The 72089-nt window shown below is 34.8% G+C and overlaps 2 protein-coding genes across 13 annotated transcripts; one reads left to right on the forward strand and one right to left on the reverse strand.

The window, feature by feature from the left end:
• Positions 1–2398: 2398 nt before the first annotated feature.
• On the forward strand, positions 2399–5229 carry LOC110671345 (uncharacterized). 8 transcript variants are annotated; one of them, XM_021833776.2, is made up of 3 exons: positions 2399–2722; positions 3242–4031; positions 4815–5229. In XM_021833776.2, the coding sequence occupies exon 2, from the start codon at positions 3253–3255 to the stop codon at positions 4018–4020; it is 768 nt and encodes a 255-aa protein (XP_021689468.2). In that variant the 5' UTR covers positions 2399–2722; positions 3242–3252; the 3' UTR covers positions 4021–4031; positions 4815–5229. The 8 variants fall into 8 exon arrangements, with proteins under 8 accessions (XP_021689468.2, XP_021689471.2, XP_057985991.1 ...); XM_021833779.2 differs by having other exon boundaries at positions 4827–5229; XM_058130008.1 differs by lacking the exon at positions 4815–5229 and adding an exon at positions 4486–4791 and having other exon boundaries at positions 2399–2883.
• Positions 5230–8268: 3039 nt separating this feature from the next.
• LOC110671336 (transcription factor GTE1) lies at positions 8269–40924 on the reverse strand. 5 transcript variants are annotated; one of them, XM_058130011.1, is made up of 11 exons: positions 40714–40923; positions 40295–40420; positions 39102–39314; positions 26676–26753; positions 24934–25158; positions 24757–24855; positions 9883–9941; positions 9364–9514; positions 8912–9228; positions 8743–8780; positions 8269–8579 (listed from the first exon to the last, which is right to left on the reverse strand). In XM_058130011.1, the coding sequence occupies exons 2-9, from the start codon at positions 40418–40420 to the stop codon at positions 8974–8976; spliced, it is 1206 nt and encodes a 401-aa protein (XP_057985994.1). In that variant the 5' UTR covers positions 40714–40923; the 3' UTR covers positions 8269–8579; positions 8743–8780; positions 8912–8973. The 5 variants fall into 5 exon arrangements, with proteins under 5 accessions (XP_057985994.1, XP_057985996.1, XP_057985993.1 ...); XM_058130013.1 differs by having other exon boundaries at positions 8743–9228; positions 40722–40924; XM_058130010.1 differs by having other exon boundaries at positions 8743–9228.
• Positions 40925–72089: the final 31165 nt, after the last annotated feature.

Genomic DNA, 72089 nt, shown 5'->3' on the forward strand with positions numbered 1-72089 from the left:
TGAAGGATATGCAAATACAAAAATCTGATAATCAAGTCCCAACCTTGAGCCTTCATCAGGTTCCCATCCAGCAGAGATGGATTCCCCCTAGTAGAGGTTTTGTGAAATTTAATTGTGATGATGCTTGGAAAGGTCATTCTCTTCATGCTTCTGTTGGAGTCATTGCAAGAAATTCCAAGGGAGTTTTGTTAGGTGGAGTAGTAAAGAATATTTGTTGTTCTTCCCCTCTTCAAGGAGAAGCTTTGGCTGCCCTGAGGCCATGAGATGTAAATCCATTGTTATTGAATCAGATTTTGCCATCCTTATCTCTACTCTTAATGATCCAGATAATAATCCCCCTTGGGAAATTCAGGCACCCATTGCAGCAATTCTCAGCTTTGTTCCTCTTTTTGAGCAGGTTAATTTTTCTCATGTGGGTAGAAAGGGTAATATCGTGGCCCATAAGTTGGTTAAGTTGTGTTTCAATAGGAATCTGCAGTGTAATTGGTTATCTAACCCTCCAAAAGACATATGGAATATTGTTTCTTTTGATGCTAGCGTGGCCTTGTAATGCAATTTTTGCAATTCAAAAAAAGAAAAAAAAATTGTGAATTTATACGAATCGGCTAGATTAGAAAAAGAGAATCAGCACAAATGTTTTAGCCCAGAGACTCAAATTTGAGTCAAGCAATGAATTTTAAATGTTGCCATCACTTGGAATATAAAAAACAATTTTATATTTTTTACATATAAATTGAATTATATTAAAATTATTTTTTATTAACTTAAATTATATTATATTAATAAAAAGCAATTAATAAATATTCAATTGTAATAATTATAAAAAAATGAAAATTTTTGCATTTTACCAATTTGTGACTTGAGTAACTAATGAAATCAATAATTTATTTTATTAGCATATTAATTTGAATTATTAAATTAATTTTCTGTTTTGGTTTTTTATTACAAAAATATAAAATTCTCTTTACTTATTATGCTATAAAATTTTATTATATTAAATTTATTTTTTATATAATAAATAAATTTATTATCATGAAAATTTATTTTTAATATTTTTATTCTTTTTTATAATCATTATGATTTAATAGTTATTAATTATTCAATATTAGTATAATATAAGTTATTTTTTAAAAAATATTTATATATTAAAATTTAATGATCCTTGTAATTAAAGTTGAATTTATATTAATCTTATAAATATAAAAAACATCTTATTTAATCGTAGATTTAAAATACTTATAAAATAATGTTATTTAAAATTCAATTTAATAAATAAATAAACTGATATTATTTGAAATTTACAATTTAAACTGATATTATTTGAAATTTACAATTATCATTAATTTATACTAAATTAAAATTAAAATTTTATTTTAATTTTTAATCCAAATATAACATAAAATTGTTTTAATAATTATAGAATATATTAAATTACTAATGAATACAATGTAAACATTAAATGTTTAATCTTATGTTTTCACAACTATCAGATAGTTTATTATTTTATTTTAGTAACATCATTTTATGTTAATTTTTAAAATTATACTAAAAAATTTTATTAATAATAAATTTCTTAATTAATTATGTTAAATGTAATTTAAATTTATATTAAAATTTTAATTAATTATATGTTCATAAAAAATAAATTAGATTACCTTTTCTTAAATAATTATTAATTATTTTCATTTAAATAGTCCTTCATTAAAAAAAATAACAATATAATATCTTTGTTGTATAATTGAAATAAAAAAAAGATTATATATATATAAAGCAAATATAATAATAAGTATATTTAAAGATATTCTCTTAAATATTATGTTAATATTTAAAAAAAATAATAAAAAATTTTAAAAATTCATAATAATTTTTTAATTTGTGATCAATTTTTTTCTTATTTTTTTATATTTTCATTTTATTCTTATAATTGAAATTTGATTAGTGAAAAGGAGGAACATTTTAAAATCCCTATAAGCCTTGTTCAAGAAAAATGAACAACGAATTTAATTTCAAATGTTAATAAATAAATTTTTAATAGTAATTAGTATAATTTTTTATTTGATAAAGATATAAAAATATACATTATTTATTTTTAAATGTGAAATAAATTTATTAACAAATTATTTTTATTATTTTTAAAATTGTATTAATTTTAATTTTATAATACGTCAGATTTAAGTAGGTTGATTTTCATGAGAACTCTTATCATTACCATCCTAAATTTCGGATTGATGGGTCAACTCGAAAAATCAATGAATTCGATCTGAAATCAGTTTGATTTTGTATTTAACCGAAAATTAGAATAAACTGGAAGAACCATCTCTGACCGGCCCGTTACGTTTGAACCGCAACGAATCGCACGATTCGGACCGGTTCTTTTATGGGTGCAAAAACGGCGTTCAACTGCAGTGTTTTGATCTTTTGTGCTGCGTTTGGTTTTCCTCAGAATCCAAGGGGCAGAGAAGAGTTCAGAACTCGAAAATACAAATCCCTAACCCATTTCTTCCTCCAATTTGTTGCTGCCAGAGACTCTCCTTCCCGTCGATCATTGACTGTCAAAGCTTTTACTGTGTTTCACTTTTGACTTCGAATCGGCCAGTGTTCACGGTCGAAGCCAAGAGTCAGAGTGTTCACTGTGTATTGTCGACTGCCAGAAGCTCCATTGTCGAAGCCAAGAACCAGATTTCACAGAAGCCAAAGCAGAAGGTCTATTGGTAGTCTGCTGGTTCGTAGTTACAGCTGGTTTTGCTTATATATTTCTTTGGTCCTCTTTCAATTATCAAATACTGTTTTCCTCAAAAGCAACATCATAATATTTTTACTAAATCTGAAGAACATAGTGCTCTGTCTGTTGTACCAGATCTGAGGAATCAATTTCGTCTGTAGGTAATGGAGACACTTCTTTTGATTAAATCACAAACGCATAATTAGCCTTAGCATTGGTACTTGTCCTAAAGCTAATACAATTTGAAATGACCAAAAGGAGATCATGTTGAAACAAAAAATGCTTTTTCATAAGAATAAAGTAATGTTAAGTTCAATGGATATTGCTTCTAAATAAATGTCTAACCCAATACACCCAAGTACGTTTCTTTATCAACAAGTTGTTTAAAGTGGAATTTGATTTAAAATATTGAAGCTGCCCCATTTCTGGTCATATCTGTGAATTTTGAATATTGAAATGTGAAAATTTTCTTTCTTTCTTTGTTTCTCCTGAATACATCAAACTGTTGATTCCTGTCAGGCATATGCAAGATGTACTCCAGAATAGCACAAATTCGCCTTGTGAGTTCACATCATGAGGTTTATGAGCCATGTGATGATTCATTTGCATTAGTTGATGCACTTCTAGCTGATCAAACTAACCTTTTGGAGCATAATCCTAGATTATGTGTGGAAGTGGGTTGTGGTAGTGGTTATGTTATTACCTCTCTTGCTCTTATGCTCAGGCAGCGTGTTCCTGGGGTCTACTATATAGCCACTGACCTCAACCCTCATGCAATTAGTGTAACGCATGAGACACTGGAAGCACATGGTGTTCATGCAGAGTTGATACACACTGACATTGTGTCTGGACTGGAAAAGCGACTGGCAGGGATGGTAGATGTGATGGTTGTGAACCCACCTTATGTCCCAACACCTGATGATGAAGTGGGTTGTGACGGAATTACTTCTGCTTGGGCTGGAGGGGAGAATGGTCGGAGAGTTATCGACAGGATATTGCCCATTGCGGATGTTCTTTTGTCTGACAGAGGCTGGTTATACATGGTCACTCTTGCAGCAAATGATCCTTCACAGATATGCCGTCTAATGAGAAAGAAGGGTTATGCTTCTAGAATTGTCGTCCAGAGATCAACAGAAGAAGAGAGTCTTCTTGTCATCAAGTTCTGGCGGGATCCTGACACTCAATTGGATGCAAAGAAAACCATAACAAACAAAACAATTCCTGAAAGGGTCGTGGAGTCACTGTTTTCGCAGTTTTGTCAATTGCCATTCTCGAGAAATGGTGGTAGCAACAGCTGATCAATGAGAAGGTAAAGTTCATGCCTTTGCCTCTTGTTTGGTCATTATTTCTGTTTCGTTTATATATTTTCATGTTGTTCCTTGGGATGTTTGCGTTCTATGCTCCCTCATTATTTGCTGCCAATATGTTGTATTCATATTTTTATTGAAAGCAGCATCAATTTACTCTCGCTGTTCCATATGAATGTCTCTCACCAGCCTCTACCTCCCCCTTTCTCCTATTTCTGTATCCTCATTCTTTCACTTTGTGGTCACGGTTGCACGAGTTTAATGCTTTTGGCCGGCCATAAAAAAGAATGTAAAAAGTGGATAGAGGAAACAGAGCATACCTCAACTGATATCTGAGCTGTTCTATTAGTCTTTTATTTTCCTATCTTTAGTACTAATCCATTTTTTTTCTCAGATCTTTTATCTATCAGTAGGTTCGAACTTATCTGTCCCCGATAATAACCTTACATTTCACAGGACATATTTGCATGTATGGGTATTGTAGAACAAGTCTAGACCTTCCTTCTAGCAAGTCTTAAAGAACATGGATCTCAATCTTTTGAATTATGACTTCATCTACAACTTGAAGGAGAGTCTCCTTGTACATGACATGAAGTTCAACTTATTTGTTGATTTTGGATGTATTAGTTGTTTGGTTCTAAACCACTTCTTTGAATATCTCGGAAATCCAATTCATAACATTGTACTTGAAACATTATTGACGACTTTCAAATATCAATTACCTTACTATCAAGACATTTATTGTCTTGCATTGTCTGAAAATTTTCTTGCTGATGGTCCTTCAGTCTTCATAAAAGCATGTAGGCAAAGTTAAGTTAGAGCACAGCAGAAAGCACCGGCAGGTCATAGTTGTTTATGATCTGGAATCAGATTGGTTTCAGATGTAGTGATGAGTCGACATTCATATATTCATCGAAGCCCTATGCATGCTTCAACTAGACGTGGAGTTTCAGTGTAAAGGATGATCAACAATCTTGTGTAAGATGAGGCCATTTTTATGTTCAGATTTTGTTTGGCTTAGGCCAGATAATGATTGTGTACGTAATGCGAGTTCTCCATGAGTGAGGGTTTTTTCTCTCTCTCTCTCTCCCTCTCTCTCTCTCTCTCTCTCTCTCTCTTAGCATTGCATTTCTGTTTTTGCTGTATGCCTACGTTTATATTACAGGATGAAACAATTCAAGACTCTACGATTTGTGAAAATGTTACACTATATATATATATATATATATATATATATATACATATACTTCCTTGCATTTTCTTTTTCAAATGGTAGGAATACAAATACAATTAATTTCACTGAATCTGAACTCTAGCTGATAAATCGGAGAAAAAATCTAAATATACCCCTATGCTTTTTAGAAGGTCCAAATAAATCAATTTTAACTTTGTCACAACTTTTTATTTTAAGTTAACTTCTACCCAATTTTTTTTTAAATTTTTTAATCATCAAATGTTAATTTTATAATTTTAAGTACTAGAAATTGTTTATTATATAAAAAAAAAAAAAAAAAAACTAGTCTCTTCCAAACTAACCTTCAATTTCACAAACCCACAGGCATGATTCTTTTTTTCTTTTTTTTTCTCCATCTGTTAAATCTCCCAAGGCGTGAACAAATTCCTTCCCTTGCCCCATTCTTTTCCCCGCCGACGATGGCTCCATTCCTCGCTTCTCCATTTTTACGTCGCAGACCCATTTCGGACCCATATTGTTGTTGTACCTTCCTCACAAACGCAGACTTGAAAGGTAAAGGCAAGGGGTTTTCAGCAGCATCATAAGAACGAGTAGCCTTTTTAACAGCGTTGAAATTGCCAAGCCAAACCTGTGTTTTCTAGCCAAGGTCAAAAATCTAAGGTTAAAATGTGAGATGGGTTGGGTTAGTGAAAGGCAGGAAAGAGAAACTTTGTGTTTGTAGGGTTCTTGTTTTATTGAGCTGCTGGGGTTTGTTGGATTGTTGCATATTTCTCTAAGTTACTGGTTTGCTGTGACATGTTTTTTGCATTCTTGAATTTGTTCTCTTTTTTCAATTTTTATTCTAATTAAAATAATAAAAAAAAATTTAATAATTAAATTTAAAAAAAATATTTTATTGTTAAAATATAATATTTATTAGAGCAGGACTTATTTGAAGTTTTATGAAAACTTCAAGAATAATTTGGACAAAAAAAATTCAAAAATGCTTTATTTGAATTTTGACCAAAAGTATATCCTATGTTTGGATTGTGAGATTTGACTCTATGGATTTAGATTTGAATTAAATGCATTGTTTTGGATATTCTATATGAAAAAAAATTTGAATTTGGTCCAAATCTCATGTATTTCAAATCCATTAAATGTATAAGCTTTACATCTACCATAATTTTTAGGCATTTCTATGAAAATTTTCTTTTATTAGCCAAACAAAAAATTTTTAAATTTATAAATTTCAAATTCTAAATTTTAAATCCAACATATGAAATCTAAATTTTAAATTCAAATGCTATAATCCAAACACAACCTTAAAGTATTTTATAAATGAATAACCTTCTTAATATTTATGAAATATTAAGTATATATTAAAAATAAAAAAAAAGCATATCATTTGATAAAATTTCTTGTATTACTATAAATAAAAAGATAATAGTTAAATAATATTTTATTTATTAACTAAATATAAGTATAAATTTTTAAATATTAAAATATTAATATCACTAATATTTTTGAAATTTTTAATTTTAAAAATTTTAAATTAATTGGGTCATATGGTTAATAAATCATCGGTTCAATCACGGAGTCATCTAAATTTTTTTAAGTTAACTTCTTATTTGATTCAATAAAAGAAATGACTCGATTTTATGTCAGATCATTATTTCATCGGATCAACCTACTGGAGTTGGTATCAATACAACCGAAATATAGATTGAAAGGAGGCAAAGTCACAGCTTGAAAAGGAGGCAAAGGCTTCATAGGCACAACCAATTTGATTGAAAATTCAATAATTATTGGTGAATAGACTATTCCCATTTTTATTTAAGAGTACTGCTATCTTACTTGAGTATCAATAATTATGAATAGTTCAAATGTATAGGTATCTGGATTTAATTATTAAAAATTTACTATTTAGACATTGAATTTTATTATTATTAATGATTTAATCTTTATATTTTAGAAATTAAATTATTTAATTCTTTAGTTTTTACTCTATCAAAATTAGAAGTACCTCCATTTATTTTGTTGTCAATGTTAAGTAAAAAGACAAAATACCCTAACTTTGATTTTTTCTTTCATTTCCTTTTTCAGTCACATTCATCTTCCTCCACCTGAACCACCATCAACCCACCATATTTGTCGTTGCCATAGCCACAGCTAACTCAACTCAACTAAACTAATATTTTATCTCAAAAATTTAGGATCGACTATATGAATTCTCTTTCTCCACTCTAAACGATTTTATGATAATTACCATAGTCACAGCCATCCAATATTTTTCCAAACAAGCTCTAATCATGCTTCGCACCAAGAATAAAGCCTCCTTGTCGTCTGATCTCCATTTCATTCAAGGTACTCCTAGCTCAAAACACACTCCTTGAAACCAAAACTGCAATCTTTCTGTGTCCCAGAGATCATGACCCTTTACTCAAGATATTAGCTCTCGATCTCATGGGTCACAAGAGATGTCCTTAAAGCTCGGGTCAGTGCTGTCTTCATCGCGCGTGAAGTCGATCGAGAGGAAAGAGCATGGGGATGCATTGGTCAAAAGGGCTGAATTGAAGATGGCTGTGAATCGAAGGGTTGAGTTCTTTATTGGTGCTGTTGTTGCCAAGTTCTTTGTTGGTTTCTTGACCTGTATTAAGAGCTAAATTGGCCAATGGAATGGGTCATAATTATTATGAAGAACCTGTATAGTATCTTTTTTTTAATTTCTTTTTTCGAGCACGGGTGGGTTAATGAAAATTGAAAGAGATGAATTTGAAAAGGAAAACAAAATAGATTATAAAACAAAAACTTTTAGATAAATATTTAGAAAAAGAATTTAAAGGAAACCATCCAGTCATTGTTTTGGACGAAAAAATGTAATTCCATTATTTAGAGCTCTTGGGTAGCAGGTCATTCTTTAGTCTACATGATCACGAAAACGAAATTTAATTTAAATAATTGAAATTATAATTTTGTTGAAAATTTTGTATTTTCTGCAATATGATGATTAGACAGAAATAAAGAGATGATAAGTTGAGACGGGAAAGCCAAAAAAAGGAGAGTGAAAAATGTTGATATATATATATATGAAAAGAGAAACCGTAAGAGGTAATTTACCTTTCCATCCTCATAAAACGCGGACAAAACACAAGCACATAGTGTAAATGAGTAAAACTAATCTTGAGGTACTTGAGATTGACTTAAAAATACTAGAAATCTAATCAAATCAAATTTGAGTACTAAGCGGTTCAAGCTTAATTAAATTTGCTAAGTCCAATTTCAAACTTCGAATTTTAGAATCGAATCAAGTTTGAGCTATTCTACTTAGCTCATTTACGCCAGTAGCCCTAGTTGTCCATATTTCATGCCTCACCTACACAATGAGAAGAGATCAAATTCAAGATAAAGGCACCTTTAATTCCAAGAGGAAAATACCAAACAAAAAGGTTTTATAACTTTCACATTAACTCAGGAAAGGTAAATGTGATTACACGCACACTTGCGTGCATATACACGTAGGAGTTCAGTAGTCTTACCAGTAAGCATCGGAACTTGTCCGTCTTCTCCATCTGACCTGTATCAGAATTTCCATTAGAAAAGCTTTCAGTTAATATTTTTGGATCTTCGGAAATTTTTCCCATGCCACCAAAAGCTTATCAAACAGCAATATCAATTATCAAGTATATAGTTGCTACCAAAACATACCCAACTCTAAGACAACTTCACATAATGACAAAAGAAAAAGCAGAACTTCCAGAAATTGTAGGTCATAAAATGAGGGAGATCCTCCTAGTCTTCTTAGTAGATGTTCTGGTAATAACATCACAAATCTCTCTTCTTCGTTTGTTGTTGGTGTACGTGGTGGCAGTGGTGACGGCGTTCTTGCTCTTCTTGTTATTGATGTTGATATCCTTGTTTTCATCACCATTGTTATTGTTCCCATTCATGCCCAGGGACTTACTTCCCATAACTTTTAAAGCATCTTTAACGAAAACCCTGAGCCTCCAAAGTGTCAATTCACTCTATGGGGAGAAACATAGAATAAAAGTAATGTTATTATTAATTAGCCAATATAGCATTGTTGAGAAAATATAATTCAGAACCCAACTATACAAAATAATATAGACCATTCCCAAACATGAGCATGAGATTGCCACCTGAGCATCCATGTCAAGTTCCACCTCTTCAGCTGTTGCTTGGAAGCTTGGATTATCAGCAGCAACTATATCCAGTGCCCTAGTCAGATCTTCAGGAGATAATTGATTGAGAGCTGTCACCAATTTCTTTTTCTCTTCAACAGACATTTTTCTGGATCAAGTTTTGCGCAGTTAAGAGAAAATGTAATAATGAACCATATTTGCCACCACAATTAGCCAGGGATACACATGCACAAACAGTGTAACAGCATATATGCAAGCATTTATTGACATACCAAGCACAATGATGTTGGCTTGGCCAACAAAAATGACTTCATATCCCATTTACCTTGTCCAACAACTGCTTGTATAAAGAATTATTAAGATTTGATACTACATACAATCCCGGCGTGCATGTGGACCACATCAATAACTTACATATAATGGTAAAATCTATGGCACAAACATCCATATCAATGAAATGAATTTCAAAGTAATAATGTAGGAAAGTGAAAATGGTTATAGATGTTTCGCACAAACCTGCAATTCTGAACTACCATTTTTCTGAGTTTGTCCAGTTGTGTATCAACTTCACAAAGCTGAAAACATTTTAAAATAAATGGATCAAAACGACTGACATGTTACAATCGTGCACATAACATTCAACTTTTGAACAATATAGCATAATTTTGTATTTTTAAGAGAAAAAATACTTGATGCAGAATTGCAGAACCAATTGGTATTGGTGGAATTTGGGCGAGAAACAAATTCTTAAATTGAAGAGATACTAATTCTCAATTTATTTGCTCAAATGATAGTCAATAATCATAATAAAATCTCTAAATATGCAGAGATCCTAGACCCTAATTATAGTTATTTGCAACTCCAACTACATTAGGATTTAGAAACACTAACTCGATCCTAGTTAGGAATCAACAAATCAAATAAAAATTCTGAATAAAATAAACTTCTACTTCCTATATTTTTTCCTAAAATAAGTAGTTCTAAATGGAAATTATAAAAATTACTCTGTTGTTTCACACAATTTCACTTCAGGGTTTGCGATTCACTTTGTGACTAAGTGTTACCTTGTTCTTGAGGTTTCACTCCGTTAGCAAACCGTGAATCTCCTTTCATCATCAATTGCATGTTGATGTGGATTAAAAAGGTAGTCTTATAATATTTTTAAACACTTTTTGAATAATTAAAAATGTGAAAATTCAGAAAAAAAAAATAGTCATCAATCCAAACTTTAGTGAAATACCTCCTTCGAGCTTGAAAAGTAGAGTTCCTGTTGAGATAAAAATGCTTGAGACTTTTCAAGTGCACAACGTCCAGTAGCAATGGAATAGAGAAGCTATTGACAGGACAATATTTGATTATGCTTCCAATGGAGCCTAAACTTGGAAAGATGCTCATATTAGTTGCTGGCCTTATTGTTAGAGATCCTTCCTTGAAACCAGTGGATGAGAAGGATGTAAGTCACTTCTTAATTCTTTTGTTGCTTAGCGAAGCTTGCATGCTCTCTATGCTTCAGTAAGGATAGCAACAGAAGAATCAACTTAATCTGATGAATGTTGTAATTTTGTTTATCTATTTCTGTTAGAAGGCCTAAGAACTTTGACAAGTGATAACACTAAACCAATATGGGCAAAGACACCCCAGAGTCCCAGACTGGTGCTAGGAGTGCTATCTGCCACTAGACCTAGTGGGGGAGTTAAAATATTGAATTCTTGTGTTTAGACGTTAGGCAAAACTTGCTAACAACGAAGCTGCATATACATTTCTTCCATACATACATTCCACTGATTCCTCATAACCTTCTTGAAGATGTAAATTGTATTTGACAACATATACATGCTTTGTTTTTATGAGGAAAAAAGGGTAGAACAAAGTATAAGAACCATCATCCCACCCACAAAAACTACTCAGGTAACTCAATAAAAAAAATTATGCAGTAGTTTTGCATGAACCATTTTTGCCAATGAAAGCCTATGAATGGCTTTGACAGCTAGTCCATTTGAATCCCTATAACTTTGAATGGATAGGTGCAGAACAAGCACAATAGGAAGCCTGCTGGTACAATTTGTAACGGCAGGGAGCTTTAGATGAGAGTATTAGAGAAAAGGTAGGAGTGGTGCCAATTGAGGATAAGTTCAGAAAAGGGAGATTGAGGTGGTTTGAGCATGTGAAGCGTAGACATACGGAAGCTCCAGTTAGACAAGTAGAGCACATTAAGTTAGAGGATAGAAAGAAAAAAAGGGGTAGACCTAAATTGACTTAGAGGAGAGTAGTACAACACAATCTAGAAACATTACACATTTCTAAGGATTTAACCCAAAATCGTTTAGAGTGGAGAAAACGAATCCATATAGCTGACCCCAAATTTTTTGGATAACGGCTTAGTTGAGTAGAGTTGAGTTGAGGGAGCTTTTGATGTGCTGGAAGTGTTTAGGGCAATAAGATCTCAAAAATTAGAGCTAGTGGTTGAAACAATAGAAAGTAATTAGGTTTAAAGAAAACTTGTGAATTAAAAAGGATAAATTTTGACAACTGTCCCTGAACTTATCTAGTTGTAATATTACAGTCCCTCAACTTAAAAATGTAGTATGCAACCCCATTAACTTTCAAATTTTGCACAGTAAAATCCCTCTAACCTCTAATTACTAGTTTTTCAGTTAGACGATGACCTGGATAGTTCCAGCATGGAGCTTAATCAGTATTTCTCTTTTCTCTCTCAAATCATGTGTAAATTGAATCATTTTTCTCTCTATAGACAGAATAATTTTTCATGCGTAAAGAGAATAATTTTACACTTTGCATAAGAAATGAGAGAGAAATGTTAATTAAGCGTCATGCAGGAGCTATTCACATCAGTTTCTAACTGAAATAATCAATAATTGAAAGTCAAAGGGATTTTACTGTACAAAATTTGAAAGTTTAGGGGGTTTTATGTTACATTTTAAAATTAAAATACTATAGTGTTATAACTACATAAGTTTAGGGACAGTTATTAAAATTTATCCAAATTAAAAATGAAAAGTATGATAGATAGAATATAGAAATTAACTACTACTGTTCTATTCATACCAGTTAGGACAAATCCTAATCTTAGATGGGAAAGTATTCCTAATTAATAAAGTAAAGGCCTAATATTCAAAAAAAAAATCCAAAACTTTACACGTTTTTTCAATTATAGCTAAAACTTCTTTTTTTGGGTCAATTTTGGCCTAGTTTGAAAGTACAGTATTTATTATGGCCTGGTCAAAATTAGGGATTTAGAAGCGCTGACATGGCGGTTGTCATGAATAACATATTATTTTTTAATATGTTGCTGCTGACGTGGCACGAACTTTTATATTCTTGATGACATAGCGGTTGACGTAATAAAAATATTATTATTTTATATGTTATCGCTGACATGGCATAACTTTAATACTCAACTCAACTAAACTTTTATCCCAAAAATTAGGGTCGGCTATATGGATTCTCTTTCTCCACTCTAAACGATTTTGGGTTAAATCCTCGAAAATGTGTAATACTTCTAGGTCATGTTGTACTACTCTCCTCCAAGTCAGTTTAGGTCTACCCCTTCTTTTCTTTCTATCCTCTACCCTAATGTGCTCTACTTGTCTAACTGGAGTCTATGTACGTCTACGGCTGACATGACATAACTTTAATAATTAAAAAAATTCAAAACTTTTCAACTTTTGTCAATTATAGCCAATTCTATAAGTTTGTTTCGTTTATAATCGACTAATTTTTATCTAATTTGGTCAAAATTAATATTTTATTACTTAATACAATTGTCAAAAATTTATAACAAAAAAAATAATATTTCCCTATCTCTCTTTTTTTTTTGCGGTATTTATAAAACTTATTTATGAAAATAAATAAAGTCTTATTTATTTAAAATTAAAAATATCTATCCACCCATCTCTCTCTCTCTCTCTCTCTCTCTCTCTCTCTCTCTTTCTTCTTCTATCCATTGCCATCCAATAATATGTATACATACACCCTCCACCCATCTTTCGCCCTCTAAATCATATCCCTATATCCACCTCTCTCTCTCTCTCTCCTGCCACCCACAATCATCCAATAATATATAGACATTCAACCATATAGTATTATTATTATTATTATTATTATTGCTAAAATGATGAATATTGTTATTATTGACATTTTTTACATGAATTTTTAATTTTTAAATAAATAAAAAACTATGAGGGGTGAGAGAGGGGAAAATTATTTTTTAATTACACTAACATAAATATTCATTTTTTATAATTTTATTAGGTAATAAAATATTAATTTTTGATCAAGTTAGATCAAAATTAATCAATTAGCTATAAATGAATCAAATTTATAGAATTGGCTATAATTGACAAAAGTCTAAAAGTTTTAGATTTCTTAATTATTAAAGTTATGCCACGTTCGCAACAACATATAAAATAATAATATTATTGCCACGTCAGCAAGAATATAAAAATTTCTGCCACGTCAGCAACAACATATTAAAAAAAAATATTTTTTCCACGTCAACGCCCCCAAAACCACAAATTTGACCAGGCCATAGCCTAAAGTAAAATACTTTACTAAATAGGAATCCTAAATAAAAAAGGAAAAAATAGGAATCTTGAATAAAAAAGGAAACCTGAGAAAAAAAAATATGAAATCCTAATTTAATTTGGATGCTCCGGCATCAACTTTATATGTTGTTAGGGACAAGGCTCAACCACAACAGTAGGGTCAGAGGACTTTTCAAGTTTATTCCAGGCAATAAAGGAAATGAAGAGAAAGGTGGTGCTGAGGGCGTGTGAAGGCCAATTAGAGTAAGAGAGGAAGGGTATAAAAGAGCGTTGAGAGAGGATATTGGGTATTCAGTTTTGTAATCCTAATTTGGTGGGCGGGGTTTCTCTTCATAGGGAATTTTCCCTAGGAACTGAGGGTTAGTTATTGGTGTGGGTATTGTATTGTTTGGTTGTATCCACATTTTGAATCAGTTAACATCACTCCTCTCATTCTCTGTTGTTCATTCTTTATCAATCATTCTTTTCTATAATAGCTCTTTACTGTGCTATATTGGTTCGACCTGCTGGTCTAGCTCATGACAAAAACCAGAATGGAATCTCGAATGGATCAAGTAAAGAAGAACATCCATGCATTGAAGAAAGAAGGAAACCCTAAAACCTAAACCCTAAACCCCAAAACCTAAATTCTCTTTTAACTTCATGCAAGGGAAAATTAACATGGAAGAAGGGGCTCCTTCTAATCCTTCTCCTCCACCGTTGCCCACAACAACCCCTTCTTAACTCTACCTTGATTCTCAGCCATTAGCTATCGATGACTTTGTTTTAACGGCTAGGAAGGTGGATCCCACTTTTGAGGTTCTGATCTGGTTGGATAGCCAAGGCGGAACAATATTTTGATATCCATGCTACTCGTGATGACCTTAAGGTCGCATTAGCCATGGTCAGTATAAAGGGTCCTCCTTTGCATTGCTCCGTTAGATTCGTCAGTGCAACTTGTAGCTAACTTGGGCTCAATTAACGTTAGAATTGTTTCAACATTATGGTGGAGAGATGATTGATAGCCCTTTTGAACATTTGGCTACTTTACAGCCAGTGTTGTTAAAGGCGTCATAGGCGCTAGGAGAGGAGACCCTCTAGCGCCTCGCCTGGCACTGCCTTGCCTAGCTTTGAAGAGGCGGCCGCTCCAACAACAAAGGCGAGGGGCATTGAGGCATTGAGGCGATGCCTTTTGAAAGGAGCAATAATTTTTTTTTCTTTTTTTTTTCAATCCAACTAAAATTAAGACCCTAATTACCCTACCTCAATCTCTGTCACGTAAAACAGCTGCACCTCTCCTCTCTCCTGCAGTAGCTCTCTCAATCAAGTATGTCTTCCTCTCTCTCTCTCTCTCTCTCCTCCTCTTCTTCTTCTTTCCTCTCTTTCTTTTCCTCTTCTTCTATTTTGTTCTTCCTTCACAGCAGTATCATCGTTTTGCCCTCCTCTTTTTTTTTTTTTTTCTTTTTTACTTATTTTCTTTTTTTTCTCTCCTCCTTCCTCTCTCTTCTTCAGGATAAATTTCAACAACTATCTCTGAACTTATATAGTTATAACACTACAGTCCGTTAATTTTAAAATGTAACATAAAACCCTCTAAACTTTCAAATTTTGCACAGTAAAATCCCTCTGACTTTCAATTACTGATATTTTAATTAGAAACTGATGTGAATAACTCCCGCATGACGCTTAGTCAACATTTCTCTCTCATCTCTTATGCAAAGTGTAAAATTATTCTCTTTGCGCATGAAAAATTATTCTTTCTATAGAGAGAAAAATGATTCAATTTACACATGACTTGAGAGAAAAAAGAGAAATATTGACTAAGCTTCATGCTGGAACTATCCAGGTCAGCGTCTAACTGAAAAACTGGTAATTGGAAGTTAGAGGGATTTTACTGTGCAAAATTTAAAAGTTGATGAGGTTTTATGTTACATTTTTAAGTTGAGAGACTATAATGTTACAGCAAGATAAGTTCAGGGATAGTTGTCAAAATTTATCCCTCTTCTTCAATTCTTCTGATCTGCTGTTCGAGTATTCTTTTATTTTGTTTAGTTCTTTTTTTATTTTTTTATTTTAACAACAATACAAATTAGTTAAAGGTGTATAGGTCACTTTTTTCAGTTTTGTGATATGCAATTTGTTTGATTTATGAAGATGATTGAGTTGATGATTTGATGTGGTCTTCCTTGCGATTACTTTATACGTTTCTTCTTAGTGTCCGAGTTTCTAAATATAGGCATAGTGCAACATATATATATATATATATATATATAGTAATTTTAGACTATAGCGCCTTGCTTCAAAAAGGTCTCGCCTCGACTCTCACCTCTATAGTAATTTTAGACTATAGCGCCTTGCTTCAAAAAGGTCTCGCCTCGCCTCTCACCTCTCGCCTAACGCCATAGGGTAACTTGTCGCCTTTCGCCTTGATAAAATTGTTTACGGTGGACTGGGACTCTCAATGAATATATGGACAACTTTGTTGCTCGTGCTGCCCAAATTCCACGTATTTCGAATTCTTATTGTTTGGGTTTCTTTCTCAATGGCTTACGCGAGGATATTCGGGTTTAGCTTCAATTTCACAAAATCACAGACTTTAATTGTTCCATGAGAGCTTCAAGGGACATCGAGTGTTAGCTAATGATCCTCCATTGTTATGATTATCGTCCATCGTATAGGGATTCTGGGAAGAAGACGAAACTAACTTTTGGGTTGGGCCTCAAAACTAGTCTCAGTGGAATGGGTTTCACTACTCCATTTAGCTTCAAACTTGGGCCCGGTCCAACAGGAACCTCCAAAACGAAGAGTTCATCATCATCTTGTCCACCGGATAAATCCACGCCTATTGCCTCTCACCCCATAGCACTTCCAGCTCCATCGCCAAAACCACCATCTTCTACCAAGCAGCACAGTCTTCGGCAATATTCTCATCCAGAATATCAAGAGTTTCATGCTAAGTGACTATGCTTCCCTTGCAAACAGCCTTATTCACCTCTCCATAAATGCCTTATCAAGTCCCTTCGAGCTTTGATCGTCGGTGAGAATGAGTTACCGCCACCGGTTGTTGATTTGGATGTTCTTGATTTGTTTGGTGCTCCTTTTGTGCCGCTGCAATTGAGTGGAGGCCATTTCTCCAATTTGGAACTTCCTTTTTTCTCTGTTAGTAGGATATCTCAACCTCATACAATGATATTAATGGGGACAATTGTGAATACTCCTGTAATCATGATGGTGGATACTGGAGCTAGTCACAATTTTGTATCTCATAGCATCATTCAGCAGTTACAGCTGCCGGTAAGTCCATTTCTGACTTCATTTGGGAGATGGACATCAGGTTTCCTCTTCGGGGGTTTGTCGAATGTTGGAAGTTCAATTATAGGGTTTTCAATTACACACTGATTGTTGAGTTTTCCCTTTAAGTGGTGTTGATTTAATTTTGGGAGTAGTTTGGCTTGAGACAATGGGAGAGGTGCAGGTTAATTGGAGCCATATGCTGATGTCCTTCCATTATCATGATCAGCCAATCTATTTGCAAGGTGATCCTTCTTTATGCTGATCCCCTATTTTTGTACATTCTTTTAACAAGTCTTCCGATGTCAATTTTTTAGCTCCTTTGTGGCAAGTGGATTCTGGCGACATGACTCGGTTACCAACTGAAGAGTTGTCCTCTTCTCAACAATATGATCTAAGAGCTTCTGGTTTGACTATTTTGATGTTTTTTTTTTTACCCACAGTCAATTCCTCCCCACTACTTATCAAACCATCGTATCCCTCTCCTACCCAAAACTATTCCTATCAATGTTAAGCCATAGCATTATTGGCATATTCAGAAGGATTAAATTGAACGACTAGTGTCGTAAATGCTAGCAACAGGCATAATTCGACCGAATAGTAGTCCATTCTCTAGTCCTATTCTACTGGTACGCAAGAAAGACGATAATTGGAGGTTTTGTGTCAATCATCGCTAGCTCAATAAAGCAACGATTCACGACAAGTACCTTATTCCAATAGTTCAAAAAATGCTAGACAAGTAACATGGTGCTTGTTATTTATCTAAATTGGACTTGAAATCGAGGTATCACCAGATTCAGGACACCACATCTGACATTCATAAGACGACTTTTCGGACCCACTCCGATCATTACGAATTTGTAGTTATGCCATTTGGGCTAACCAATGCCCCTGCAACATTTCAGGCTGCTATGAATGACATTTTTCAACCTCGTTTGCTTAGTTTTGTGCTTACTTTTTTTGACATCTTAATATACAGCAGGGATTGGGCTTCTCACTTACAGCATCTCCGAATAGTGTTACAGTTGTTGCGACATCATCACTTGTTTGCCAATAAGAAGAAATGTTCTCTTGGCAGATTATTAATTGCCTACTTAGGCCACATTATCCCTGAAAAGGGAGTGGAGATGGATCCTTCTAAAATTTCTAGTGTCCTTTGTAAACCATTTCCAAAATTTATTACAGTTGTTTGGGGATTCCTTGGTCTCACAGGCTATTATCGCCGCTTTATTTCCAATTATGGTCAACATGCTCAACCTCTTAGTGCCCTTTTTAAAAAAGACAAGGGAACTTTCCATTGGGATGATTTGGCCTAAGTTGCTTTTGAGTCCCTTAAGTCAACTACCATGTCCTCACCAATTTTAGCGATGTCAAATTTTACTAAACTATTTGTTGTGGAATGTGACACCTCCGAGTATGGCTTGAGTGCTATATTGATGCAGGATAACATACCTATTGCTTTTTACAATAGGGCTCTTTCCTCTAAAACTCTTTCCAAGTCTGCTTATGAGAAAGAACTGGATGGCCTTGGTGTTAACTATTGAGCATTGGCGTCCTTACTTATGGAACAGAAATTTTTGGTACGCACAGATCAGTGGCATCTCCACGCCCCTCTTGGAGCAAAACATCACCACTTCAGCTCAACAACACTGCATTTCTAAATTGTTGGGTTACAATTTCCATATTGAGTATAAAACAGGCATTACTAATAGATCAGCTGACGCTCTCTTGCCATGATGAGGATTTCCATTTCTCGGCCATTTCTGGGCCTACTTGGTTGGATTGGGACTCTTTGACTGTAGACATTTGACAGGATGCTTCTCTTCAAGCTATTATTTAAGGACTTCGCACCAACCCGTAAGCCAAGAGCCCCTATTCTGTGGTCAATGATTGACTTTATTTTGAAGGGCGCTTGGTTCTTTCTGCTTCCTCTTAGTGGTTGACTCGTTTGCTTTTAGAATGTCACACAACTTTGTCAGGGGGTCATTCTGGAGATTATTGAACCTATCGGAGATAGCTTGCAAGTTTTTATTGACGTGGCATGATGAAAATGGTGACTTAATTTGTGCGCTCTTGTTTGATTTGCCAACATCACAACTATGAAGCTTAGTCTCCCGTAGGGCTGCTCCAACCGCTGCCAATTCCACAAAGGATTTGGGAAGATATTGCTTTAGATTTTATCACCGGCCTACCAAAGTCTAATGGAGTGGATTGCATCCTTGTCGTGGTGGATAAACTCTCCGAATATGGTCATTTTATTACTGTTAAGCACTCTTTTAGAGCTCAATCAATCGCAAAAGTTTTTGTCCATGAGATTGTCCGTCTCCATGGGATACCAAAAACAATTGTAAGTGATCGAGACCCTCTCTTCTTAAGTAGTTTCTGGACTGAGATTTTTCGCCTTCAAGGCAGCTTGCTTAAATTCAGTTCAACATATCACTCCAAAATGAATAGCCAAACTGAGGTTTTGCATCGCAACATTGAAACTTATCTTCATTGCTTTTCTTCCGAGCAACCTAAGCTGTGGTCCAAATGGTTATGTTAAGCAGAATTCTAGTACAATTCATCCTTTCATGGGGCGGCAGGCAAGTCTCCATTTGAAATTGTATATGGTCGACCTCCTCCATCTATTACTAGTCACCTAAATGGTGAGTCTCGGGTGGAATTTGTAGCTCAAACACTCAATGACAGAGATGAAATTCTTTGTCAATTGCAATATAATTTGCACCAAGCCCAGCAACATACATCTCAGTTTGCTAACTCTCATTGTCGTCCTCTACATTTTGAAATAGGAGATAGAGTTTTTCTCAAGCTTCGGCCTCAACGCCAAGGTTCAATGGCTCATCGTGTCAATAAAAAATCGGCTACTTAATACTATGGCCCATTTGTAATTTTGAAAAAATTGGTACAGTGGCCTACAAGCTGGATTTACCTTCCTCTTCTAGAATCCACCCTATTTTTCATGCTTCACAACTTAAGAAGGTAGTGGGTGACCACCCAACAGTGACATCTTTGCCTCCTGACATGGCTATCACTGAACATCCATTAGTTGAACTTGCTGCTATATGTGACGTTCATTGGGTTACCAAATTAGACAACTTTTAGTGCATTGGCATGGTCAAACTAAAGAGGAAGCCACCTAGGTTGATGAAGGGAATTTTCTGGGGCAATTTCCTTATTTTAGCCTTGGGGACAAGGCTACTTCTTTAGGGGGCGACAATCTTAGAGACGAGGCTCAACCACAGCAGCAGGACCAAAGTACTTTTCAAGTTTATTCCAGGAGGTTCCAAAAGGGTAGTACAGGAAATGAAGAGAAAGGTGGTGCTAAGAGCATGTGAAGGCCAGTTGGAGTAAGAGAGGAAGGGTATAAAAAAGCGTAGAGTGAGGACAGTGGGAATTCTGTTTTGTAATCCTGATTTGGTGGGCAAGATTTCTCTGCACGACGTGTTAATTGAGAATCGATTATTGGTGTGGGTATTGTATTGTTTAGTTGTATCCATATTTTGAATCAATAAACATTACTCCTCCTCTCATCCACTACTGTTCATTCTTTATCTATGATTTCTTTTCTATAATAACTATTTACCATATGCACATATCTACAATGTGGTCATTGGAGCTTGTTTAATATCCAATCAATAGTCTTCCTCATAAGTTTGAGATTTTAGAATTAACAGATTAATTCATTAGAACCCTAGATTAGATCAAGAACAAGTGCACTAACCTTTTTGATGCACTGCAGTGTGTTTGGCACCTTTGGGATGCGCCTAGGACACCAAATGTTGTCCCTCTAGTTTGTCCACACCAAGATCACCTATGGCAGCCCCTTGAACAGCTTCTAATGCTTTTTCTATCAATTAGAAAATCAGGTTTTGCCTTTTGAGAGATTACAGATATAAACAAGACACTAGAAACGATTCCTAGTATTTTTAATTCAAGAGATTGTTTGCTAATCTCTTTGAATTGATGAGAGATGAAGAAGAAGAGAAGGGAGAGGCAACCAAGGGTGGCGGCACCAAAGAGAATGAGCAGCTTGTTTTTTCTTTTCATAACAACACATTATATAGCTAGGTCACCACTTAAAACCCTTGTCACATGTCATCTTTTGATTAGCTCTAGATTTAATTGACCTAATCACATTATGCCAAGTGTCAAACCTATATTTAATCTTGACTTTGATCATCTTACATGATTAAAAGATATATGACTTTGATCATCTCATGGTGCCACATGTCACCCTGTGAAATGACCAAATACCCCTGTGTCTTAATTTTGACTTCTCAACCCAAAATAATTATTTCTCTTCTTCTAATCAATTTATATCAAATATAAATTAATTAATTAATCTCTATTAATTAAATTCATATTTAAACACTTTAAATATAAATTTAACTTATACTATACATCCAATAACCTAGATTTGGTTTCAAGCCATGCTAGGGACTTTGCAATCTAATTGCAAACCAAACCTATTTAATTAATCAATTAAACTCTTTAATTAATTAATTAAATCATATTTAATTTGGTGATTACTTGTGTATGTGTGTGACTTACTAGGCTCATCACTAATTGGCAATGAGACATGATATCAAGTCTTAATATCATCAGAACTCTTTCTTACCATAAATGATTTCTCTAAATCATTTTATGCACCTCATAGACTATGTTTAATACTTAGCATAGCATGCCATGGCCACCCAATTAGTAATAAGGTTTGCCTTTAAATGAACCTATAATCATATGTTACCGTGCACTAGAATCTCTCTGTTACAAAATCTCAATTCTAGCTGGAGTCATGGTTTATGTCAAACCCCATTTGCTATGAATATTATGTTCTCTTTTAATTCCAGTTTTTGATTTAAAAGATTTTCTCAGCAGAAACTCTTTTCTGATTAAATCTATCTGTCCTGGACAGGAACTTGAAACATCAAGAACAATTAAATGAACATAGGATTTTATCCCTATTTACTTAGAGGAACAGATTCCATCTTGATCAACACCTACCTCCATATATAACTAGTAAGAGCCAATACATGCCCATATACCCATACACAGTACAAGTATGAAAGCAGTATCAAACTCAAACCATCTATATACAAGATAACTGCGCTATCTCTGGTCTAAAGATTATATGCACTAATATGATTTATGACAATACATTGATAAGAGTAAACTCCATGTGCTTGTCATAAATGTCACTGGTTCGGCCTACTTATCATGTATAAGTGCCTATCATGTTTTTTATATGGCATGAGACTCACCATTCCATCTTATTTATATCTCATATGAATAACTTGAGAACAAACATGAATACAATCTTACTAGATAAGTCATGTCCTTATTATGAAGTATCCTCGATTATGAACCTATTTATGATACTTTGTGCTAGAAATACTGTCACTCATATTCTTAACAACTTAAGAATATAATTTCTAACAAAATATCAATGGACCTTTTCTATTACACATAAATATATTATGTAAACGGAAAAGTGAAAATGCCTTTTATTAATAAAACATGTACAAGATACATACTAAATGATATGCTCTAGGGCATACTACTTACAATCTCCCACTAGCACCAGAGCCATTCATTACAATATCTTAGACCAATCTTCTCAAGATGTCGGTCTAGCTGAGTTTGTGACATAGGCTTAGTAAATGGATCAGCTGGATTTTCAGCTGATGCTATTTTCTGCATGGCTACATCGCCTCGCCTAACTATTTCTCTGATAATGTGGTAGCGCTTTTCTATGTGTTAGGATTTCTGGTGAGACCGGGGTTCCTTTTATCCAAACAACTTCTTTTATAGCATCTGATGCAGCAATATACTCGGCCTCGGTAGTGGAATCTGCAGTCGTAGTCCATTTGAAACTTTTCCAACTGACTGCACCTCTATTACAAATAAACACAAACCCAGATGTAGACTTTCTATCATCGATATCTGATTAGAAATCAAAATCAGTATAACCATCCAATTGCAAGTCTCCACCTCCATATATATGTAGTTGTCCTCTCAAGACTCACAAGCCACCTTTGAAGCTTTACTTTTCAAAGGAATATCTCATTCTTTCAAGCTTCATACACTCACACGACAAAAATCAATTGACATAGTTGTTAAAGGCTTAAGGCGCACCGAGGCGCCCGCTCGAGGTGAGGCGCAAAAATTAAAAAAAATTATAAAAATAAATTATATAAGCACTATAGGTTTAATTAATGTCATATTAATTACACATAAGAATATATGTAATTTATTATTTATTTTATTACTTATTGCACCACCATTATCAATTAAATTATATCAGTGAAAATTGTTATTAAAATACATTATATTAATTTTATTTTTAATCAAATAATGTTAAAATGATAATTTTAATTTTCTATTCTAATAAAATTTTTAATTTTTAGTATTTTTACTATATATTTAATTTAATAATATGTTACTAAATATAACTTCAGATTATTTGAAATGAATTTTATAAACTTATTATGAATAATTATGTATTTAATATAAAAGTAATTCATTTAATGTTTAATTTATGAAAAATAGAATTAAATACATACATCTTAAAATCCTATCACTTTTGCATGTTACCACCTGAACTAAAGAAAAATGATGGCTACTTAACAGATAAAAAAACAAGAAAAAAGAGCAAATTGTGATAAAGGAGGAAGATGGCGTCTTCAAGAAGCGGCAGAAAATCAAGAAGAAGAAGAACGAAAGAAAGAAAGAAAGAAAGAAGAAGACCAGCCAGCTCATGTATTCAAGAAGCAGCCGAAAAGCAAGAAGAAAGAGAGAAGAAGAAGAAAGAAAGAAAGAAGAAGAACTAACCTGGAGATTCTTCTACCGAAGTTGGAGCTAGAGCCTATAGAGTTGCAGAGACGCTTTCTCCTCCTCCTCCTTTTTTTATTTTTTTGCCTGATGGTCTAAAGAAAATGGAATTTTTGAGCTTGGTGTGGTTGGGGCACGCCTTACGCCTTGGTGTGCCTTGACCGCCTGAGGCACGCCTTGCGCCTTGGTTTGCCTCAGCTACCTAAGCTCGCTTCAGGAAGATCGCCCGCCTGGAGAGCTTCAAGGCATTGAACCAGGAGCCTTGGTCGCCTTGCGCTTTAGGCGCACCTAGGGCACGCGTTAGGGCACGCCTTTAACAACTATGTCAATTGATGACTGATGTTAGTGCCAGTGACGATAAGGAGGAGGAGGAGGTTCCAGTGATGATGGGGAGGAGGAGGTGTCGTGCCACTTATTTTTTCATTTTCTTAATTTAATTATTAAAAAAGTATTTAAAAATATTATGATTTACTTTTTTAATCCCTGTCAGTATGCAACTAATAGAGAAAGACAGAAAGTTATGGTTTGCTAACGGAGTGAAACTTTAGAGTACCATTTTGTCAACAAATGAATCATAGATCTTGGAGTAAAAATGAGTCGACCCACAGGATACATTTTTGTAATTTCCCCTTATAAAATTTCTACGATTTGCTTTATCAAGATTTCATAAATCTTTATTTTATCTTATAGTTTGCTTGTAGAAAGCTTTTATGTTTTGACATACCTCGTTGCTTAAATCCCTAGCCATGTTAGCATGTAAAACCTCCTGAGCTAGTTTAGTGCCGGCCTCCACCACTACTTTGTCCTTTTCTTGTCTTCTTTCCTGCAGACATTTAAAAATGGAATTTACCCAACAATTCAAAGAATCTGCAATAGCTAAAGTAATGGCTTAATGATTTACCTCCTCAACAACTTTAGGCAAAAGTTGCAGCCATTTTTCTTCAAACTTCTCCAACAAAGTTCTGGCCATTACATGAACATCATCTCTTTTATCATTGTATTTCATTGCATTCTTAAAAACCAGCCTAACATCAGCATATATTTCCCGGACATTCTTGTACCCAGTGCCATCCTTAGCCTCCATCTTATTTTTTATTGTACCGAAGTCCATTGGCTTTTCAATAACCTGGAATACACAACCTTATGTGTTAATTAAAGTCATGTACCAAAAGATTAACAATGATGGACAATGAATAAATGGCTGCAGCAAGTGAATTTATAGAAACTAACCAAGAAGAAAAATTCTATGGTATAAAAAATGAATAAAATTTAGGTTATGGATGAAAATTTAACACAAAATTTGTTTTCCAGGGTAAAAGAATCTGACAGAACCTCATGCTCATAGTATAACAAGCAATCTAAAGATGTCAGGAGCAACTTGTTATGGACGCATTAATTGGGAAAGCCTACAAAGGACGTCAAGATAAAACCTAGATTAACTTCCGCTGGCAGCATCCTTACTAGATATATTTTAATTATTATGCAGAATCCTTATTAGTATACATTTTAATTATTATTTTTCCCTTCCTAGCTATGTTCTAATTAATATTTCCTTTCTAGTATAACTCCTGCTGGTTTGGGATCCTATTACTAGTAGGAATCCAATAAATCTTGTGTAAACCTCTTATATAAAAGGAGTCACTTGAATTAATAAAATTAAGCAGAACCATTTTCAATTAAATTGAGATCTAGACTCATTCTTCTCTAACGAGTCTAAGGTTAGAGCTCCCTTTTTTAGCAACAATAGGTCGAGGAAAAAATTGAGGTAAATCAAAAGCTTTAGCTTTTGAATCAAATTTCACTATTATCAGGCTTTTGATGAGATCCTAGGCACGAGAACACAACACAACACAATTATTTTATCAAGACTTGCAAATGTAAAAGTAAAAATAAAAAAAAAAATTGAGTAAAAAAATTCTCAGAATCTAAATTGAAATAAGCATAGGAGCCAAACCCTAAAATATTTTCTGCACAATACATACAAGCTTTTGAAAAATTCTTTATACCCTAAAAACAAAAATCCAAAAGAGCCTCAATTTCTTTCCTTTTCCCACCCTCACCAATCACACAAAACACATCAAGGAACCTTCATTTACAGCCTCATGACAACACTGTATGCAGTTACCATATGAGATTAACACCTAGTGACATTGCATAGGTTGTTGAGGTGATCAATAATGTTCTGATAGAGGAAAGATGTTGGCCCGTCTTGGTTAAGAGGCATAATAATCCTCGTGCCTGTGTTCACCCAGAACCCCAAACTGGCTTGTGTTTACCGCATTGAAACATATTAGCCCAAAAGCAAGCATGCAAGAGAGACAGAGGTATAGAACCATTTTTTTTTTTGTCTTTTCTTGTTACCTTTACTTCTAGTTTAAAAAGTTTCAATCCTTTATTAAATCCTCGTATGATTGACACATGAAATTGTTGTTATAAAGCAATTGATTTGGATGAAAACCTCTTAGTTATAGGGGTTTAAAAATGTAAATTTATGGAATTCATAGGTTCACACACAACCCAGAGTTGAAGATGTCTTCATAAATTTTTGCCTATCAGAGACTTATAGCATAAAGGCAAGAAATAACAATAAGAAGAGAGGACAAATAAACAACTGGATTCGTTAATAATAACACTAAGCTTTACCTCATAATAGTCGTGCAAACCAAGACCCACAACATCTACTGGCTGCATGAAAGGCCATGCCCACTTATGCTGCGTGATCTGACCAAGAGAAAAGTAAACAAATTAAATTCTTCACCAGAGTTAAGAAGTTTAAAAAATGATTAGATCATCATTTCACATAAGGCCTTGAATTTAGTGGTAATCTCACACTAAATCAACAGTATAATTTGATAAAGGGAAGAATAGATCATGAATCTTTTAAAGGAGGAAGGGTGAGAAAATATATCTAATTAAACAGCCAAGAGAAAAACATCTCCGACCCTACAAAATGGGAAAAAATGGCCAACACTACCTGAAACAAGTATCCCCCTCAACCAAGAAGTCAGCTTCCTCATAAGGCAACCTACGCTCACTTAGAGAGGAAGCGAGGTCCACAATCTTATAAGCTCAGGAACCCAAATTGTAATTCTGGTCCAGCCCTCCAACAAGACTACTAAAAAATAAAGTGTCACCATCATCAAAAAGATTGAGAAAGTCGCAATACAGGAAACTCCTTTTAAGACCCTAAAAATGAGCAAATGTTTGAAATTCCAAAACATAAAAAAATTTGCTGGTCTCCATAGCTATAGAGTAGTAACCCACTCAACCTCTCCACAAAATGATCTCTGATCACCAATCAAATACTCAAAATACTAGAGGTCCTAATTTGACGCAGTGACTTCCAAAATAGCTATAGTTTGTTTTCCTATTCTATTCAAGATTTACATATTTTCCTATTTTATTTAGAACTTAATTTATTTTCCTATTCTAATTAGTTTTAATTTAATTTTCCTATTTCAACTAGGATTAATTATTTACCTATTTTATCTAGATTTTCTATTCCATTTTAGTTTATATAAAATTCCTAGTTAGTAGAATTATATTCCCATTAGATTTGAGAGATCAAAACTCTATAAATAACCCATATATTCAATGTATTTTAACTTTTCAAGAGGTTTGTTTAATAAATTTCTGCATAATTATTCTCTCAAACACATTTTGTCTTGTGTGTATCTTGAGCTTCTTGCTACGTCAAGTGATATCAAAGTAGGGAAAATCACCCAAATCAAGATGGCTAACTTGAAGGAGGTGATGACAATAGTGGTTCTTACAACGGTGATCGAGGAGCTAGAGCCCTTAACCATAGGTACCCAACATTGCGATGGCTGGAGCGAGTCTGAAGCAACATGTTAAGTATCATCCTGGCAATAATCTCTAGCACAGAGATTGCCAAAGAAGATAGATTGAGATGAGAAAATATATTCTACCCAACTCTCTACCTATTTCTCTTTCTTCTCCTATAGTATGTAACACAACATATTTAGATTTGAGTGTACTAAGAGACGCTTCAAAAAAATTGTAGACCGTCTTGGTGATTTGGAAACTAAAACAAACAGGGATCAGTATAATGATAGAAGGCCAAGGGTAAATGTAGCTCATGGTGACCCTATCAATAAACCTTTTCCTACTTATAAGCAATATGTTTATTATGAAGATTCGAAGGAGAACGGTCAGTAACTATGAGCCAATCAGGTTCAATAGACATCAATGTTATGGTGATAGGAGAAGAGGCATGTATGGGAATCACAAAAGGGAATATCGATTGAAATTTGATATTCCTAATTTTTACGAGGATCTCAACATAGAAGAATTTTCAGATTGGATTGTGAAAGTTATAGATTCTTTGACCATGTGGACACAGCACCTGAAAAACGATTCAAATTGGTGGCTTGTTGGTTGAAAGTTGGAACTTCTGCTTGGTAGGAATGGCTAAAATCTAAAAGGAAGTGAGTAAGGAAAGGGAAAGCTCATACGTGTTATATGATAAAATATTTGCTGGAACATGAATTTTTGCCTCTGGATTATAAGCAAATTTTATTTCAGCAGAAATGTTGTCAACATAAGGTACGTCCAACCAAAGCCATTAGTGGTTGAAAAACAATAAGGAAGAACAAAATGACCTTTGGGATTCAACATTGCAACATGAAGTGGAGGTGCCTAATTTTGAAGAATCTGAATTAGAAACTTTAATCAAATTTCCTTTTATTATGATTCAAGATGAAAAGCTTGAGCAATGTGTCCTAGGGAACAAAAATTATCACGTATTCTAATGGAAGTTGAGGAAAACAATCCATGGAGACAATATTAGAAGTTGGAGAAAAAAATTAAGGAAGTTTTATCTAACTCCTTAATTTCTATTGATTTTGTTTATCCACATATTTTATGGATCCAAAGGACAATGCGAAGTTGCTTGCTTCAATTTTGCATATTTCGCCATTTTAATATTGGCCAAGAAGACAATGTGGTGTATTGGTCCTATAAGGTTTTTTTTTTTATTCTTCAACACTTCAAAATCTGAGGATGAGTTTTAAAGAAAAAGCGTAAGGGGGGATTGTTTATTTTTTTTCAAGTGGGAAGTATGACACAGTGATAGACTTCCGAAATAACTATAGTTTATTTTCCTAATCCATTTTCTTTTCCTACTCTATTTAGGATTTAAATATTTTCCTATTTTGTTTAGAACTTAGTTTATTTTCCTATTCTAATCAGGTTTAAATTTAGTCTTCCTATTTCAACTAGGAGTAGTTATTTTCCCATTTTATCTAGACTTTCTATTGCATTTTAATTTATCTAAAATTCCTAGTTACTATAATTATATTGCTATTAGGTTTAGGCATAGTTGTCAAATCAAAATTCGAATCAAGAATCGAATCTTCATTTTGTGAATAATCGTAAGATTCAATAAAAATTCTAAAAAAAAAAATTAAAATAATATGCATTCTAAGTGTTATGGAAAGTCAATCACTATATTATTTCTCTGTATATTCTGTATTCTGTATTCCTATTTAGGATTTCTTCCTAATTAGTAGAACACAATTACAGGAATCAATTGTATATATATACCCATGTACAGATTAATTAAAATTAAGGAGAATCATCTCTTTCTACATGGTATCAGAGCAGGTCATCTATCTAGGGTGAATATTTGTTCTCATCACCCAGCTCAGGAGAGACCTTGGCCGCCGACCGGCAGTTTCAACTCCGATCAACATCGCCAGCGTCGCCTCAACACCCCTCATTCCACCACTGTGTGTTGTTGCCTGATCCAGTACACCATTAAAAGACTTCTGAGGTTTGGCTCTCAGATCCTATTTCAGTATTTGTTTGATTTGTGATTTTGGGTTATTTTGCTGCTGTAAGCACTTTGGATTAGCTTTTCGGTTAGTTTTCTTTGTCTCAACAAATGGCAGACAATAAGAATGTTATTTCTGATGTGATTTTAGTGATAACTAAGATCACGGAACACAAACTTAATAGTTCGAATTACCTGGAGTGGAGTAAGACTGTTAGGGTCTATTTGCGTAGCATTGATAAGGATGATCACCTTACTAAAGATCCACCTACGGATGATACACGACAAACTTGGCTAAGAGAGGATGCTCGGTTATTTTTGCAGTTTCGGAACTCGATTCACAGTGAGATAATTAATTTAATTAATCACTGTGAATTTGTTAAGGAATTGATGGATTACTTAGATTTTCTGTATTCTGGTAAAGGAAATATCTCCCGTATTTATAATGTTTGTAAGGCATTCTACCGTGCTGAGACAGAGGATAAGTCTCTCACGGCTTATTTTATGGATTTTAAATGGGTATATGAGGAACTTAATGTATTGTTGCCTTTCAATCCTAATGTGAAAGTTCAGCAGGCTCAACGGGAGCAAATGGCTGTTATGAGTTTTCTTGCAGGCCTTCCTTCAGAGTATGAGACTGCTAACTCTCAGATTCTCTCCAGTTCTGAGATTTCCTCTTTGCATGAAACGTTCACACGGGTCCTTCATACAGAGAGTACCCAATCTTCACAGCCTGCCAGTAGTGCTCTTATTAGCCGTAATCCAAATGGACAACAGGGTAATAGAAGAGAAAGTAGAGGATGAATTACAGGCAACAGAAGTCATCAGCGTAATGGAGAGGCTAGTTCTAATCAGGACTCAAGATGAGTCATTTGTTATTATTGCCATGAGCCTGGCCATACAAAATATAATTGTCCGCAACTTCAGAGGAAAAATTAGCGATCACAGATGGCAAATATGGCTGCAGAGGATTCTACAGTATCTTCCTCTGAGAAAACTATTTTGGTATCTACAGAGGATTTTGCACAGTTTTCCCAGTATCAGGTATCTCTAAAGCCTACCGATTCTCCTGTCACTGCGATCGCTGAGTCAGGTAAATCCACTACATGCCTTGTGTCTTCCTCATCCAAATGGGTTATTGATTCTGGTGCGACAGATCACATGACAAGTAATTCTGGTCTTCTATCTGCTTTTCAGTCTAATCTCACTTCCTCTACTGTTACTTTAGCTGATGGTTCTACTTCTTGTGTCATGGGTTCTGGAACTGCGAACCGGACTTCATCAATTTCTTTGTCATCTGTTTGTGTCTACCAAAATTCTCTTTTAATCTACTTTCTGTTAGTAAACTTACTCGTACCTTAAATTGTTCTGTTTCCTTTTTTCCTGACTAGTGTTTGTTTCAGGATCTTACGACGAAGCAGATTATTGGTAGAGGACGAGAGTCAGGTGGTCTCTACATTCTGGAAAATCATGTACCGCGGTCGCTTGTTTGCTCTAGTACCTTAACACCTCTTGAAACTCATTGTAGATTGGGTCATCCTTCTTTGTTTACCATGAAGAAACTGTGTCCTCAGTTTCAGTCTTTATCAATACTAGAATGTGAGTCGTGTCAGTTTGCAAAACATCATTGTTTGCCTTCTGTGTCTAGAGTCAATAAACGGGCTTCATCCCCTTTTGAGTTAGTTCATTCTGATGTTTGGGGTCCTTGTTCTGTTACTTCTAAAACTGGATTTCGTTATTTTGTTACTTTTGTTGATGATTACTCTCGTGTTATCTGGTTATATTTAATGAAGAATCGTTCTAAGTTGTTTTCTATTTTTTGTGCCTTTTGTAATGAAATCAAAACTCAATTTAATATTTCTGTGCGCATATTAAGAAGTGACAATGCCAAAGAATACTTTTCAGCACAATTTCAGTCTTATATGACACAAAATGGCATTTTTCATCAGTCTTCCTGTGTGGATACCCCATCCCAAAATGGCGTGGCCGAAAGAAAAAATCAGCATCTTCTTGAGGTAACTCGTGCTCTTCTTTTCCAGATGAAAGTTCCTAAACACTTTTGGGCGGATGCAATTTCTACGGCATGTTTTTTGATCAATCGTATGCCGTCTTCTGTCCTTAATGGGGATATTCCTTATACTGCTTTGTTTCCTAAAAATCTTTATTCCCTGTTGAACCCCGTATTTTTTATTGTACCTGTTTTATGCGTGATACTAAATTGGATCCAAAGTCTCTCGAATGTGTCTTCCTTGGGTACTCCCGGCTGCAGAAAGGGTACCGCTGTTTCTCTCCTACTCTTAATCATTATCTTGTTTCTGTAGATGTCACATTGTTTTAGTGCACTCCGTTTTTTCCTCAATCATCGGTATATGAGAGTCAGGGGGAGGAGGATGATCTCTTAATATATACTGTCCAACCAATGTCTAGTCCTCTCCCACAGCCTGTTCCTTCTGTCTCTAGACCTACTCGACCTCCCGTTGTTCATGTTTATTCCAGGAGATTGGAGATTCCTGACTCAGATCCTCCACTAGCTACTTCGTTGCGAGATCCTGTACCTCATACTGATTATGATTCTAATCTAGACTTACCCATTGCTCTTCGTAAAGGTAAACGTTCATGTACTTACCCTATCTCTTCTTTTGTTTCTTATAATCAATTGTCTTCTTGTTCTCGGTGTTTTGTTACTTCTTTAGACTCTGTTTCTATCCCTAATACTGTTGGTGAGGCACTGTCTCATCCTAGCTGGTGTGCTGCTATGAAAGAGGAAATGGAGGCTTTAGATGCTAATGGTACATAGGAACTGTTGCCTTTGCCCACTGGTAAGAAAGCTACTGGTTGCAAATGGGTACTTATAGTAAAGGTAAATCCTGATGGTGTTGTGGCTAGGTTAAAAGCACGTCTTGTAGCAAAAGGATATACTCAGACATATGGGGTTGATTACTCTGACACTTTTTCTCCTGTAGCTAAACTTACTTCTGTTCGCTTGTTTATCTCTTTAGCAGCTACATATGATTGGCCCCTGCACCAATTGGATATCAAGAATGCTTTCCTTCATGATGATCTTCAGGAAGAGGTGTATATGGAGCAACCACCTGGGTTTGTTGCTCAGGGGAAGTTGGGTAAAGTTTGTAGACTTCGGAAGTCTCTTTACGGCTTGAAACAAAGTCCTAGGGCCTGATTTGGGAGATTCAGTGGAGCAATACAAGAATTTGGTATGCAAAAGAGTAAGTGTGATCACTCTGTATTTTATAGGCAATCTGAGGTTGGTCTAATTTTCCTGGTAGTCTATGTGGATGACATTGTCATCACTGGGAGTGACTCTGCAGGTATTTCATCTCTTAAAACCTTCCTCCAAACCCAGTTTCAGACCAAAGACTTGGGATTGTTAAAATATTTCTTGGGTATTGAAGTTATGAGAAGTAAGAAGGGTATTTTCTTGTCTCAAAGAAATATGTCCTCGATTTATTGACAGAGATAGGAAAATTAGGTGCTAAGCCTTATAGTAAACCAATGACTCCAAATTTACAATGGTTAGCAGGGGATAGTGAGTTGTTTGAAGATCCAGAGAGATACAGGAGATTGGTAGGAAAATTGAACTACCTTACTGTCACTTATCCTGACATTGCTTATGCTGTTAGTGTGGTAAGTCAGTTTATATCTTCCCCAACTGTTGCTCATTGAAAAGCCTTGGAACAAATCTTGTGTTATCTGAAGGGCGCTCCAGGAAGAGGTTTGTTATATGGTAATCATGGGCATTTGAATGTTGAATGTTTTTCAGATGCCGACTGGGCTGGATCTAAGGTTAACAGGAGGTCAACTACTGGATATTGCATTTTTGTTGGAGGAAATTTGGTATTTTGGAGAAGCAAAAAGCAGAGTGTAGTTTTTCGATCTAGTGCTGAATCCGAATACAGAGCCATGGCACAATCAATATGTGAGGTAATGTAGATACTTCAATTACTAGATGAGACAGGTTTTAAGACCTCCCTGCCTGCGAAATTGTGGTGTGATAATCAAGCTGCTCTCCATATTGATTCTAATCCGGTGTTTCATGAGCGGACCAAACATATTGAGATTGATTGTCACTTTGTTCGTGAAAAGATTCAACAACAAATCATCTCAATAGGACACATTAAAACTGGAGAGCAGTTAGGAGATATTTTCACAAAAGCTCTGAATGGAGCTAGGATTGACTATATTTGTAACAAGTTGGGCATGATTAACATCTATGCTCCAACTTGAGGGGGAGTGTTATGGAAAGTCAATCACTATATTATTTCTCTGTATATTCTATATTCTGTATTCCTATTTAGGATTTCTTATTTAGGATTTCTTTCTAATTAGTAGAACACAATTATAGGAATCAATTGTATATATATACTCATGTACAGATTAAATGAAATTAAGGAGAATCATCTCTTTCTACACTAAAAAATAAGTAAAAAAAAAAAATCACTGACATATTTTGATAAATATAGAATTATCATTTTACTAATGAGAAGGATGTTTTATAATAGATCAATAAATTCTTATTATCTTATGTGATTTTGTGTTATAAAGTATGAACTCCGGAATTGTAGACAATGATTACTATTGTGCATGTGTTAAACTTCCATTTAAATTTGAACAAATAATTAAATAATAAAAAAGGATAGTAGGTTAAATTAAGAGGTCAGAATATATTAATATAAAATGTTATAATTTGACAGCTACAACTAGAAAAGTATATTAAAAAAAGGGAAAGAAAGAAAACGAAATGAAGAGGGAGAGCCAAAAGAATGGCTACTGGAAGAAAAATAGGTAAGGAAAGGTTTTATGTGCACTTTTCACAGTAAAAAATAAGGTGAAATATTAATATTTGAAGCAATAGTGTCTAACAACCCCTGGAAAAAGAATCAACCTAAAAGATAGATTCATATAGATTCACTATAGAATCATAAGATTCGGTCAAGATTTAGGCATATTTAAGATTCACCCTATAGATTCAAATTGCTAGGACAAGAAATTGAAATGAATTGTAAGATTCCAACAACAGTGGGTTTTGGCGATCAAAACTCTATAAATAGCCCGTATATCCTATGTATTTTCAGTTTCCAAGAGGTTTGTTTAATAAAATTCTGCTTAATTATTCTCCCAAGCACATTGTGCGTTGTCTGATTGTGTATCTTGAGCTTCACACTACATCATAAATTTTCATAAAGATTGAGAATTTGTGATAATATCTTCACCTAAAATAGCTTTGAAAATTATGGCAGTCCCACACTGGTGCTCCGTAATATAGAAGGCTGTTATGAAGCAACTGTTTATTAGTAAAAAAAGCTCAGAGAATATATCCTTTAATGAGGTACGATTGTCTATATATATAAAATTCTAAATATTGCAAAGAAACATTTTATGAGTGCATTATAAATTATTTGACGAGAAGGCTTAAATAAATGCCATGGTTTATAGGTTAAATAAGGTGTAAATTATACGATGACACACTCAAAGTGAATGCAATTTTGGTTTTCCAACCAGGAAAAAAAAAAGAAAAAAAAAAGATAACTATTAACAAAAACAAAAATCAACTACTACATTTTGTGACAGATTAAGTTCTTAATAAGTTAGGATCCTAACTGTATAAGGCTACCATATTAATAAGTTGGGATCCTTTCTATAGAAGTTAAGTGTGGACCAGAAATATGCGTAACCATGGTTACTAGATTCGTCTACCTCCCTTGAGTTCCGCATTCCAAACCACGAGTCCCATATCGTGGGACGTTTGAGTCCCAAAACGCCTGAAATGCCAAATCTGGCAAACCCATTTACTCAACACTCGCTTTCACTATTAACTCAAAATCAAAGGGGAAAATGGACTTAAGAAGAAAACATACAAAGAATTTGAAAAATTATTATTCAAATTATTGATTTTTTTTTTGTTCCTCTCAGCAATGGGCTTCAATTTTCTCTGGGTGCCAATGATCGATGCTTCTACTATTCAGCCATTACTGCAAGCTTGCCAATTCTAATCTCCCCTCATATTAGGAAGGAAACCCACAGCGAGAAAAAAATTTCAGTGTTGATGAAGAAGTTTCCTGGTAGACCAATGAGAAAGGGCATGAAGAACTAAAGAAGTTTCCTAATAGACCAAGAAAAGTATATACAGCAAGGAAAGAGTTGAAAGTTTTGCTGAAATATAGCTGATAAGATGAGATGGAAAAAGAAGATGAGAAGAAATGAAAAGTAGAGTCAGTGTTGATGAAGATAAAGTTGAATAGGAGAGAAACCCTTACTTTATATGGTACCCATAGAAGGCTAGAAGCTTCTAGCAATGTGGTTAAAAAAGTGTCTTGCTTAGTCATTAGTGGGCAAGTGGCTCAAAATTTATAAATTAAAATACTATGTATTTTTAAAATTGCCACATAAATTAAATCGTTTTTAAGATAATTAAATAAAATCACACAATAAATTATTATTATTTTGAAAAGTTAAAAATATTATGAAAATAAAAAATATTAATTAATTTTTTTAAAATTAGACATTATCATATCTATCAATAACAATTAAAATATTATCATTTTACACTCAATAAACCCAAAACACGATTCAAACGTACTGAGTTCCAAAAGAGCAAACTGACGAGGCCTACCCTTAGAGTACCCGAAAAATAATCAAGTGGCATATCATGTTTCTGTTCTCGTACCACGACCGCAACGTATCACGTTCTAGGTAACTATATGCTTAACAAATATGAATAATTACTTAATCAAAAGAGAACAGAACAAGAGATAAAAAAATAAAAAGATAAGAAAATTTCAGTTCAATGCGATATTTACAGGTCCACAGATTACTCCAACTGACTCATTGTCTGCTTCAACATCATTCCCTACAATGGTTGAGCCTTTAACGGGTGATGCTACTCTTCCTCATACTCTCCAAAAAGGTACTCATTCCACGCGCAATCCATGTCTTATTTATAATTTTTGAGTTATCACCACTTGTCATCTTCATAACATGCTTTTATTTCCAATTTATCTATTGTTCTAATACCTAAGACCATGGCAGAAGCAATGTCTCATCCTAGATGACACAAAGCTATGGTTGAGGAAATGATAACGTTGCATGATAATGGTACTTGGGAGATAGTTCCATTACCATAAGGCAAAACTGCAATTGGATGTCGTTGGGTATTTACAGTTAAGGTGGGACCATGTGGGAAAATTGATCGCCTCAAAACCCGACTAGTTGTCAAAGGTTATACCTAGGTATTTGGTCTTGATTATGGTGACACTTTTTATCTTGTGGCAAAGATTGCTTCTGTTCACTTATTTATCTATATGGCAGCTATGTTTCAATGGCCTCTTCATTAATTGGACATCAAAAATGCCTTCTTACATAGAGAACTCGCAGAAGAGGCATGCATGGAGCAACCAACAAGGTTTGTTGCTCAAAGGAAGACAGGATTAGTGTGTCGCTTATGTCGATCTCTTATGGTCTCAAGCATTGTGTGTCGCTTATGTCGATCTCTTATGGTCTCAAGCACTCCCTAAGCACATGATTTGGTTGGTTCAATAATGTTATCCAACAATTTGGAATGCTTCAAAGTGAGGCAAATCATTTAATATTCTACCAACATTCCTCTCATGGCAAATGCAGTTATTTGATAGTGCATGTTGATGTCATTGTCATAATAGATGATGATTGTGAAGGTATTGCTCAACTCAAACAACATCTCACCCATCACTTCCAAACCGTAGACTTGGAAAAACTAAAATATTTCCTAGGCATTGTGATATGAAACTGCCTAACTCCACCTCAAAAGCTAGTTCACAAGGAGAGGTTTGCAAACCCATATATATTAATATATAACATCCAAGACCTCCCTGCAGAACTGATGTGGAACGCATCATTCCCGACCCCTTGAGACTGAACGTCCTCGTGAAGTAACTGGGATCATGACTCGTTCACCCCAACCTCTCCCGAAGAACGTCAGGGAACCTTTGTACATGGCCCACCGACCTATACAGAGTGAGGCTCTGATACCAAATGATATGAAACTGCCTAACTCCACCTCAAAAGCTAACTCACAAGGAGAGGTTTGCAAACCTATATATATAACACCTAAGACCTCCCTGCAGAACCGATGTGGGACGCATCACATTGAAGTGGCACAGTCTGCTAGTGGTATTGCCACTTTGCAAAGGAAGTATGCATTGCAAACATGTTGATACTCCCTTGGACCCAAATGTTAAACTTGTTCCTGGATAAGGAAGCATTTGAAAGGTCCTGGTCAATATCGGAGATTTGGTGGCAAGTTAAATTACATCATGGTCACACGACCAAACATCTCTTTTGCTATAAGTGTGGTTAGCCAATTCCTGTAAGCTCCTTGTGATAGTCACTGGAATGCAGTAATTTGTATTTTTAGATACATTAAAGGGTCCCAAGACAAGGTCTGTTGTGTGAGGACAGAGGGCATACACAGGTTATTGGATATTTTGATGCAAACTGGGTAGCATCCCCCTCAGATAGACGGTCTACATCAAGGTATTGCATTTGAATTGGATGCATCTAATATACTGGAAAAGTAAAAAAGCAACATGTAACAGCCAGGTCAAGTGAGAAGCAGAGTATCGAGCTATGGCCTTGGCCACTTGTGAACTTATATGGTTTAAGGAACTTCTTCAGGAGTTAAAATATGGAGTTGATAAACAAATGAAGCTGATTTGTTAAAACCAAGCAGCACTGCATATTGATTCAAATCCATGTTTCATGAAAGGACGACACACATAAAAACTAATTTACTTTATTAGGCAAAAGATTGAATCAGGATGTATTGCTACTAGTTTTGTCAAATAAGATGACCAGTTAGCAGACATTCTTTCCAGATCACTCCAAGGGTCTGGGATTGATTATATTTGTAATAAGTTAGGAGCATATAATAAGTATGCTTTAGCTTGAGGGGAAGTGTTAGAATAGGAATATAAATATTATGATTGTAATTAGGAGATTAAATTAAATCCCTAAAATTAAGGGATTTCTAGATTAGGGTAATTATATAGTTTCCTATTCAGTTTTGTTGAAACTGTATATATATTCCTCACAAGCTTGAGGGAATAATCAAGCTATTTTCCTCCAAACTTTTCTCTCTAAATTTCTAGAGATACCAACATGAAAGCTCCAAGTAAGCCAAATTCAAAAATTATACATGCTTCATGATCTATTCAAAGCATAACTTTCACAACCTACCACACAACAGAAATTCAAATAGACAATTGCAAAGTGCTGATATTTACCTGATGAAATATTCCTGCAAACTGATGCATAAGTTGCGTTCTCTTTCCACCAGCAACTTCCCTCTGAGGTACATGTTGCTCTTGCTCCTCAATGTTGGCTAAATATTTTTCCCTGATTTTATCGTTCATAATTGAGCTACATTTATCAGTGTTGTGTTGTTTGTTATCTGCAGTCATGGAGAATTGTTCAACTACATTTACCCCTTGCTCAAGCTGCAAGCAAAACAGGTAGACTTCAGTAGAAATTCAGCATGCAAGTGAACATGCAGGTCCATCAGCCTCATGAGGGTGGGAGGAGGGAAACACAGAATATTTCTAAATAATTTACATTTGTCAAAATCAGGATCAGGATTATAGATCGATGTTGGTACCAGAACTAAAATGAAATAGTAGAAAAACCTCCATGACCCAATGCATTCGTGTGTAGAAAACAAAAAAGAATTTTTTTTTTTTCAAGTCCTCTACCATAAGTTTTGGACAGCATCCCAATGTCTATTAACATGAAATGAAAATAAAAGGCTTAATTATCAAAAAAAAAATCCCAAACATTAGCACAATTTTCAAAAATAACCCAAATTTTTAATTTTCTCAATTACTCAGATGAACTTGTAAGTTTCTATCAATTATAGCACATGGTCAGTTTCTAATCAATTGATTGCTAGAATGAAACGAAAACAGAAAACAAATGGGCACTTAATTAAGGCAAAACAGTGGCATTCTCTTTTTAAAGTAAACCATCAAAACCCCTAATCACATTAAGCAATAACCTTACAGCTAAAATCACTATCCAGGTTGTACTTCTCAACCACCGCTGCCACCCATGATCCACCTCCGATGATATTGAGAGATGCAATACCTCCCCATAGCAAACAAAAACCACTTCCCCTTCCTATGTTTTTAGTTTCCATGTTATTATTGTTATTATTTAATTTTCTAAGTCCAGTGCCATGCAAGCGAATTTTGTCAATCAATTGAACAGAAACTGACTGTGTGCTGTAATTGATACAAATATAAAAGTTCACTTGAATAATTGAAAAAAAAAATAAAGTTCGGGTTAATTTTTAATATTGAGATAGAGTTCAGGATTTTTTTTCTTGGTAATCAGGACAAAGTAAAATGCTAAAATTGAAAATTTTCCAACAATAGGAAATCTTATCAAGCAATGGTATGGATAAGTAATACATAAAACTCACCTCATTAACTTTTGAGAACAATTCATCAATGCAACGGCTAAAACCTTCCAATTCTGAGACATTTGCTTCAGTGTTGCTAGGTCCCACATTTCCCATGTCCAGATTGAATCTGATTATGGGTTCCATCTGATAGTGGAAACAGGGATGTGAAATCTTAGAGGACAACGGAGGAGTTATGATTATAAGTATAAACAAACCAACCATTTGAGATTGCACAGAATATTTTGCAGAAAAAGAATATCATACTCAATTCTAGAACCCTTTTAGCCTAAAAATTAATATTAATGCTTACCAAGTAATATCACCATTAATAACAAAATGATGCAAAGAAACGGCAAAAAAGAGATAATCTATATCTCAATAGAGTAACAAAGAAACAGAAAAAGAGAGGGAACAAATCAAGAAGAAGAAAAGGGCACCAATTGACTTCGCTGTTAAGCAAGATTTCATCAAATTGAAAAATCTAAGTATCTGAGGAGCAGACGCTTTGCCAGCCAGCGAAGAAGCGTAGAACGGTAGGAAGTAGCCAAGACGGAGAGAGCCCCTAAAACTGAAACACGGTCGTCAACGGTGGCGGCGAGCGGTCGTTGACAGATTTGGGCCTTTTATAGGTTTTTTTTTTTAATTTTTAATGCATTATGGGATAAAAATAGAATAAAAATTAATTCTCTCTATTTCACACGTTAACAACTTTTATTTTCACATTATTTATTAAAAATATAATAATAATAATAAATTTTATTTAATATTTTTCTAATATATCTTTACTCATATTAATATAAAACCAATAAATTTGATTTTTCTATAAGAATATATTAATAAATTAATAAATAAATTATTATAAAATAGAAAATAAGTTTAAAAAAATAAAAAAAGGAAAATAAATCTATTTTTACGGAAGGAGGGGAATAATAATTAAAAAGAATTAAATTGATAAAGTATGTGTTAATTTCAATTTAAATCTTATGGTTTCGAATGCTATAATTTGAAGCTTAATAATTTCGAGTTTTGAATTTAAGTTTTATTGAATTTAATATTAAATACTTAAATAAAGGATGAATTTAACATAAGTTCGAAAAACGAGATTAATAATCATTATATTAAATATTTATATTGAAATTTATATAAAATTAATTAAAGTATATATAATAGATACACAAATTAATACACAAATCTAATGGCTATTAATTTCATTATTGAGCTTTTCATAGCTACACCTAATTTAGATATTCATCGAGTTATAATAACATTTATTAATAAATGATATATAATTTTTGGTAATTAAGTTACTGAGTATATTATAAAATCTTATGATATTTTTATATTAACCAACGCTGTAGATTATATTTATATACTTTTATTATGAGGTCAAAATATTTTTAATTTTGACTTAATAAAAAAAATTCTAAATTTTACATTTTTAATTTTATCAATTTGAGACTTGTTAGAAATATAGACTAGGTTATTCATGACAGGTCAATCTGGATCCACATGATTATTTATTATAATAAGAAGAAGAAGAACCAAAACTCAATAGCATATGACTGCATTGTGCAGCCATGCAAAATCATATAAAGTTAAAAGGCACATAGATTTATCCAAGGGTTACTATACTAAAAGACATAACTATTGACCAAAAGTGACATTATCTTCCATGCAATATAGCTAAGAGTTGTAATACAAACAAGAGTTGCAACTCAAAACTATATAAGGCCAAAAGGCATATTCCCTCAATACACTTTTTGTAGAAAATTACAAAAAAGAAACATGTAAAATACGCATTATTATCTAAAGGGAGATAATAGCCATAAGAGGGAAAAGTGCAAGTGTTTTGGTTTCTTGGTTCTTGGCTTATTAGAGACTTTTATTCATTTTTCAATTGGTAAAGCCTTAATTTTCTGTAATTCAAGGTACACTTAAACTGTGATTTATACACTTAGACTGTGATTTATCTACATAGTTCATGATTATAAATATGTGATTATAGTTCATGATTATAAATATGTGATTACATAGTTGACTAATAAAATAAATATGGTGAAAATCCTAAAATATTTTATATGAACATGGGTTGTGATTTATATAATTAAGTCCATGTGCTGGGTATTAATTCTTTCTTCAAGACTAAATTATTAAATATTGATAATAATTTTATTGTCTTAAAGTATGGGCTCTAATAGGTGGTGAATTGAATTGTGATAGATTTTTTTTAATTTTTGTTTGAAACCATTTTTAAAATCTTGATTGACACTTTTATATGTATTAATATAGTAAATATATGCATTAAGGAAGCACAACAATTAGCTCTGTCGAGTGTACCTTAAATATTTTAAAATATGCTCTATTTTAGGGTTGTTAGATAGGGATAATGAGATGTATAAAGGTCGTAATTCAAAAGAAAAATTAATTAATTTAGTTTAAGTATCAATCATACCTAAAAACCTTATGACATGTCAAGCAATCATCTAAACAAGCAACTCAGCACATATATATTAAAATAAACAAGTTAAAGTGCTGGAATATAAAGATAGTAAGGAAAAGAGAAGCAAATATAAGGATTTATTATGGTTTGACACTCCATGTCATGATCCAATTTTATGGTCAGACCAACATTAGGACTTAGGCTAGCATAAAGCCTTCAAAACTTATAGCAAGTTTTACTGTTCTCAAACTCATAACTAAGCCCAAACTCAAGGCTTAATATGTAAAATAATATATTATAAAATAATTTAAGGAGTCCAACTCAATCCAATATACAATATAGCATCTTAGGGAGCCAGCTTAATCTTGATATCCATCAATACATAACTAACTGGTGAGCCTAGTTCAACCTAGAATTACCATTTGCTATCACATCGGAGTTCTAAGAACGAAAAAAAAAATAAACAAACAAAATAAAACCACAAACTCAACAATATGATACCCTACGAGGAAAATATAGGATAGACTCTAAAATAAAAAAAAAATGGTCCTCCTACAACCTAGATAAAAATATTAAATAGGAATGAGCGCTCAAATCAAAGAGTTTAGTATTAATTATAACTATAATTTCTATAACTTTCTAATACTAATGTATTCCTATAAATGGACAATGCATCAAATAAATAGATCACCCAATAATTGTATGAGAGGATAAATTGGAGTGACACACGCATCTATCCATAATACATATCGGGAACCGACCCCATATCTTGGCTCTCTAAAATCCAACATATTCACTTATTCTATTTTGCTGAAGTTAGTAAAATATAACATTGTAGTAACCATGCAGTGTGTCATGGGCCCAGTGTAAGAACACCCTTAGGACCGTGTGACACTTGACTTTAACTCTTTCAAGACAAGCCAGCCAAGAGAATCCCAGGATAATTTGTTCAACAAGATAAGTATATTAGCATGGCTTAGCAAGCCAATTGGGAAAACATCACAAGCAACGTATATGAGCATAATATATAATAAGGCATAAATATATCAAAAATGGGCTACTTCTTTCATTCATATATCATGATTAGTATAATTGAATTGGCTATCCTTACATCATTTATAGGCAGGGGGGAACCTATAAGGAGTAGTGGGACAGAGACTCACTATACTAGTGGTTAGTTATACCTGTTACTCCATAGTAGTCAACTAGTCACTCCTCCCTAAAGAGCATTAGGGACACAATAGGGTATGGTAGGAGAAGATATCACTATGCTTTACCCATCATACCCCTAGGATTACTTAAACATCACTATGCTTGCGCCATCACACCCTAGAATTAAAACTTTATTGAGAAAAATCCAATGGGAAAATGTAACAATCCCCTACCTGATCAACAATGAAACTGAGCAAAGGAATGCCACTTCTATGCACGGAGCACCTAAACTTGCATTTGAATAATTTTCTTACATAATGTTTACTTTTAATTTTTTTAATCATATATTTCAAAGGGAAAAACTACAAGAGTTTCCCCTAAACTTTTAACATCCACCTGTTAATAACACCTATTAATAATCATATTTTCAATTACAATAATATTGTTAATCAACTCTCATCATACTTGTAATCAAATTCATTTCTTCATCATATGTGAATATTTACATAATATATTTTCAGACATAAATTTACAAATGTAACAAAGTATATTTATACTTAATTTACAGTCATCCAAAATTAATTTACATCAAGTGTTTTGGTACATGACAATTGGAATACAAAAATGAGTGATCAAAATGCATCCAGTGTTGGTAGTGCATCTACCACAAAGTCCAAGTATGAGGTGACTTCGGACTTTCCTGCAGATCCACTCCCTCCTCTCCTGTCTCTGTCTACCTACTCCTTACTTTGTGTACCTGCATGAGGAAAAACCTACATGCTAAGCTTCACAGCTTAGTGGTGCACTAATAATTTTAAAAAGAATAAAAGCAAAACTTGTATATATACTATAAGAAATTTTATAAATAATGTTCAAGGGTTAGCATCATTCTCATTATATTTGTGTAAGTTTTCTTAATTAAATCACATTTTAAGATTTATTATGTGCTCATAGTAACCTATGACATAACCATATGGACTAGATATGGGACTTCCGATATTGAACACTCGGTGCCTCTGATCGGTTTTGTCACACCTTACCCCTCTGTAAGATATAACATGATCCCGTAGTATACCTAATGAATTACCGAACTTCGCCTACTGATAACCCATTAAATATACTACAAGGGATTTTGAACAAACCAAATTCATTTTTAGTTAAGGAATAAATTAAGTATTTTAAAACCAAGAAGTTTTTTACAAAAAATCCGTGTGGTGATAGCTATAATTTTATTAAATTCAAAATTTTAACCTGTTGGAATCAATCTGTAATAATACTACGCATAAATTGAACTCAATCAAAGTTCAAATAATTTCTTTTTATTCATTGAACATAAAGAAAAATAAATTCATTTCATTGCAATTTAAAAGAAATACATCATTCACAATTTTATAACTCAAAAGATATTTATTTACAAATTTACAAGCTTCAAAATAAATAAATAAATAAAAATTATTACAATTCTTTTGATACAACTACTCATTTGTCTATTACATACATATAGTTCTACCTTACATCAAAATGAAATTTCAAGGGTATACTTAGGATATACCCGAAGACAATCTAACTCTGCTTCTAATGTCTCACTTGCCTGCTTTATCCTTCCCTTTACCTGTGACAGCATAAAACAGCTATCGCTGAGCGTTGAACTTAATGGTGCACAACTGTAACCTTTAAACTCAATATAAAACATGATTTATCAAATCATAACAAAGAGTTTGAAATATTCAAGTTTTCCATAAGTCAAGAAACCAATATCACAATTTTCAATCATTACAAATCATTTATTTCAATCACATTTTGTCAAAGCATTCACAATCAATGGTGTTGCCAACAATCACACAGTTAGGGCTATGACATAAAATTTCATGATCAATACCGCGTTGTACACCACGACAAAGCAATCTCATCCCAATAATCGAGGCTAAATGGGGACACAAAGGCTAGCTAGCAATATGAGTACTCATCCTATCTCAACCTCAACTGGCAAGCTAGAAAGGGAAGTCATACAATCAATCTCACCTCAAATAATGAGGGACACAAATCAAATTACCATGTCAACTGTGGTTTCAAAACAAATTCAAAATAATTTCCATTCAAATGATCACATTATAAATCAATTAACCACATTCAATTGCCATAAATTCACATTTATAGTTGGCAACACATCAATTTTTCAAAACACTTCAAATCACATTAAAAATTGGCTCACCCCCTTACTACAATAAATTCAAATAGCCAACATCCGCCTTTCCACAATTATAAATTCATTTCATAATTCAAAGTTCTCAAAACAACGTACAAAATTCTTAAATGTAAAATAAAAGTATAATTGGTTCATATAAAGTCCATACAATCCAATTACATATTTTAAAACAAAAGAGGGAACTAGTTGTGCACAAACCTTCTTTCAATTCCTTCTTTTTGTCTTAAGTCTTCCCTTCCTTGGAAGTCTCTTTATCCACTGAAAATTCACAAATTCAAAGTCTTAATACTCATTCTAAACTTTACTAATAGCTAATCAAATAATTTCCTAAGTTAACTTTACAATTTAACAACTTCTGGGTTCAGGGCAGGTTTGGGACTTAACCTTAGAACCCAAATTCAACCTAGTTTCAATCATAATTTGCTAAGGTAATCTTCATGAAAGTTATTCCCCTATGTCTTAAATTTAATTTTCTTTTTGAATCACTCAATTTGGCGTTATGGATCTCAAGTTATGGCCAAATTATTAAATACCATTTCGGGTGTCTTACCCTGCAATTCCATATTTTTTAGATTTTTACCTTAAATTTACATTCTATATCTGAGCACCTTATGCTTAGAATTTAAACCAGATCCCTAAAATAATGTTTTAGGCCTTTATCTTAGGTTTCCAAATCATTTTGAATCACTTCAATTAGAGCTTTGTAGAGGAAGTTACAGCCTGATAACCATCTAGAGGTCACAGGGCAATTTGCTTAAGGTACAGGAATTCCAGATTTGACATTCCTGACTTACCCCAATAATTTCCATACTTTGCCTTAAGAACTGGGTTCAGGTTAAAAGATAAGATTTGTAGTTTCATGTTTTGTGAGTATTTTGGCTTTAGAATTACTCAATTTGCTCTTGTGTAGCTTGAGTTATGGCAATTTTTTCAAAACTGGTCGGACGACCATTTACTCACATTTTCCAGGTTCAGTCCGGAATCAGGGCAGATTATTGGACTTATATTGTTCAAGTAATTGGGTCAAGTTAGGGTCATAATTTGGCTTCATGATCCTCATAAGAATTGTTCTCCTATGTCTAAGGATTCCATAGGTTCCAGAATTACCTAATTTAGAGTTTTTTAGAGTGAGTTATGCTTAATTTATTAGGTACTGTTCATTTAGTTATTTTTTTTCTAGGTCCAGAATTGCAAATTCCGGATTCAAGCCCTAATTGAGGTATCCTATGGTCATTTTCTGAGCAAGTGTCCAACATGAAAGTTTGAGCATTATGTCTTAAGTTTCATTTTCAGTTGGTTTCACACCAATTAGAGCTATGTAGCTCAACTTATGAGCTTCTAAACACATTGGACTCAAGTGTCCAAATTCAAGGCCTAATGCACCCTATCCAATTCATTAATTCCCTCACTAAAACAACATAAATTCTCATTCAGTACACATCAAATGAACATAATTTAACATCAATAACCCTAATTACACTTCATACCACAAAAATCCTAATTTCACAAAACCCTAAATTCACATCTTCCAATTCCAAGCAATTCTAATCAAATTCAACTATATAATTCATGTATCCATCATTATTAAACTCTAGAATTCATGTTTAATTGACTTAACTCATCAAAACCCTAATTCCCTAAACTTGGCTGGATTTCATACTTCAATTTCCATGCATAATTTCTTTCTATTTTCATGTAAATTCTTCATAATTAAACTTAAATTCAAGAAATATGAAGTAAACTAAGCTTGAATGTAAACTTACCTCTAATAGTGATTTTCCAAACTTCAAAATCCTTCAATTTCTTTGGTTCCTTTTGCTTCAAATCTTCCAATCAAGACTCAATTTATGGTTTTCTATTAATTTAGTATGAGATTTATGAAAGAAAAGTGGAGTTTCAAGAGCTTGGAATGGTTGATAATGGAGGAAGGAAGACAGAGAGGGAACTGGCCAACAATGAAGAAGAAGGAGATTTTTGTTTTATTTTTTTTAATATCTTTTGTCTCTTATATATATAATTATCCCCAAAATTAAATAATTTAAATTAAAATTTTAATTATTATTATTTTTATACAATTCTCTTCATTCCTTCCATGTCCTATTTAATTTTCCTACACACTTTCATAATTTAATTCTTTTCCAATGTTTTAATCTCACTCATTTTAATGGAAATTTAGGTAAAAAATAAACTCTTGAAGTGAATTGACTAAAATGTCATCGGGTTATAGTCCATCTTTTTCAGTAATATCTGATGAGTCATTAGGTTTTTTATTCACTTATTTGTACTTATTCTCTTTTTATTTCTTTAATTTCATAATTTTCAATAATTCCTCCATTAATTCTCAGTTAAGGATTCTATAGTTCTCGCATGAATTTAGGGTAGTAACTGAACTTATAGTCGCTTTCTATGTAGGTCACTCATCGTCGAGAACCTAGGCTCATTTAACCTATTTATACTCCATTTCCTTTATTTTCCCCCCAACCTCTTTTGATCTTTATTAATTTAATCTATAACTTCTTTTTATGTTTTAAGTATGGTTCTAGATATTCTAGCTGTCCGAACAGACATTAGTCACCGGAACAGTAGAATGTACGGAACTACCTAGTATGAGGGTGTTACAATTCTCCCCAACTTAAAAGAAATTTCGTCCTGAAATTTACTTGGTATTAGTCTCTGAACAACTGTGGGTGCTGTCTCCTCATGTTCCCATACAGCCTTCTGGCCCGAATGATGGTTCCGCAGTACTTTAACCAAAGGTATTTGCTTATTCCTTAGTTGTTTCGCCTCTCGTGCCAAGATCTTTATGGGTTCCTCATCATAAGTCAGATATAGATTTACTTCAATTTCTTCCACTGACAAGATATGTGATGGGTCTGATATATATCTCCTTAACATGGAGACGTGGAAGATATTATGGATCTTCTCCAACTCTGGAGGTAAAGCAAGCTTGTATGCTAATGGACCCATTCTTTCCAGAATCTCGTATGACCTGATAAAGCAAGGACTTAGTTTCCCTTTTCTGCCAAACCTCATGATCTTCTTCCATGGGGAAACCTTCAGGAACACCTTATCACCCACATTACGTTGAATATCCCGTCTCTTCAAGTCTATGTAGGATTTTTAGCGATCTGATGCAACTTTGAGTCTGTCTCATATGATCTTAATCTTTTTCTTAGTCTGCTGCACAATTTCTGGGCCAATCAACTTTCTCTCACCCACTTCATTCCAACATAAGGGGGTTTTACATTTTCTGCCATACAGAGCTTCATATGGAGGCATCCCAATGCTTGATTGATAGTGTAACACCCCTATTTGCATAGCCTGGTATATGTTACTGTTCCGGTGACCAGTGTCGGTCCGAACAATTAAGAGGACTAGAACTATGTTTAAGACACCTAGAAAAGCTCTGAATAAAAATAAATAGTGAGTGCTAAAAGGTTAAGTACAAATAAGAAAAAGAGAATATAAAAGGTTAAATGAGCCGGGAGTCACAGCAATTGGTGACCCTCCCGAGAAGTGACAATGAGGTCAGTTTTAACTTGAATTTTGAACCGAAAATCTAACGCCGCGGTCCTTAGGACTATTTCGAACACAGTGAAAAAGAGAAAATCATAGAAAAAAAAATTGTTAAGTTGGTCAAATAATTAGGTCAGGGATCCGGAAGAAATATCGAATAACTTGCAAATCGGATCGAACTGGCGAGGGGCAATTTGGTCAATTCACCCCTAGAGGTGACTCCTGACCTAACTGTCCAATAAAATTGGAGAAATGAAAATTTTGGAATAGCAAATTAAAATAAAGAACTATGAAAAAATAAATGTAAAAGAAAAAGAAAATTGAAAAAGTTTATTACATCATTGGATGACATCATGAATGATGTCAAAATACAATTTTATTTTCCCCACCATAATTGACCAAGTCAAATAAGACTAAAAGATATAAAATAAACATAAAATTGAAAAAAATAAATCACTCTTCTTCTCCACCTAGTTTGGCTGCCCCTCCTCTCTCTCTTAGCCACCATTGTTACTCCATTAAGCTTGATTTTCCACCAAATTAGACCTAAATCCCCTAAAGTGTTCCATAAAAGCTTGTTAGATCAACTTGAGAAAGCATTAGAAGAAGGAAAGAATAGAAAAAAAGGAAGAAAGTGAAGAATTGAACATCAAAGAAAGGTTAGTAGTTTGAATTGAAAAATTTTAGTTTATTACTTGTGTTCTTGGTGTAAGTAACTTAGAAATTAACTTAAAATCAAAAGAAAACAATTGTTGGGGGACCAAAGGAAATTTCAGCCAGCTTATGTGAGAGTTTGAATTGATTGAATTTGGTGCAATTCAAGGGTTGTTTAGGTAGAATTATGTATATAGAGTATGGATATATATTTTGAATGCATTATATTTGAACTTTATGTAATTAGGATTCTTGAGCATGTGAAAAATTGGGAAAAAAAATTTAAGAATTGGTCAATTGATGTAATTGACCTTACCTGAGTTGAGAAATGGTCAATTGTGACCATTTGTGGTGTGTGTGAATTGTTAGAACCAAGTTTCAATTCGGATTGGTTAGGGTCAGTATGTTGATAGCTTGACCTAGGTCCCTTTCAGGGACTAAAACTGAAAATTTACCAACCCAATTGGTGTGAGGTCAATTGGAAATGAAAATAGACACAAAATGACACATTCAATTAGGAACCATGCCCAGAAAATGACATTAGGATAGTGAACAATTAGGCCAAATCCAGATTTGGGCACACTAACCTATACAAAAAATGACCAAATGAATAGTAGTCACTTAAATGACCATAACTTGGTCTAGGAAGTTCCAAATGACCTGAATCTTATACCGATAGAAAGCTGAGACATATCCCTACAAGTTTCCTGAAGCAAACAAATTCAAATTTTGACCATAACCTATCCGAAAAGTCACTTACAGTCAGCATACCAAAACTACCAGTATCTAGAAAATGCCCAGAATTCTGGATAACACCAAATCCGGCCAGCCCCATTCAAATAGTCATATCTTGGGCTACAAAACTCCAAATGGAGTGATTTAAAAGGGAATTAAAGTTAAGACAATAAGGAACAACTTCTATGAAGAAAACTTTGCCAAATCCTAACAGCAACATGACCAATGGAACAGTACAAAACAGGACACCAAATCTGAAAAATTTGAAATTGTGCCGAGGAAACCTAAAAATCTAAGGAGCAACTAAAACCAACAAAATTTATAACCAAAATATGGTATGTGGGTGAAATTGAAATTCCTATACCTATTAAGCATAAAAAAGTCAACAAATTGACTTGAATAGTGTCGTGAATAGTAACCCCAAAATGAAAATTTCTAAGAACGTTAGTTTAAGCATATTGGGACTAGAATTAAGTATATATGAATTAGTTATTGGATTATTGTGAGATAAGATACTGAAACACTATAAATTGCGTGTTTTAGCTAAAAAAGACCTGAAAAAGGATAGGACAAACTGAGTCAAGGCCTAGAGGCGACTCATATCAGGTTTGTGCACAATAACTTTTCACTTTCCATTTGCTATTGGAAAATTTATTTGAATACATTTTGGAGCAATTTATGCTAAACAATGCTTTGAGAAATGTTGTGTTGCCTACTTTGTAAATGGAAATTTGAAATGAAAATTGATTAATGTTTTGCATAAAATTGTTGAATAATATGATTTTGAAATTGTTTTTAATTCATACTTGGCATGACAGTCCCTTACTATGTTCCTCTTGCACTTGTGGGGTTGAGTTTGATATTTGATCATTTTCTTCCCTCTCTAGCTTGCCAGTCTGAGGTGAGTTTGGATGAGTACTCATTAGCTAGCTAGCCACCTCTCTCATTGATTTCGATTAGTGGGGTGAGTTTGCCTTGTCGTGGTGTATAACACGGCATGTTTGGAAATTTTGTGTCATGGCCTAAGTTGTGTTATTGATTGACAACACTGTGTTTATTAAATTGTTTGATCAAATTTGTATTATATTAAGCTTTGAAAATTGTGATTTGTTATAAATGTGATTTGAAAAATTGTGAAATACGATTGTGAGATTTTTGAATTATGAATTGTTCATAAATATTTTATATTATGCATTTTATACTTTATTGTGCACCACTGAGTATTTTTATACTCAGCGATAGCTTCTTTTACTGTCACAGATAGAGGCAAGGAAAAAGCAGCAGAGTGAGCTGCTACAGTAATAGGGGAGCATAACTTGAAGATTTTTGTACGGGTATATTATTTATACCCATTGTATTTTGGTTGATGTAAATATGATATTGTCATATGTATGTATGTAAAATTGAGGAGTTATACAATAGATTATAATAATATTACCTTTTGAATTTTTATGCTTGTAAATTAAATTGTGATTGTAAATTATTTATTTTGAATGCAATGTGTATAAATTAATTTGAAATATTTGAGATGACAATTTTATTTTGACTTGTGGAGATTGGGTTGATATGTATTGAATTGAGTTATTGGTGATTGAGATTTGATGAAGTGCACTATTTGGAAGTGTTTTTACAGGTTTTGAAGAACTAGTTTTTTCCAATTATAGGCGGCACTCTGCCGAAATTTTTATAAAATTTGCGAAAACTTTAAATTGATTAAAAATTTGATATTTGGTTTAACTTCAAATAAAAGTTTTTATTTCTTACAAAAAAAGCTCACCACCTTCAAAAAGTAAGAAAATTGTTTTAAAATCCCTTGTAGTGTATTTAATGGGTTGTCGGTAGGTGAAGTTCGATAATTTATTAAGTATACTACGGGATCATATTATACCTTACAGAGGGGTAAGGTGTGAAAGATAGCTGTTGTTATAATCAAATTCAATCAAGAGCAAGTGTATATCCTAACTTCCTTCAAACTTAATCACACAAGCCCGAAGCATATCCTCAAAAATCTGGATAATTCTTTCAGACTGACCGTCTATCTATGGATGGAATGCTGTGCTAAAATTCAATTTAGTTCTTTGGGCTTTTTGGAGACTACCCTAGAATTTAGAAGTGAATCTTGAATCTCTGTCGGACACAATAGATACAGCACTCCATGCAATCTCACCACTTCATCAATGTATAACTTAGCCAATCTATCTAGACTATAGTCCATCCTCACTAGCAGAAAGTGTGCAGACTTAGTCAATCTGTCCACAATAACCCAAACTGCATCATGATTCTTTTGGGTACGAGGAAGTCCTGTCACAAAATCCATAGTGATTCTTTCCCATTTCCATCGGGAATAGGCAATGGTTGTACTAACTCTACTGGCACCTGGTGTTCTGCCTTTACTTACTGATAAGTTAGGCATTTGGCTACATATTCTACAATATCTTTCTTCATCTCCATCCACCAGTAATGCTCTTTTACGGTTCTGTACATTTTAGTTCCACCAGGGTGCATAGCAAATGGTGAATCATGTGCTTCCTTCAAAATGATCTGCTTCAATCCCACATCATTAGGAATTCGCATTCTACCTTGGTAGAGTAACAAGCCTTCACCATTTACTAAAAATTTTGGTTTTCTGCCATCTTGAGCCTCTTCCACTAACTTCATGTGCTTATCATCATTCTGAGCTGCTGTTTTAATCTGTTCAATCAACACTGGCTTCACCTGTAAGTTAGCCACGATTCGCCATCATCATCTATCTCTAAATTTGCATATAATGCCCTCAAGTCATGCACCATGGATAAAGGTGAAACTTTCAAGCTAGCGATGGTCTTACTACTTAAGGCATCTGCTACAACATTAGCTTTCTCAGGCTAATAGTCAATCAAACAGTCATAATCTTTTATCAATTCTAGCTATCTCTTTTGCCTCAAATTCAATTCTTTCTGTGTGCCCAGATACTTTAAACTTTTATGATATGTGTAGATGTAGCACTTCTCCCCATACAAATAATGTCTCTAGATCTTCAAAGCAAAGACAATTGCTACAAGCTCCAAGTCATGAGTAGGATAATTCCTCTCATGTGGCTTAAGTTGGTGTGAAGCCTAGGCAATGACGTTCCTTCTTGCATCAACACACAGCCTAATCAACTATGAGAAGCATCACTATAGATAGTGTATTCTTTACCCGGTGTAGGTAAAGTTAAGACTGGAGCTTCAGTTAAACACCGTTTCAGCTCATTAAAACTCTTCTGGCACTGATCAATCTACTAAAATTTTTCATCTTTTTGAAGCAACTTAGTAGTGGAGATGCTAACATAGAGAATCCCTTCACAAATTTATGGTAGTAATCGGCTAAGCCAAGGAAACTATGAACTTCAATGACATTCCTGGGCAGCTTCTAGTTAATAATAGCTTCTACCTTGCTAGGATCCACCTTGATACCCTCTGCTGATACAATATGCCCCAAAAAGGTAATCTCCTTCAGCCAAAACTCACATTTAGACAGTTTGGCATGCAACTGTTTCTCCCTTAAAGTCTGTAATACAATCCTCAGGTGCTTATCATGCTCCTCTATATTCTTCAAATACACCAGAATATCATCTATAAATACCATCACAAACTGATCAAGATATGATCTGAAAATAGTATTCATCAGGTCCATAAAAGTAGCCAAAGCATTGGTCAACCCGAATGGCTCACTAGATATTCATAGTGGCCATACCGAGTCCTAAAAGCAGTTTTGAGAATATTTTGCTGCTGTACCCTCAACTGATAGTATCCCAATCTCAAGTCTATCTTGGAGAACACAGTCGCATCTTTCAGCTGATCAAACAAATCATCAATCCATGGTAAAGGATATTTATTCTTTATGGTCACCTTATTCAACTGTTTGTAGTTGATGCATAGATGGAGAGTACCATCCTTCTTCTTGACAAACAATACTGGTGTTCCCCAAGGTGACATACTAGGGTGGATGAAACCCTTATCTAGTAACTCTTGTAACTGCACCTTTAATTCTTTCAAATTAGCAGGTGCCATTATAAATGGAGTGATAGAAATTGGCTCCACACTAAGCATCACCTCAATTTCAAACTGTACCTCTTTTTCCTGAGATAATCTTAGCAATTCATCAGGAAAAACATCTAGAAAATTACACACTGTAGAGATATCCTTAAGATCTAGACTCCCTACTTGGGTGTCTATCACATGAGCTAGATAAGCTTTACACCCCTTCCGAATCATCTTTCTAGCAAGTGCAGCTGAAATGAGATTAGATGGCAATAACTGTCTCTCCCTGTATATTACCACATCTGCGTACTCGGGAAGACCAAAAGTGACTGTCTTCAATCTACAGTCAATCATTGTATGGTACCTAGCTATCCAATCAATGCCCAAAATAATATCATAGTCCCTGAAGGGCATCCCAATCAAATCTGACAAAAATATGCACCCTTATATCACCAATAAATAATCCCTATATAATCTATTCACCTTCACTTCTTGCCCTAGGGGACTAGTCACCAACACATCAAAATATATTTTCATGCAAGGAACTGTAGCAAAAGAAACAATGCTAGCACTAACATACGAGTGAGTAGAGCCAGGATCAAACAACACATAGACATCCCATTCAAAGATTGAGAATGTACTCACAACTACATCTGAAGTCTCCACTTCTTAACTTTGGCATATGGTGTACACCCTAGCTGGTGCACCACTCTGCTCTAGTTGATTCACTGTGCCCTAACTGCCAGAAGCACTGCCTCTACCTCTGCCTCTGCTGACTGACTGTAAACCTTTAGAAGCAGAACCCTGAACTGATCCTTCAGCTGCTGTAGGTGGCACAGATCTGCAGGCACTAGTGCAATCCTTAGCAAAATGTCTAATCCTATCATAGTTATAGCAGGCTCTTATGGCCTAATAGCATACCCCTCCGTGTACCTTGCCACAAGTTTCACAGGTACAGACAGGAAAGGAATTCTTGGGTGCTTGTTGACTCGATCTGGGTGGCCTCTGTCCTGTGGTTCTCCCTCTACCAAATCTATGAGTACTGGGTCCCCCAAAGTGTTTTCTCTTTCCCAAACCACTGCCTGAACTCTAGCTAGTAGTTTTCACACTCTTTTCCTTTTCTCCTGTTCCCTTCTCAGCTACCCCTTCCAATTCTATCCTTTCTAACTTAAGTGCTTGGAATATCAATTTTGAGAAGTTCTCATGTCAGAACCCAACTACTTGCAACCTCAGGCTAGATCACAAACCAGCTTCAAACCTCTTGCATCTGTCCCTACTGGTAGCAAGTAGACTCCCTGCATAGTGGCTTAGGCAGGAGAACTCCCTCTCATACGTAGCCACTGTTCTGTCCCCCTGCTTCAAACTTAAGAACTCCTGCAGCTTCATGTCAACATACGTGTCGGGGACATATTTCTGCCTGAATTCTCTGATAAAATCTCCCCAGTTCAGAACTGGAGGCTCTAACAGACTATTGGGGATGATCTTCCACTATTCATAGGCATCCCCTTGCAGTAGAGAAACAACATATTCAAATTTTAAGGCCTCCGTGTAACATCCTCACTTTAACTAGTCCATATGTTCTACTGTTCTGGTGACCAATGTCGATCCGAGCAGCTAGAATATTTGGAATTATAATTAAACTAGAGTGAGGAGTTTTAAATAAACCAAATAATGATAAGAAAAATTAAGAAAAATTTTTAGAAATGAAATGCACTAAGGTTAAATGAGCCGTAGCCCCAATGATGAGTGACCCTAACGGGAAGTGACAGCGAAGACCGTTAGTAACCCTAGACCCGGGGAAAACTTTATAAAATAATTTTTGGGATCTCAGAGAAGGATTATTGGGGTTTCAATGACAATAAAATGCTAAGAAAACACAAGGAAAATTTAATCAATTGGTACACACAATTTTAGCTCGTTAAGCCAAACGGAGGGCATTTTGGTTATTTCATCTTCAGAGATGATTTTTGACCAACTTGTCCAATTAAGTATATAAATTATATAATATCAAATATGAATAAACATTGTTAAAAATGAAATTGAAAGTGAGTAGTAAAGAAAAGAAAAGAAATAAAAGATAAATTGATTTATGAGGTAAGCATGAGGTCATTTAAAATTTTTGGCCAATCAAAATGCAAGAAAATCATTCATAATACATTAAAGGGAAAGAAAAGAAGTCAAAAAATCTAGAACAACCATCAGCCATCTTCCTCCCATACAAGCCGCACCATATTCCTCTCTCTCACCTCCATTTTTTTTGTTTATTAAAGCTTCATTTCCTTAGTCTTCTTTTAACAAAACCCTAAGTTCCTAACACAAAACCTTAATCTTTCATCTTAGTGAAGCTTTTGGGAGCAAAAAGAAATAAAAAGGAAGAGCTTTTACAAGCTTGGAATTGATTCCATTCAAGGTTAGTAACCATACTTGTTCTTTCTCTTTAAATTCATGTTGAGGGAGTAGAATTGAGTGCAAATTTACAAGAAAATTGAATAAACATCATGTGTATATCTTCCCCAAAATTTCAACAGCCTTGGACTTAGTAGGGTTTTGAAGATTTCTTTGGATTTAAATAATACCCTAGCTGCCCTTAACAGTAATCTATTGATTAGGATAATGAAGTATAAGTAAATGCATAATTTGAAATGGATGAGTTAGGGTTTGGGCACAAATTTGAGACTTTGTCCATGTATTGATGAAAGAAAGTTTTAATGGTCAATTAGTCACCATTTGGTTATGTGTGATTAAGAAATGAAGTGATTTATTCTATGGGAATTGAAGTTAGGTATGCTGCCCTTGGTGACCTGCAGGATTGGGTGTGAGTCCAGCTGGTTTGGGTAGCTATAACTAGAGTTGTGTAGGTTCAATTGGTGCAAGGATAATTGGACATGAAACTAGACACATAATGACATAACTTTGGTGAAGAAATCCTGCCCAAAAAACCAAACCAACTTGACCTAAGAACTACCCTAATCCGGGTGACCAACATGCTGTCCCTGGAAAATGACCAAATGAACAGTGTTTATTCAAATGGTCATAACTCAGTGTAGAAAAGTTTAATTGACCTGAAAGTTTACCAGTAGAAAGCTGAGACATAGCCCTACAACTTTCATGAGAAAACAAACCCAAATTTTGACCATAACATGTTCAAAAACTGACCTGCAGTCAGTGTACAAAAAACTGTAGAATTGATTCTGCCCAAAAATTCTGGAAAAATTGCAATCCGGCCAATTATGGTATTTTGGCCATAACTTGAGCTACAAAACTTCAAATGGAGTGATTCGAAAAAAGAAATGTAACTAGACACAATAAGGAACAATTTTGATTAAGGACATTTGGCAAATTCTCACTGTAGAATGGCCTAATGGAACAGTGAACTCAAACACTCAAAACTGAAATTTCTGAATTATTCTCCATTGATTTTAAGTATTGTTTGGCAACTAATGCCAACACTTTTTTAAACCAAAATGTGGTATCTTGGTGAACTTAGGTTCACCAAATCTATTATAAATTAAAAAGTCAACCTTTGAGTGAAATTAGTCAAGTGAATAGTGACCTCTACATTATAAAAATAAATAATTGAATCATTAACTGTGTAAAATGCCCTAGTATGTCTTGAATGATTGGTTTGGATAGGTTGGCATGCCAATAGGGTTCAGTTAGCAGTACTGCACATGGTATTATGCCATTCTGTGATTTTATGACTTTTAGCCATTCTGATATCAGTGTGATACTTGGCCTTGTGCCCAATGTTTGCTACAGCTTATTAGCTGTTCTGTTGTACACCGAGAGACACAATGTGACCGATGGTGTGATGGCCCGAGGTACTTGATACCCAGTGCCAGGTTACCCGTTTATCCAGTCCAGTCGACTAGTATAGGTTACTTGGGCAATCTAAATAAATCTTACCAAATTTTTAATTAAATAATACTACAATAATTGTCAGGAACTTAGTCTACAAAAATGTCAGCATACATACTGCATATCCATTTTATTTTAGCTAATTTATTTTATATTGGCACCACTAAGCCGAGTTGCTTAGCGCATCGCTTTTGCCACGCGCAGGTACTGGAGACATAGCTGGGGAGTCCAGCAGACCTCAGACTGGGTGATTAGTCAAATTTGCGCAGAGTCCAGAGTTACCTCATATCTGCAGTGTACTTGGTAGGATATTAGGATTTTGGGTTGTATTTTGTACTTTGCATTTTGTACTAGTTTTGATTGTAATTACAAACTCATGAAATCATATGATAATGTAAATATATGAAATTTCATGTTATTGTAATTATCAGTATATTTTGTTAAAAAATAAAAGGTTGAGGAGTTATTCATGAAATTAATTTAAATTGTGATGTGAACAAAAATTTTGAAAATTGTGAGGAGAATTGGAGATTGAGTTGATATGTATGTATATTGGAGTTCTAGATTTGAAAACCATAATGGAAGTGTTTTTAACAGGTTCAGAAGAACAGTTTTTCCAATTTACAGCTGGTACTCTGCCGGATTTTCTATAGAAATTTATGGAAAATTTAGATAAATCAAAGTTGTAAATAAATGATATAATTGATAAAATTTTGCACTGGGTGAATAAATTAAGAAGGATAACTTGTTATGAAATAAGATATGGTGTTCCAGCACACTGTGTGGCAAGGGGTGTCACATTTAGTGGTATTAGAGCATCGGTTTAGGCGTTTCTGGGCCTAGATAGAGTGCATACCATTGCATTGCATTTGTAAGTGTTGAGGTGACACTGATGCAGATGTATTTGTTTTCTTATCTTGATTAGTATATGGATCCTGCTTCTCAAAGAGCAGTTGATAAAGAGGTGGAGAGTCGTGCTCCACCAAGGGCTGAATCGGGAGGCAAGGGAGAACCTGCTCCACCAGTAGCTGAGGCACCTGCCCAACCTCAGTTTGCGTTATTCCAGCAAATGACTGAATTTTACCGGCAAATGATGGGGGCAATTCCACCACCACAACCATAGCCACAACCTCCGCCACCACCACAAAAGTCCCATCTGGAAAAACTATGAAAACATGGGGCTGTAGATTTCTTTGGAAAGAAGGAGGATGACCCCATGACAGCTGAAAATTGGCTGGATAAAACTGTAAGAGTGTTGAAACACCTTCATTACACCCCCGAGCAGAACCTAGAGGGTGTTGTGTCCCTACTTTAAGATGATGCATACCAGTGGTGGGACACAGTATCCAGTGAGGTGCAACTGGATCAGATTACCTGGGATTTCTTCCTCACAGAGTTTAGGAAGAAGTATGTCAGTAAAGTGTATCTAGAAAAGAGAAGAAGAGAATTTATCAGTCTGAGATAGAGGCAGCTATCGGTGATAGAATATGAGTGTGAATTAGTCAGACTGAGCCGGTATGGGAGGGAGATAGTCCCTACAGAGGCTGAGAGGTGCAGAAGATTTAAAGAAGGACTAAATGACAATATCAAGGTTATGATAATAGCATTAGAGATTACGGATTTTGCCAAATTAGTTGATGCTACATTGAAAGTGGAAAGAGTCAGAATAAATGAGCAAAATAGAAGGAAAAGACAGTAGAAGAGGGGTCCAGGTCAGTCCAATTCATTCTCTGCACCCAGTAAGAAGTTTAAGGGTCCTCCTGCTCAGAGTTCGGGTCAGCCTCAAGGTCAGGGTCAGTCCCAAGGGTCCAGACCATAGTTCACACCTAGGAGAGGCCAGCCCACACCATCAGTGGGCAGCTCTTCAGGAATGGTGTTCAGGGGACCAGCCCCAGCATCATCTGCCTGTCCATATTGTCAGAAGTGGCATAAGGGGGACTATTGGCGAGTGACTGGTGCTTGCTTACGTTGTGGGTCTACAGAACATCAGATCAAAATTTGCCCGAAGAGGACTACTACAGTTGCCCCAACACAAGCAGATAGGCTTGCCCCTACACCTCAAAGGGGTAGGAAGTTCAGTAAATCTGAGGTAGCTGGTCCATCACTGAGGCCTGCATCTGAGTCAGTGGAGAGGCCAAAAGGTAGAGTACCTGCCAGAGCTTATGCCATGAGAGCCCAGGAGGAGCAAGATGCCCCAGATGTTATCAGGGGTATATTCTTTCTCTACACTTTACCTGTATATGCATTGGTGGATCTAGGATCTACCCATTCATATATCTGCATCAAGCTACCCGTAGAGAAGGGAGTTTCAGTAGAGGAGAGTGACCAGGACATTCTAGTCACAAATCTGCTAAGCCACAGTGTGGTAGTGAATAAGGTGTATAAAGGTTGCCCATTGAGGATTCAGGGGTATGAATTCTCGGCAGACCTAATTAAATTGCCCTTCCACGAGTTTAACGTGATTTTGGGAATGGACTGGTTATCACATCATCAGGCAATAGTTGATTGTAAACTAAAGAGGATTTCTCTGAAAACTCCTGAGGGTAATAAAATTTCAGTTGTGGGTGAAAGGACAGATTTCCTGTCCAATGTCATCTTAGCCATAGTTGCAAGAAGATTGATGAGAAAAGGCTGTGAAGCCTACCTAGCACACGTGGTTGATACTAGGCAGGCTAAGCCAAACCTGTGTGATATACCCACAGTAAGAGACTTCCCAGATGTGTTTCCTGAAGAATTACCTAGTTTACCACCAGAAAGGGAAGTCGAATTTGCTAATGAGGTAATGCCCGGTACAGCACCAATTTCTATTGCTCCTTATAGGATGGCACCCACTGAATTGAAGGAGCTGAAAATTCAGTTGCAGGAGTTACTAGATAAGGGGTTCATACGCCCCAGTGTGTCACCATGGAGAGCTCCGGTGCTATTTGTGAAGAAGAAGGATGGAACCTTAAGATTGTGTATTGATTACCAGCAGTTGAATAAAGTAATTATGAAGAATAAATATCCGTTACCCAAAATTGATGATCTGTTTGATCAGTTGAAGGGAGCCAGTGTATTTTCAAAAATTGATCTCAGATCAGGGTATCATCAGCTGAGGGTAAAGAATGCAGATATGTCTAAAATTGCATTCAGAACCGGTATGGGCATTATGAATTCCTAGTGATGCCATTTGGGTTAACAAATGCACCAGCAGTGTAACACCCCCGTTGCATAGCCTGGTAGATTTCACTGTTCCGGTGACCGGTGTCGGTCCGAACAATTAATGGGATTAGGGCCACACCTAAGACAACTTGAGAAGCCATAAACATAAATAATTAGTAATGTTTAATTAGTTAACTATAAATAAGAAAAACAGAACATAAGAGGTTAAACGAGCCGAGAGTCACAGAGATGAGTGACCTCCTCGGGAACGACTGCGAAGTCATTTTAAACTCAAATTTCGAACCGTAAAAAGTGACGCTGCGGTCCTTAGGACCCTTATGGACACAGTGGAAAAGAGAAAATCACGAAAAAGAACTGTTAAGTCAGTCAAATAATTAGGTCAGGGAGCCGGAAGAAATATTGGATTATTTGCAAACCGGGATGAACCGGCGAGGGGCAATTTGGTCAATTGACCCCGAGAGCCGACTCCTGACCTAACTGTCAAATAAAATCGGAGGAAAGAAAATTTCGGAATCGAGAATTAAATTAAAGAACTAATAGAAAAAAAAAAGAAAAAAAAAGAAGAAGAAGATAGAAAAGTTAAAGATGATGACATCATGAATGATGTCAATAAGAAATTAATTAAGTTATTTATTAAATGGGATTTTGTGGTCTTCCATCAACTAAAATAAATTAAGAAAAGAAAAAAAAATTAACAACAAAAAGTCATCTTCATCTTCTCAAAAACGTCACTCTCTTCTCTCCCTCACAAAACCACCATGAAAGCTCATTTTTGAGCTTGAAGAACCAAAATCCAACCATGGCCAATTGTCCTACCATAACTAGATGTTGTTTGGACAACTAGGAAAGAGGATTCAAGGAAAAGAAAGAAGAAAAATTTGAAGAAAAGGGAGAAGAAATTCTGCACACAAGGTTAGTAAACTAAACTTGAATTGTTAGTTGATTTAGTTATGTTTATAGCTTAATTAACCTAGGAATATACTTAAAATGAAAAGAAATTAATGGTGGGAGGATTAAAGACAAATTCATCCAGCTAGGGTTTTGATGTGTGTGCATGAATTTGATGGACTTAAAGGTGTGTATGAGTATATGAACCTTAAGTAGTTGAGTTATTATGGTTTAAGGCTTTGAAAGTAGTTAAACACAATGAATTAGTGAGATTAGGGTTTGAATGTTAGGGTTAGTGAACTAAAATTTGGAGAAATGCATAAATGGCATGTTTGACCTATTGTGAAATGAAATAATGGTCAATTATGACCAAATAAGTTGTGTGGGAATTGTTGGAATAAAAATCAAATTCGTAGGTCAATGGTCATGCTGCTGGCAGCATGACCAAACCCACTTTGAAGGACCAAAACTCAAATTTTACAAGTCCAATTGATATGACACCAATTGGAGATGAAAATAGACATAAAAGAGCACAATTTTCATTAAGGAACCATGGCCAAAAACTGACCAAAACTTGGTGAAACAATTGACCAAAGTGAGTTGATAGCAGGCTGCCATCAAGATTAATCGACCAAATGAACAGTAACTGTTCATTTGGTCATAACTCGAGTTAGACAGGTCAAATTGACCTGAAATTTGGCCAGGGGTTAGAGCGCATATAGATCTAAAACTTTCATGAAGAACATCACCCCAGATTATGCCATTAACCCTTTCAAAATCATTGAGCAAAATTAAATTACTGTACCTGCAACTCTGCAGATTTTCAGTTGAGCAGTAAGGTTTGGATGGCTATAAATCTCTCTAGAAAACTCAGATTTAGGCGATTCTTGAACCGATGGAAACCTAAGACATAGTAGAACATTTCATATGAAGAAAGTGAGACCAAATTATGAACTTAACGTGATCAAATTATCGACCAAAGTTGGATCAAAATCTGCCAGAACCCAAAAGTGCAGTATGAGCGATTGCGTGAGCGATGAAACTTATTTTGACCATAACTTGAGCTACAAAACTCCGATTGAGGTGATCCAAAAATGAGAATACACTTAAGACAATAAGGAAAATTTTCTATGAAGGAAGTTTTGTTAAATTCCAACAGTAGATCGACCAATGGAATAGTGCAACTTCGGAGAACCAAAACCAAAAATTGGCAATTTTGCCAAAATGACCTAAGCTTTAAACAAATGACCAAAACCAACAAATTTGGTGACCAAAATGTGGTATGTGGGTGAAGTTGGAGTTCCCATACCTATTAAGCCTTAGAAAGTCAATAATTTGACTTGAATAGTGCAGTAAATAGTAACCCGAAACACAAAATTTCGAGAACATCGAATTTAACACGTGAGAGCTAGCTAAATGTGAAGTTAAGTTTATTTTGGATTTATTTTAAGTTCTAGTACTGAAACATTGTAAAATTGTGTGTTTCAGTTAAAAAGAATATCGGGAAGGAACCCGAGGAACCGAGTCGAGGCTAAAGGACGACTCGTTTGAGGTTTGTGCACAACATATACTTTTATAATCATCTTTTGCATATCGTTTTGAATAATATGAAATGTTGGATTATGGCATTCTTATGATGTTTGATCTAAATTGTTGAAAATTATTGTGTATATTTGAAATGACAATGTTTAGCAAATTGTTAAGATAAGTTTTGAAACCACAGTGTCATGACCATATATTTGAACACCTCACTAGCACGACTAGTGGAGGTAATTAGTTTCGAATTTTGATTCCTTCTCTGGAGAAGTGTTGAGGTGTGCCAGTAGAAGAGGATGTGAATGGATATCCATATATTTGAGCTAGCTAGCCTTGTGATATGATTTCTCTTTAGCCTCTGGCTATTAAGATTCTATTTGTTTCGAATGGCATGACCTAGCTGTGGGTTTTGTGAAATGTGTTTTGATACTTTGAAAAGAACTTGGTTTACATGTAAAATCTTACAATGCATGATTGTATTTAATTTTCATGTTTAGCCAAATTTTTGAATGAATGTGCTTTAAGTTTTGCATAAAGATTATTTTAGTATATTGTGCACCACTGAGTCCTAGTACTCGTGATAGCTTTATCATTGCCGCAGATACAGAGACTAGAGGAGCAGCAGATCGAGTCACGAGGTGTGTGAAGTCATCAGCTTGAAGCCTTCGGGTATAATTTATACCCTAACTATAAATACTTCTTTTGATGTATATATTGCACATAAATGTATGGACATGTAAAAATGGGTCCTGAGCAGCTTGTACACAAATTTGTATGAAGTTTGTAATAAAGTTTAGTTTGTGTTTCTTTTGATATAAATTTGTAAGGTTGTGTATAAATTGTTTTGTTTTTAATGAAATATGAATGAAATTGATTGACAATATTTTGAGAATTATTGAACTTGTGAATTTTGAGAAATTGATTAAGTTTGATTGTGAAACCGAAGTAGTGGTTGAGAAAAACTTTTAGAAGTGCTTTTTACAGGTATTCAAAGAACGGTTTTCTCAAAATACAGAGGAAACTCTGTCAAAATTTTTATAGAATTTGCGAAAAACTAAAATGGACCAAAAATATTAAATAGTTTTAATTTTAACTAAATGTTTTAAGTACTTACTAGAAAATGCTCACCACTTGTTAAAAGTAAGAAAATTGTTTTAAAATCCCTTGTAGGGTACTTAGTGAGTTATCGGTAGGTGAAGTGCGGTAGTTCATTAGGTATTCTACGGGATCATGTTATGCCTTACAGAGGGGTAAGGTGTGACAAGCAGCATTCATGGACCTTGTGAACCGTATCTTCCATCCATATTTAGATCGGTTTGTAGTGGTCTTTATTGATGATATTCTGGTATATTCCAAGACTAGGGAAGAACACGATGAACATTTGAGGATTGTTCTGCAAACCCTGTGAGAAAAGAAGCTGTATGCTAAGCTGTCCAAGTGTGACTTCTGGATGAGTGAGATCTCCTTCCTTGGACACATAGTATCAGCTGAAGGGATTAGAGTGGATCCCAAGAAGATAGAAGCAGTGATGGAATAGAAGCCTCCCAGAAATACAACTGAGGTCAGAAGTTTCTTGGGGCTAGCTGGGTATTACAAAAGATTTGTGAAGGGGTTCTCTCTCATAGCTGCTCCAATGACCAAGTTGTTACACAAGAATGTGAAATTTGGCTAGAACGATAAGTGCCAAGCCAGTTTTGAGAGGCTGAAGGCAATGTTAACAGAGGCACCAGTGTTAACATAGCCAGACACGGGAAAGGACTTTGTGGTTTACAGTGATGCCTCACATAATGGGTTAGGGTGTGTACTAATGCAAGAGGGGAAAGTGGTCGCCTATGTTTCCAGGCAGTTAAGACCACATGAACAGAACTACTCTACTCATGATTTGGAGCTAGCGGCAATTATGTTAGCACTGAAGATATGGAGGCATTATTTGTATGGTGAAAAGTGCTACATCTATACAGACCACAAAAGTTTAAAATATTTGCCAACCTAAAAGAAGCTTAACCTTAGATAGAGGCGATGGATTGAGTTCCTAAAGGACTATGATTGTGTGATAGATTACCACCCTGGGAAGGCAAATGTAGTTGCTGATGCCTTGAGTAGAAAGTCCATCACAGCTTTAAGATCACTAAATGCCCATCTGTCCCTAGCTCAAGATGGAGCTATTTTGGCTGAGTTACAAGTGAGGCCAGACCTACTACAGCAGATACAAGATGGGCAGAAGGCAGATGAAAAATTAATGGCTATTGTGGGAAAAATCTCAGAGGGGAAGGAAAATGATTATGAGGTGAAAGCAGATGGGTGTCTGTACTATAAAGGGAGAGTGTGTGTACCAGATGATGGGGAATTGAAGACTAGTATTCTGAAAGAAGCACACACCAGTATTTATGCTATGAAACCGGGAAGCACAAAAATGTATAATGATCTGAAGCCTCATTATTGGTGGCCTGGTATGAAGAAGGATATAGCTGACTATGTTACTAAGTGCTTGACATGTCAGCAAGTTAAAGCAGAACATCAAGTTCCATCAGGATTGCTACAGCCTATAAGCATACCTGAATGGAAATGGGACCGAGTCACTATAGATTTTGTCAGTGGTCTACCATTCACCCAGAAGAAACATGATGCAGTGTGGGTGATAGTAGATAGATTGATGAAGTTAGCACATTTTCTGTTAGTTAGGACTGACTACTCACTGGAGAAGCTAGCAGAATTGTATATCAGTGAGATAGTTAGATTGCATGGAATTCCACTTTCCATCATATCTGATCGAGACCCAAGGTCTACATCGAGATTTTGGAAAAAGTTGCAAGAAGCCTTGGGCACCCAACTCTGCTTTAGCACGGCTTTTCATCCTCAGACAGATGGATAGTCGGAACGAGTAATCCAGGTAAACCTAAAAACTAATTGAATTCTTAACAATAATAAATTGAAATGATAGTAACAACGTGAATTATGTGATAGGTCCTTGAGGATATGCTGAGGAGTTGTGTCATTGAGTTTGAGAGGAGTTGGGATAGATATCTCCCATTGGCAAAATTCGCATATAACAATAGCTACCAAGCTAGCATTCAAATGGCCCCGTATGAAGCACTGTATGGGAGGAAGTGTAGAACCCCAGTATGTTGGACTGAATTGGGTGAAGATAAGCTGATAGGACCAGACCTGGTAAAACAGACTGAGGAGAAAGTAAAGATAATCAAAGCTAATTTGAAGGTTGCCTCAGATAGACAAAAATCTTATGCCGACTTGAAGAGAAAAGAGATAGAGTATGTAGTTGGCGACAAAGTGTTTCTCAAAGTCTCACCGTGGAAGAAGGTACTGAGGTTTGGAAGAAAGGGTAAGTTAAGCCCTAGGTTCATTGGCCCATATGAAATCATTGAACGTGTGGGACCAGTGGCCTATCGACTAGCTTTACCGCCAAAACTAGATAAGATCCATAATGTATTTCATGTTTCTATGCTAAGAAGATACCGCTCAGACCCTTCACATGTCATCTCCATGGAAGAGATTGAAATTCAACTGGATTTGACATATGCAGAAGAACCCATACGGATCCTAGCTCAGGAAGTGAAGGAACTGAGAAATAAACAAATCCACTGGTGAAAGTACTTTGGAGGCACCATAATACTGAGGAGGCAACTTGGGAAAGTGAAGAAACGATGAGGCAACAGTTCCCTCAACTGTTTGCATCAGGTAAATTTCGAGGACGAAATTTTTATTAGAGGGGAAGAGCTGTAACATCCTCACTTTAGCTAGTCTGTATGTTCTACTGTTCTGGTGACCAATGTCAGTCCGGGCAACTAAAATATCTGGAATTATAGTTAGACTAGAGTGAGGAGTTATAAATAAACCAAATAATGATAAGAAAAATTAAGGAAAATTTTTAGAAATGAAATGCACTAAGGTTAAATGAGCCATAGCCCCAGTGATGAGTGACCCAAACGGAAAGTGACGGCGAAGGCTGTTAGTAACCTTAGACCCGGGTAAAACTTCATGAAATAATTTTTGGGATCTCAGAGAAGGATTATTGGGGTTTCAATGATAATAAAATGCTAAGAAAACACAAGGAAAATTTAATCAATCGGTACACACAATTTTAGCTCGTTAAGTCAAATGGAGGGCATTTTTGTCATTTCGTCTTCAGAGATGATTTTTTACCAACTTTTCCAATTAAGTATATAAATTATATAATATCAAATATGAATAAACATTATTAAAAATGAAATTAAAAGTGAGCAGTAAAGAAAAGAAAAGAAATAAAGATAAATTGATTTATGAGGTAAGCATGAGGTCATTTAAAATGTTTGGCCAATCAAAATGCAAGAAAATCATTCATAATACATTAAAGGGAAAGAAAAGAAGTCAAAAAATCTGGAACAACCATCAGGCATCTTCCTCCCATACAAGTCGCACCATATTCCTCTCTCTCACCTCCATTTTTTTCGTTTATCAAAGCTTCATTTCCTTAGTCTTCTTTCAACAAAACCCTAAGTTCCCAACACAAAACCTTAATCTTTCATCTTAGTGAAGCTTTTGAGAGAAAAAAGAAATAAAAAGGAAGAGCTTTTACAAGCTTGGAATTGATTCCATTCAAGGTTAGTGACCAAACTTGTTCTTTCTCTTTAAATTCATGTTGAGGGAGTAGAACTGAGTGCAAATTTACAAGAAAAATGAATAAACATCATGTGTATATCTTCCCCAAAATTTCAACAGCCTTGGACTTGGTAGGGATTTGAAGATTTCTTTGGATTTAAATGATACCCTAGCTGCCCTTAACAGTAATCTATTGATTAGGATAATGAAGTATAAGTAAATGCATAATTTGAAATGGATGAGTTAGGGTTTGGGCACAAATTTGAGACTTTGTCCATGTATTGATGAAAGAAAGTTTTAATGGTCAAATAGGAACCATTTAGTTATGTGTGATTAAGAAATGAAGTGATTTGTTCTATGAGAATTGAAGTTAGGTATGCTGCCCTTGGTGACCTGCAGGACTGGGTGTGAGTCTAGCAGGTTTGGGTAGCTATAACTGGAGTTGTGTAGGTTCAATTGGTACAAGGACAATTGGACATGAAACTAGACACATAATGGCATAACTTTAGTGAAGAAACCCTGCCCAGAAAACCAAACCAAGTTGACCTAAAAACAACCCTAATCCGAGTGACCAACATGCTGTTAATGGAAAATGACTAAATGAACAGTGTTTGTTCAAATAGTCATAACTCAGTGTAGAAAATTTAAATTGACCTGAAATTTTACCAGTGGAAAGCTAAGACATAGCCCTACAACTTTTATGAAGAAAACAAACCCAAAATGTTACCATAACATGTTCAAAAACTGACCTGTAATCAGTGTACAAAAAACTACAGAATTGATTCTGCCCAGAAATTTTGGAATAATTGCAATCCGGCCAGTTATGGTTTTTAGGCCATAACTTGAGTTACAAAACTCCAAATGGAGTGATTCAAAAAAATAAATGTAACTAGACACAATAAGAAACAATTTTGGTCAGGGACATTTGGCCAAATTCTCACTGTAGAATAGCCTAATGGAACAGTGAACTCTAACACTCAAAACTGAAATTTCTGAATTATTCTCCATTGGTTTTAAGTATTGGTTGGCAACTAATGCCAACACTTTTGTAAACCAAAATGTGGTATGTTGGTGAACTTAGATTCAACAAACCTATTATAAATTAAAAAGTCAACCTTTGAGTGAAATTAGTCAAGTAAATAGTGACCTCTACATTATAAAAATAAATAATTGAATCATTAACTGTGTAAAATGCCCTAGTATACCTAGAATGATTGGTTTGGATAGGTTGGCATGCCAATAGGGTTCAGTTAGCAGTAGTGCACATAGCATTATGCCATTTTGTGATTTTATGACTTTTAGCCATTCTGATATCAGTGTGATACTTGGCTTTGTGGCCAATGTTTACTACAGGTTATTAGTTATTCTGTTGTGCACCGGGAGACACAAAGTGATCGATGGTGTGATGGCCTGAGGTATTTGATACCCAATGCCAGGTTACCCGTTTATCCAGTGCAGTCGACTAGTATAAGTTACTTAGGCAATCTAAATAAATCTTACCAAATTTTTAATTAAATAATACTACAATAATTGCTAGGAACTTATTCTACAAAAATGTCAGCATACATATTACACATCCATTTTATTTTAGCTATTTTATTTTATATGGCACCACTAAGCAGAATTGCTTAGAGCGTTGCTTTTGCCACGCGTAGGTACTAGAGACATAGCTGGGGAGTCCAGCAGACCTCAAACCGGGTGATTAGTTAGATTTGCGCAAAGTCCAGAGTCACCTCATATCTGCAGTGCACTTGGTAGGATATTAGGATTTTGGGTTGTATTTTGTATTTTACATTTTGTACTAGTTTTGATTGTAATTACAAACTCATGAAATCATATGATAATGTAACTATATGAAATTTCATATTATTGTAATTATCAGTATATTTTGTTGAAAAATAAAAGGTTGAGGAGTTATTCATGAAATTAATTCAAATTGTGATGTGGACAAAAATTTTGAAAATTGTGATGTGAACAAAAGTTTTGAAAATTGTGATGAGAATTGGAGATTGAGTTGATATGTATATATATTGGAATTCTGTATTTGAAAACCATATTGGAAGTGTTTTTAACAGGTTCAGAAGAACTGTTTTTTCAATTTACAGCCGACACTCTGCCGGATTTTCTATAGAAATTTATGGAAAATTTAGATAAATCAAAGTTGTAAATAAATGATATAATTGTTAAAATTTTGCACTTGGTGAATAAATTAAGAAGGATAACTTGTTATGAAATAAGATATGATGTTCCGGCACACTGTGTGGCATATCTTGCTCGGCTACACTGTAGATGGGTAAGGGGTGTCACACTCCGTACACTGTAACTTCCTGAAGACCCTTTCCATTCTCTCTAACCATTGCTCCGCTTCGAGCGGGTCTACTATACCCTTAAACTCCGTGGCCCCATACTTCATCAGTTTTTCATACTGTCTTACTGGGGGTTGGGGTTGCACTGGTGCTTGTGTTTGCATGTTACCAGCCATTTGCTGGAATAGTGCAGCCATCTGCTGTGCAAACTACGTAGGAAACTGTATAGGTGGAATTTGTGCAGCTGGCCCTCCTGCACCCTAAGGGGCTAGCACCTCTCCATGAGCTTCAGCTGCAGCTGATTGCTCCACGGTATGATCCCCTTCTTCCATTTCAATTTACAAGGGTTTCTATTTCTTGAACCACCAATACAAGGAATTTTCCCTTCATTAGTTTATTTTCATGATGTAAATGCACTATATGTATCAATCAATGACATTTGAGCAATTGAACTTATCAGGAAATATTTCAATTTTTCAATTCAAAACTTGTATAAAACTCTTTCTCTGATACCACTAAAATATGTCATACCTTACCCCTCTGTAAGATATGACATGATCCCGTAGTATACCTAATAAATTACCGAACTTCGCCTATCAATAACCCATTAAATATACCATAAGGGATTTTGAACGAACCAAATTCATTTATAGTTAAGGAATAAATTAACTATTTTAAAAACCAAGAAGATTTTTGCAAAAAATCCAAGTGGTGACGGTTATAATTTTATTAAATTTAAAATTTTAACCTGTTGGAATCAATC

Source organism: Hevea brasiliensis, chromosome 11 (genome assembly GCF_030052815.1).
Source record: "Hevea brasiliensis isolate MT/VB/25A 57/8 chromosome 11, ASM3005281v1, whole genome shotgun sequence".
Classification (NCBI taxonomy): Eukaryota; Viridiplantae; Streptophyta; class Magnoliopsida; order Malpighiales; family Euphorbiaceae; genus Hevea; species Hevea brasiliensis.

What these genes read in the sequence shown, in the direction of transcription:
- LOC110671345 (XM_021833776.2), top strand. Translation starts at nt 3,253, where the DNA reads ATGTACTCCAGAATAGCACAAATTCGCCTTGTGAGTTCACATCATGAG.
- LOC110671336 (XM_058130013.1), bottom strand. Translation starts at nt 40,420, where the DNA reads ATGGAACCCATAATCAGATTCAATCTGGACATGGGAAATGTGGGACCT. An exon ending in TGTTCTCAAAAGTTAATGAG is followed by an intron (nt 39,315 to 40,294) that starts GTGAGTTTTATG and finishes TTTTGCTTGCAG; the next exon opens with CTTGAGCAAGGGGTAAATGT. An exon ending in CTAGGGATTTAAGCAACGAG is followed by an intron (nt 9,942 to 24,756) that starts GTATGTCAAAAC and finishes AAATGTTTTCAG; the next exon opens with CTTTGTGAAGTTGATACACA.